Source organism: Lynx canadensis, chromosome A2, assembly GCF_007474595.2.
Source record: "Lynx canadensis isolate LIC74 chromosome A2, mLynCan4.pri.v2, whole genome shotgun sequence".
In the NCBI taxonomy this organism is placed as follows: Eukaryota; Metazoa; Chordata; class Mammalia; order Carnivora; family Felidae; genus Lynx; species Lynx canadensis.
In genome coordinates, this window is record NC_044304.2 from 163,170,900 (window position 1) to 163,240,107 (window position 69,208).

Consider the following 69,208-nt stretch of genomic DNA (forward strand, 5'->3'; position numbering starts at 1 on the left):
AAACAAGCCGGAAGATAATGGAAGGGCATCTTTCCTTCCATTGAAAAGAAAGAAAACACACCCGTCGGATTAAAAGTTCCCCAAAGTTTTAGACAATAGGCTTTATTTAGAAAACAGGATGGTGGAGAGGTCTGATTTTACCTTTTTAACTGCCAGCATCCTATCGATTGTAATGATTTTCTGGAATCAAGTGAAAAAAAAAGTAGTTTAGCATTCCGTGGAAGTTTCTCAAACCATAAGCCTACAGCAATGACTACCTACTCTTCTGGTCTCTGTGTTTGCTTTTAGTTTTCATTCATCCTTGGATTTAAAATCACAAAACTAATATTGTATATCAAGTTCTCTTGACGTTAATAATAGGTTAAACGACAAAACACAGATTGTTGTGGAACTCAGTTCAATAGTATTCCTACCAAGGTCGGCTTTATTCATCATCTCTGCCTTTCCTCCTTTATCTTTTCAGAGCTGGAACATCACCTACCCACCTCTTGGGATGATCAGAGGTACCTGGGTTAAACATTTGGGAGCAGAACATGCCTAGAAATTCGAAACCGGGATGCAGAACTTGTGGACTACATCTTTCAGAATGATTCTACCTGAGTTGGGCGGGGCCACCAAACCCCTTCTGGCAGTGACTGAGATCCAGCCCCACATTCACAGGGAGTCAGAGTAACTCTCCTATTTTACATTTTCAAAATTTCTTTCAGTTTCTCTCATCTTCCAGGGGGATTGAAATAATGTATTTCCAATCAGGTGGGAACAAAATCTCCCTCCCCACCTGCTTGGTTTCTTTGTCCTTCTATGTCTCCCTCCCCACCTGCTTGGTTTCTTTGTCTTTCTATGTTTTTCTCATCCAGCTAGGATGCTAAATAAATGACCACGTCTCCAAATAAGATGATCAGTAATTAAAACCTACCAGACAGAAGTGTGAGTCATCATTCAAATTCCCTGAAAATTCCTATTTATAACCACTTCCTTCAAATTCTCATTTATAAATAGAAAAATCAAGAATGAAGTGGTTTTCTTTTTTTTTTTTAATGTTTACATGAATTTCACTGTCCTATTAAGGATGTTTGAGGGTTTCTGACTTCCACCCAGCAAAGTAAAATCACTTATGCGAAGTTGCTTGATTCCTTGTTACTATGAAACCCATGGCAACAAAAATACAAACACAAATTAGGAAGAATTCTTCATCCTACGAAATTGCAGTCGAAGCCACTAAATGTCAGCGTTAGGATAACAGAAAGGAGGTAGGGTAATAAATACAACAAGGAATGATGCAAGTTGAATTACTGGGTAAAAGGGAATATGCGTTTCGATTTTGATAGACTGTGTCCACATTGCCCTTGCAGGTACGAAACGGTAACGATTTCAACACAGCCTTGCCATCACAGGCTATCACGTTATTTTTCCAGTCTGATAGGCACAAGGTGGTTTCTTGGTGTAGTTTTATATTTATCTCATTGTGGAGCGAGGTTAAGTAATGTGTCATACGTTTATGAGCCACTTGTATTTCACTCTTCAGGGAACCATACTGTCAGAGCCTTTGCCCAGTTTTCTATTTTGGTCCTTTTCCTATTGAATTGTAAGAGCTCTTTTATATACCAAAGAGATTTGTCTTTGGAAGCTCTCAAGCCGCACGCCATCACAATGCTAGAGCAAGTCCAGGATGGTTTTGGGATTCGGACAGGAAGGGCCAAGGGCCCTCAACCGAGAAAACTTTCTGCCGTCTGAGAGTTACTCCTTCTATGTTTCATTTCCGGGTTCTCCTATCAAAGGCTCATCTACCCATCGCTCAACGCTGTCAGAGCCTGTGCTCAACCCCACGTTCCCAGAACATTTCACAAGTTGCCGTTAATTTTTATGCACACTTGTCTTATTTTCTCACCTAGACATGAGGACGGAACCCAGACCATAAACTTATTTGTATTTACCACATTGCTGGGCAGAGAGGCTCTCCATCGACCATTGAGGTTGCTAGTGCGATGATACTGGTTAGCAGGGCCAGGGTCGGGGGGGGGGGGGGGGGGGGGCGGGGGGGGGTGGGAAGCACCAGGGCAAACAAGCGATAAGTTCAGGTGAAGCAACCTAAATGTCACCCTGGGCGGAGGCCCGACGGAGACAGGGAAGAAAACCCTGGCGTTTAGGGGACAACCTGTTAGCCCGGCCTAGACCGAGGGGGAAAGGGTACTCCCTGCCAGGTCCGCTGGTCTTTTTCAAGGCTTTTGGTGAAATGAAGCCAGGCGCAATTTCCTACTGAAGTCGAGCAAACGGGGCCGAGCCGCGGCCAGGCGGGACCCACTTCCACCCGGCGGAAACGGCCCCGAGACTCCAACGCCCCGGCTAGGTCCTCCCTAGGCCCCGCCCCCTCACTCGCCACCCTGCCCCCGCCCACGCCCTCCCCTCAGCCCCGCCCCGTCCTTTCCCTGCCCCACCCAACCCCGCCACACCGTACCCGTCTTAGCCCGCCCACAAGCAATACCGGTCCCGCCCCTGTTGGCTCCGCCACACGGACCCGCCCGCTAACCCCGCCCAAACCTCCTTCCGGGCCTCGAGGAGGTGGCGCGGAGGCCGCAGCGGTGGGGGCGGGGCCAGCCTCACCCGGAATGAAAAACAAACGGCGGCCGCCGCCGCATCGGGCACTCGGCGGGTCCGCGGGGCGGGCGCGGTGGTGGCGCAGGTGAGGCGGCGGCGGCGGTCGAGCGTCAGTCCCCGACCCGGGTCTCAGCGGCGCCGTCGGGCGGCCCCCGCTCCCTGCACAACCCCGACGCATCCCCAGGCCGGCGGGGGCGCGGCCACAGCGCGGCGGCGGTAGGCGCCCTGCGCGGAGGCCGGCCGGGGCTTCGGGACCCGACGGGTCGAGCGGCCCTGGGTCTGCGCTGGGCTGGGCCGGGGTGGTGGTGTGGGGGGTGTTTTAAAAGATTGTGGAGTTAATTGTTGGGGGCGGGGGGCAGAGAAGAAATGTATCTGATTAGCCAGACAAAAAGCTTGAGGACATAACACTGTTATTCCAAATAAGCCGTTTGGGTTGTGTTTGCAGTCACAGCTAGGTTTTCTTTGCTATTTAATGAGGAAAAAAATGGTTGATTATTTCTCTGACAACCTGGTTCTGCGTTTCTCATCTCCTTCCCTTACTCTTATTTTTTAAGACAAGAATCTTTTATTCCATCTAAGAGCAAATGTAGCGTATTTTGAGTATACGTGTACATATGTGTATTTGAAAAGCTCTGGGGAAAGGTAGCATAGATTGATCGTTACTAAAGTGAAAGTGAAAATTTTAAAGGCGTGGTTTAAAACGTTTCACTTTCAGTTTGAAGCAGTGATAATGAATTTCTGGGCTTCCCTCCCCCGTTTTCTTGAGAAATACTTGAAATACATCACTGCTTTTTTGGCTGCAATGTGAAACGCTGTACGGCACGCGTGAAACTTTCAGTTCTCCAGCTAAAACTGAAAACTGGTTTATTAAACGATTTGATTTGATGTGAAGTACGTATCCTCTTTGATTCTGTTGTCTATAACTGAAATTTTTGTACATTTCAAAACAGCAGACTATTCTTTTGTAAACATTAGGTCTTGTGCCTACAGACCGCCATCTGTTGATTTGCTCAGTGGGTAGATTGTGGGACACGCACTATATTTGTGAAACCCTTTGGGCCTTTAATCAGGCAGTGGCTAGGATGGGCCACGGAGGGCTGTGCACCTGGCCTTACAAACGGCTTTCCTCCCTTAGTAAGCAGCCCATGAAATGATCACTCCCTCCCCCCCCCAGCCTGTTGATATTTTATTCAGAATTCCTGAAGATTTGAGTAGGGAACTAGATACAGTGGTTGTGTGAGTTATTTATGCTTGAAAAGCTAATGCTCATAAGTACGCATGCTTTTCCCTGTGAGAAGTGGTTTCTTAAATGCTTAAAAATCTGGGTTTCTCCTGTGGGTCACCCGGATGCACAAGCCCCTCCTTGATGTGTTTATTCCTTACTCCCTTTCCTCCTCCGTATCCTGATGACCTCTTTCTTCCCCCCACGCTGATATAAAATAGATTTGAACTTTAAGATATGTATTTATGGAATACACTTAAGTGAACAGACTTGATTTAAAATTAGGTGAATTGGGTTTCGGGGGGTGTGGAATACAGGCCTTACATAAAAAAAGAGAAAGTTACTTATCAAGATTATTAACCCTTATATATGTATTTTTTTACTCTGTGGACCTTGTCTTCGTCATTCAGACGTTAATTATCTTTTTCCTTTTCTTACTCCTTGTCTAATTTGGTCGGTTGACATTGCCAGCAGCCTTAGCCATCCCTTCAAATTGCTGTGCTCATGAGAGATGAGTGGACCTCTCCATCGCTGGCCGGTGTTTCTTTGGGGGACACTAGTTACATACACGAGACAGATAAGCAGTGAAGGATTGCGTGCCAGAATGCAAAGGCCAGTGTCGTAGGCAGAAATCCCAGTGCTAGCCATGGCGCTGCCTAACTTTGTGACCTTGGTCAAGTCGTTGTACAAACCTGGGGCCTGGGTGTTTTCGGCTGTAAAATGATGATCCAACCAGCGTTCGATTTGAACAGTGCACATAGATGGGTTGTTGTGTGCTTATCACAAAATATGTACAGTTTTTCTAGTGAAACTTTTGTATTTAAAAAATTCAGTTGTAGGGAATGTTGCCAGTTCACGGTTCAAGCTGGCTTTTATGTTTACCCTTCCAAGGTGGTTGGTCTTTGTGTTAAACTCAGCAAAATACAAGTACAAGAGAATGTATAAACTCTCTGTTGAATTGTTTATGACAGTTAACAGCTTTAGGGATTCACCTTCCCCTCATTTTATCTTTTCGATCAGAGAATAAGAGATTAAGAAATAGAAAAGTATTATAAGCCTTGCTACATATTAGCAACTTGGAAATACATACTTTATGTAACAGTAACATGCAACTGTATATTTTAGTGTATGTATAAATACCTAAGAGAAATCTGGAGCTAGTTAAAACCTAGTCTAAAAGTAATGATGATTAAACAGGAGGGGAAGGAGTGGAGGGGAGCTCTTCTTACCACACAGGTAAGTTATAAAATGCCTTGAAATACAGTGTGGAGTATCCTTCATATACTGTTTTGCTTTTAAGAATGGCGCAAAAGAAATATCTCCAAGCAAAACTGACCCAGTTTTTAAGGGAAGACCGAATTCAACTTTGGAAACCTCCGTATACAGATGAAAATAAAGAAGTTGGCTTGGCATTGAAGGTATTTTCTTTTAAGACTTAAATAAATAGCCGTGTTGTAAGTCTTCTTGGTGAATAAGGTTGTGGAGTCACCGGAAATTGCCAGGTGTAACCATGTAACTTTTGGCCTAGCCAAGAGCATTAGGGATAAGCAGGTACCCACTTTTCACTAGGAGTTGACAAGCTTCTTTTTGTTTAATAAGATTTTATTCATAGGAGAGTGTTCTCTAATTTGCGAGGTACATGCTATTTTTAATACCTTCAGTGTTACGTAAAAGTGGTAATCGGGGAACTAATTTTGACCTGCTGGTGAGGCAGTACTGATGCCTCTCTTGTGTGGCCAGGGGGAGCGGCTGGGTTGGTTCTCAGTTCTCCTTGCTAGCGTGGTTCAGTATAAAATAGTTGCTCCCTTCCGCCAGCTATTTTTATACTATGGCTATCTGTTCGTTTGTTCAAAATACATCTTTCTAAGAATTACGTCTCAGCTGTCTTCGGCAACGTCAGAAATGGCGTTGTTTTAGGGGAGGGGCAGAGAGCCGGCGCGCGCGAGAATCCCAAGCAGGCTGCGTGCTGCCAGTGCAGAACCCAGTGCGGGGCTCGAACCCATGAAGCCACGAGATCGTGACCTGAGCCGAAACCAACAGACGGACACTTATCCAACTGAGCCACCCAGGCGCCTTCATTAATCATTTCTGATAGAACTCTGTCATGTTGGAATATAGCGTGTCCTTTTCTGCTTTCTTAGTCTGAGTACCCTGAGACAAGTAATGTAATGTTTATCAGGGACTGAGGACTGTCACAAGGGCATCATATTGCCCCGTGTGGTGACGCAAGGAAGCGCTTGGGAGAAAAGAGCTTTCCTATTTTTCCTGTTCCTGACAGGCCCCACTTTGTGTTTTCTGCAACCTGTTTTCTGACCTTTTTTCTGAATTTGCTTGTTACAGTCTCTTGGCTCAGAAGCTAGGTATGGCAGAATAAGAAAGCTATTTGGTCTTTGCCCCCAGGACGTGACGCAGAGTTCCTAAAACCCTTGGAGTGTCCCCAGTGATAAAGGTGATAGGAGCATCATTTGTTCCAATGAGGCAACTGTTGGTAATACCTTTAGGATGGGGCTGCTGGCCAAAAAGACCAAGCTTGGATTAGAAGCTTAGACTTCCATTCCCCTTTCCAACCTCGGAGAGGGGAGAAGGCTGGAGATTGAGTTAATTACCAAAGGCCAATGACGGTAATCAGTCATGCCTTCAGAAGGGAACTCCCTTGAAAACTTCCAGATTGGCAGACCTATCCGGGTGCTGTGAGGGCGGCACGCCCCAATGCCTCAGGGTTAGAGACGCCTGCGCTCGGACCCTTCGACGCTCTGCCTTCTGTACCTCTTCACCTAAACACTCATTTATATCCTTTGCAATCAACTATCGTTGGGAGTACAGCGTTCTTCTGAGTTCTGTTGAGTCATTCTAGCAAATTATGGTTTTACAACCAGTACAGTGATTCAGAATTTTCTGGTAGGATAGTTATTTAAGTTTCACCTGACTTGTTCTCACAAGTTGGAAAAATGGGAATGTTTTCTCTATTTTTGTTTTTGTTTTTTCTTTCTATCCCCTCCAGTGGAGCTGACCACTTCACTTATAACGTATCACAGTCAACGTAGGTCACGGCCCACCTTTCTTTTAGCCCAGGATAATCCCCATTATAATTGACACTTCTTCTATTCGGTCCCGTTTTCCTATCCTTTGTTTTTTGTTTTTGTTTTTTAACTGTTATTTTAACGTTTATTCGTTTTTGAGAGAGAGTGAGTGGGGGAGAGGCAGAGAGAGAGGAGATACAGAATCCGAAGCACGACTCCAGGCTGAGCTGTCAGCACAGAGGCAGATGCAGGGCTCGAACTCACTAACCCCGCGATCTTGACCTGAGCCGAAATCAGAAGCTTAACCGACTGAGCCACCCAGGCGCCCTATCCATCCCCTTTGTTTCTATTTCGCCTTTATTTTTACCTGGATCCTTCCTAGCCTCTCTCCCTCTCAAGATGTCAAGCCCGTCTGGGTTTCTCTCTGATGGGCTGACCACCACTCAGCAGAGCCCTTCACACGCTGTCCCGTATTACGCCCCTTTTCTGCAGTCGGCGCTACACTGACCTGTGTTCTGATCTGGCTTCACAGGACCTTGCCAAGAAGTACTCTGACAAGCTAGATTGCTGTGAAAATGAAGTGGAAAAGATAATAGAAGAAATACGTTGCAAAGCAATTGAGCGTGGCACGGGAAATGAAAATTATAAAACAACAGGAATTGCGACAATTGAGATATTTTTACCTCCCCGACTAAGAAAAGTGAGTAATTTCCCTAAATGAGTACATAGGTACCAATGCTTTGTTCACTTAGTGATAAATTGTGATTTAAAAAAAAAAAGTGTATTTATTTATTTTGAGAGAGAGTGAGCAGGGGAGGAGCAGGGGGGGGGGGGAGAGAATCCCAAGCAGGCTCCACACTGCCAGCACAGAGCCCGATGAGGGGCTCGAACTCACGAACCGTGAGATCATGACCTGAGCTGAAATCAAGAGTCAGATGCTTAACTGACTGAGTCACCCAGCGCCCTGTGATTTTTTTTTTTTTTTTAAGGCTACAATCCACAGTTAAAATTCTTTTCGGTTACTTAACATGTTGAATATTTATCAACTTCCAAGTTAATTTTGTAGGTTTTTCAAACTGGAACATTTTTACAGGGTGGGTTTGTCCCTCACGGACCTCCAAAACGTCACAAGGCTATGCGTCACATGTCTTACCTTTTCTGCAGTTCGGACAAACGTTTAGAAATAATGGGGAATCAAAGGAATACTTCAGGTTTTTTGCCGAGCTGTGTGCAGTCGGACACGTCAGTCGGGAATTCTCCCTCTTCTCTGTGCTGGTGGAGGTTAGAGTGTGATGGACTGAGTGCTCCAGCAGGGCCACAGTGATGCGGGCGGGGCCGCCGCATGTCAGGGCCATGTCCTCAGTAGTGCAAGTCCAGAAAGGTTCTTGAGGCAGGGTACCCAAAGGTTGCTGGCCTCTGAGGACTGATCAGTGTTAATCATTTTCAGAAGATCTGAAAATATATAAGCGTCAGATCTACCATAGGGCCCAGCAGTTTTACTCCAGAAAACCGTGTCTGTGCGGAAACTTGTACGTGAATGTTTGTAGCAGCTGTGTTCACGGAAGAGCCCTCTCTGGCTCCCGGGTGGAAACAGCCCACATGTCCGTCAGTGGGTGAACGATCCATGAGGGAGGGTGGCCACACGGAGGAATGTTACTCAGCCACGAAGACGATGAGGTCCTGACACGTCTGTGACACGGCTGAACCTTAGCAACATGATAGAAGCCAGACACAGAGGCCACACATTGTACAGTCCGTTCATATGAAACGTCTAGAACGAGTGAATCCATAGAGACCGAGACTAGATCAGTGGTTGCCTGGGGCTTGGGGGATAAAGGGAGGGATTGGGGGTGTGAATTATGGTATTTTTTGGAGGGGATGATGAAAACGTTCTGACATTTGGTTACGGTAACGGTTGTGTAACTTCACAAGCGTACAGGAAACCCCTGACTTCTCTTTTAAACAGGTGAGCTTTATGAAATGTAAATTATCTCATTAAAGCTTTAACACATTTCTAGGAAAAACAAAGAGCTTTTTGAGAAAAAGAAAATGACATATGTAACTACCTCAGGATGCCCGTTCACATATATCTATATATCTATATCTATATCTACATCCACATATATATCCACACACATACAGGGCTCCTCTTTGCTAGAATCAAGCACCGGGGAAACCAGCTCACCGGTCAGAAAGCTGAGTGTACAACCTGAGCAGATGTGCATGGTCTCGTAGGCTTCCCTGCTGATCGCAGTTTTTCCTCAGAAGCCCAGCCCAGTGGAGAACGAAGAGGTTCCGAGATCATGTCTTGCCACTCCCTGCTCAGTGGGCACCGTGTCGTGTTCACTGAGGGTGGCTGCAGTGCTGGAGGTGCTGGTCTGGGTCCTTGTGTCGCATAGGCCAGCTCCCTTGAGTAAAGACGCATCACAAACCCCTCTGAACATCTAACTTCCCGCCGGAGGCTGAGCCCTGCCTCGGGGGCACGCTGCCACCCCCCTTGAGGGCATCCAGGTCACAGGGTCAGCATGTTCAGTAGCTTCTTCACTAGGCACGTGTCATTTCAGGCCTTAACATCGTCTGATACCAGCCTTCCTGACTTTATAGACAGAGTAATAGCACCAAAAAGTGTCACACTGAAGTACATTTTCTTTGATTTGCCTTTTTTAAAACAGGATAGGAAAAACCTGTTGGAGACCCGATTGCACATCAGTGGCAGAGAACTGAGGTCAAAGTAAGTATCTGTTTGCCCGGCGCCCCGGCTGCTCTCGGCCCTTTTACATTAGCTCGACTGATCCTTTGTGACAGTCCCGTCAGAGAGACAGGGCAGGTGTTATTTATGCTCGCTTAGTGGAGGGGAAACAGGCCTCGAGGCCGCAGAACTGACCAGGCTCACACTGCCAGTTAAGGGCAAAGCAAGAACTCAAGACTGGCACCACTCGCCTTCATTTCCCAGTGGACTTGAGGTCCGTGGGAACGCCATGCCTGCCACCTGACCGGCACTGGCCAACGTGTCCTAATCAGCGAACGAGTGATATAAATAACCTGATATTCACCAGATCACCAGCTTTGACTTTTATTTCTTCGCGCACTGATAACTTGCTGTGACATTCAGCAAGGTGTTCTAGCCGATTTCAGGCTGTCGGCCCATCTGTAAAAAGAAAAAAAATACCCGTCACAGGCCAGTGAAATTTACCTTTTGAGGCCTGGTTGGTCAGGTCATCCACTTCTCTCGATTTTTAAATGGTAAGTGTCCTTCACTACCCTCCAGGGCTAGCCAGTCCTTGTTTGTGAAGCTGATTTTTCTCATTTCCTCTGGTCGACATCAGGGCCGTTAGGGATGGATTCAGGAAGCATCATTCATTCAGCACACGTGCGCAGAAGATTGCCGGGAGCACCCCTCTATTATGGGCTCCTCCAGGGAGTCCGCAGAAGGTGTAGAGAATGGATTTGCTCCTGACATGCAGCCAGGGCCCTCCTCTTCAAATGGATGTCCCGCCCAAGTGGTCTCCACAGCATGAGGAAAGAGATAGTTTTAAAAAGGACATGGCCTCTTACAGTCTCAAATAACCACCTAGGAACCACGAAGTGATGTTTGTGAGTCAGTAAATCGAAATACCAGAGTTTCTGAGGGGAATGTATGAAATAGCTGTCACAATTAAACTGTTTAACGGCTCATGACAAATTGATGGCCTGCAGCGGGTACCGGTTTATTTTACAGAATAGCTGAAACCTTCGGATTTCAAGAAAATTACATCAAAATTGTCATCAACAAGAAACAGCTTCAACTAGGTATGTCATGGCAAAGTGCAGAATTTTAAATCGGGTTCATGTAATGACGCTGCATCTTTTTTCTCTTTTTCTGTTCACCAATTTCTAGCGGCTCTCTTGGACACATAGTCTAAAACTGATTGTCGTAGTGTTCGCTAAAATAAGCACGTAGAGCAGAAAGCAAGTTTTCCAATCAGCATTTACTATCTGTTCTGTGCTGGCGGGAAGAAAGACGCTCATTACAGGTCTGAGGAAATGTTAAGGAACGGAGATGCAGAGGCCACAGCGAAAAGGTGGTGGCAGTGGTTCTCAAGCCGGGCGATTTTGCCACCCAGAGGACATTTGGCAATGTCTGGAGACGATTTTGGTTGTCATGACTTGGTTGTGGGGTGCGGGTGGGGGCTTGTGCTCCTGTCACATAGGGAGTAGAGGCCAGGGACGCTGCTGAACATCAGATCAGGCACAGAACAGCTCCCACGACAGACTCACTTGGCCCACGATGTCAGTAGTGCTGCTGTGAGAAACCCTGGGCCCTGTGAACTTGTGCAGTGTTAGAATGTTCTTCCTAACAGAAGCAGGAAGCCATGGAGGCTGGGGCGGGGCGGGGGGGGGGGGGGGCGGGTGCAACATGACATATTTGGGTTTCAAAGGTCCCTTTGGCTGCCCTAGGGAGATGGACTTGAAGGAGGCACGAATAGACTTGGGCGACCAGTTCGCTGTTGCAGCAGTTTGGGCGGGCACTGCAGTCTGCTCCCAGTAAGTTCTTCTGGCTTAGAGAGTCAGGTTCACATCCTCGGCTTGATGGAACACAGCCTGCACAACAGCCCTAGGCTTCCTTTCCAGCGTCTCCGCGAGCCATTTCCTGTTGTCTCTTGCGGGTGTCATAGACAGCTTTTCACTGTCATCTCTGTGACAGTGCTGTTTGTGGTATTCTTCATGGGTTGGAAATCCTTGATTTCGTCGTTATCAAATCCATCAATTTCCACCTTATCATTTGTGTTTTAATAGTTACTTCCCCACCCCCACCCCAGGGCCACACAGTTTTCTACATTTTCTTGTATTAGTTTAATCTGCGTGAGGTCTTAATCTGTCCGGAGGCCCCCTTTATATTTAAAGGCTAAAGATCGAACTTATCTTGCTGTTGCCACACTGCCCTTCGGTGCCTCCTTTGTCAGAGCTCTGTTTCTGCACTTCCTGTTCTTTCCTTTGACCTATAGGTTTATTCCTGGGCCAGAACCATAGAGGGTTTTCTGTTGGGGTGTAATTGACATGTAACATTATATGAGTTCCAGGGGTACAGGGTAATGATTCGATGTTTGTATATATTGTGGAACGAGCACGATGATCTGTCGTCTCACGTAATTAATTTTTTTTTTCTTGTGAGAAGAACTTTTATTCTCTTAGCCACATTGAAATATAAAACACAGTATTGTTTGTTGTAGTCACCAGGCTGCACATCAAACAGCCCAGGACGGACTTACTTTGTAACTGAAGTTTCTACCTTTTGACCACCTTCACCCATAGGGTTCTATTACCGTGGTTTTGTTGTAGTTTTAAAATCTGGTAAAAGTCCCCTTCTTGGCTCTTTTTTTTTTTTTTTTTTTTCAACGTTTATTTATTTTTGGGACAGAGAGAGACAGAGCATGAACGGGGGAGGGGCAGAGAGAGAGGGAGACACAGAGTCGGAAACAGGCTCCAGGCTCTGAGCCATCAGCCCAGAGCCCGACGCGGGGCTTGAACTCACGGACCGCGAGATCGTGATCTGGCTGAAGTCGGACGCTTAACCGACTGCGCCACCCAGGCGCCCTTTTTTTTTTTTTTTTTTTTAAGTTTATTTGGGGAGAGAGAAAGAGAACCAGCAGGGAGGGGCAGAGAGAGGGGGGGACAGAGGATCCAAAGCGGGCTCTGTGCTGACAGCCTGATGTGGGGCTCGAACCCATGAACTGTGAGATCATGACCTGAGCTGAAGTTGGACTGAGCCACCCAGGTCCCCCTTGGCTCTTTTTTATTAAGGTGACTTGGCCATTGGTGTATCTTTATTTTTCTACATTAGAATGGTTGCCAAGTTTCTCAAGAAAAAAATCCAACTGGAGTTTTCCAGAAAAACATTCCAATTTGTATGTTTATAGTTCATAATATTTCATTCTTTTAAAATCTGTATGTATGTGTGTTTATTCTTCATTTTGATGGTGGTCCATTTGCATCTTTGACTTAGTTTTTGTTAGGTTTGTGTATTTGATTACTTTTTCATGGAACCAGGTTTTGATTAGTTTAATAAGCTCTTTTATTCTGGTTCATTGATTTCTGCCACTTTTTTTTCCACGTTTATTTATTTTGAGAGAGAGAGAGAGAGAGCGCGCAAACGGGAGGGAGACCGAGAATCCCAAGCAGGCCCTGCACTGCCAGTGTGGAGCCCGACGTGGGGCTCGAACTCGCGAGATCATGACCTGAGCTGAAACCCACAGTCGGATGCTTAACCGACTGAGCCACCCAGACGTCCCTCTGCCAGTAGCTTTATTTCCATTTTATGTGTGCAGAACCTGGGTCCTAGGAAATACGCACTTTACTCAGGGTCACAGAGCTATAAAGGGATAGAACCCAGGAGGTTTGCTTTTAACCGCCACCGTAGATCTCCCGCCGTGCCCCACTGCACCGGGGCTTCTCGCCCGTTGCTGCGAACCCGGTTTGTGGTTCGTCCAGCTACAGGGGAGGAAAGTTCACCGGTTGCTTTTACCCCCTGCCTAGCAGCAGCTGAATTACACGTGCTGTCACCGAGTCCGTCGCGCAGTGGCTCGCAAGTACTCGGGCAGGTTTAAGAGCTCATGTAGGGACACGGAGAATGGACCGCTTTCCAGCTCCAGCGGCTCTTTTCGTAATGAGCATTTCCGATTTGTGCAGGGAAAACTCTTGAAGAACAAGGAGTGACACACAACGTGAAAGCAATGGTGCTTGAACTGAAACAGTCTGAAGAGGATGTGAGGAAAAACTTCCAGGTTGAAGAAGAAGAGCAAAATGAAGCCGAACTAAAAGAAAAAAGAATCCAGAGGACCAAGAGAGGCCTGGAGATCTTGGCGGAGAGAGGTACACAGCACTCTGGGCGCTTTATCTCACTCAGGGTCTTACAGGCGGTGGCAGATCAGGCCTGGGGGGGAGGGCGGGGAGGGGCAGGGGGCTCACCGTTCTTATGGGCTCTTGTGCCCCACGGTCTAGTAGTTCAGTGTCCCCATCACTGCTTTTTAGCGTCGAACTAACGGGGTTCCTTTCGGCTTTGTTGCAGCTGAGATGGTGGTGGACCCAGAAACCACGCCGTACTTAGACATAGCTAACCAGACGGGCAGATCCATCAGAATTCCCCCTTCAGAAAGAAAAGTAAGGACTATAGAAGTTTGTGGCTCGCGCTTCGATTGGCTGTCCAGAACAGAAGTGGTTTGCTAGTTCTTGTATCTTGGACTATTAGAAAGGATTAGAAATAGCTTTCTGGTTGAGCATATAAACGGGATGTCACCATATGGTGAGCACCTGGGTACAGCGGACTCACCCTGTGATTTTCAGTGCAGTGGAACGGGACAGCATGATTGCACTGTCCCGCGGCGGTGACTTGGAACATTCCTGAGTAATGTGACGCACTGCCTTCAGCATAAGTGGCTTCCCGGGGCAGTGGTAGCTTTGAGTGGTGTTTTCCACTAGAGGGCCATGTCCCCCAAGGGACGGATCGGGGGGGGCTGGGATGGGGGCTCTGTAACTTGGGAAGAGTCTGACAGGCGATCCTGCCATCTCACCCCAGTCCCCCAGTCCCCCTTTCCGTGTTCGCTAGCTTGGAATAGGCAGGAGGCGGTTGTCCCCTGGAACATACCCAAGCTGGTCTTTTATGGCAGCGTTCTACAGCTGCGACCCCCGAGATGAGAGAGCTAGAGTCCAGGACCTCCTTAGAAAGAAGAGCTAGAATGACGGTGGGCCAAGTCCATTTTAATTTTTGTCTTTATTTTTTTTTAATGCTTATTTATGTTTGAGAGGAAGCACAAGCAAGGGAGGGACAGAGAGAGAGAGGAAGACAGAGAGGGAGACGGGATCCGTCAGCTCACAGGCCGATGCGGGGCTGTGTGTCACCAACCGTGAGATCGTGGCCTGGGCCGAAGTTGGAGCTTAGCCGACTGAGCCACCCAGGCGCCCCCTAATTTTTTCCGTCTTTAAAAGACAAGTTTGTGTAGGTCTCACGATATGAATTACTCCCTTGAAAGTGAAGGATTAAAGTCACGTTTTAAGAAGAGGACTTGTAGCCATCAGTGGATTGATCGGTGTTTGTTTTTAATGTTGGTGATTATTCGCCACAGCTCTCTGACATTAAATGACGACATCCAGATCTTTTCCGAAAACATTTACAAGACTGAAGTATAAACTCAATCTAAATATCAATGAACTTAAAGCATTTTCTGCATTACTTTTTTTTTTTTTTTTTTTTAAAGTAAGCTCTGTGCCCAGCATGGGGTAGGAACTCATGACCCCAAGACCAAGAGTCACATGCTCTACTAACCAAACCAGGCAGGCGCCCCTGGATTGCCTTTTAAAAATTGTTTTAGAGGGGCACCTGGGTGTCTCAGTCAGCTGAGCATCTGACTTCAGTTTAGGTCTCAATCTCACGATGCAGGACTTCGAGCCCCACATGGGGGCCCTCTGCTGTCAGCCTGTCAGCTCAGAGCCTACCTACTTCATTCAGATCCTCCATGCCCCTCTCTCCGCCCCTCCCCTGCTTGTGCTCTCCCCCAAATAAATAATATGTAAAAAAAATAATAAACAATAAAGGAAACTTTTTTAGAAATACTAGAGTTGACAGTTCAGAAAAAACTTTGTCAAGACTAGAAAGTGAAATGAATATGTTTTCTAAAAAGGATACAAACAAGCATCTCTGGTTACTTCTTTATGTGTTCAGCTCTTCGAGAGTACTAGAAATCCATCTAAGTCACCAGGTACTAAAATAAACTGCTGGAAACAAAGGGGGCAGGTGCTGGCTGTGACCGTATCAGTCACATTGAATTGAGTGCTTGATCTCAGCATTTTGATGAAATGAAAGCATTGATTATATTTTTCTTGATTTCGGCTTTTAGATTCAGTTGTGATCTTGTTGTCATTGTTTTTTTTAATCTTTATTTGATTTCTTTAGACTTACTGTGCTTTTAATAGAATTTGTTTTATTATAGTTTAAAGTGATGTTTTTTTTAAATCCGTATTTTTTTCTAGGCCCTTATGTTAGCTATGGGATATCATGAGAAGGGCAGAGCTTTCCTGAAAAGAAAAGAATATGGAATAGCCTTGCCATGTCTGTTGGATGCTGACAAATATTTCTGGTAGGCGCTTTTGTATTTGGTGAATACCAGTTATAAGGAAGATTTCCCAGTTAAGGAAGGTCTTCCGGTTTTAAGGAAGGTCTTCCCTGTGAAGAATTTTATAGACATACGCACTTACTGTCCTTACGGCAAGCATGCGGGACATAGGTCTGGGTTTTGTGATGCGTCGGCACCCTGCCCCATCCGTCATGCAGGCCCCATCAGCTTTTCCCCTCGTGGTTTTGGTGTGGATGTTGATATCATTCCCCAAATCTATTGTTTTATCAGGGGCTGCAAAACAGTGATACATACCTCCTGCATTTATTGCCGGGATTTTCCTGGGAAGAAATATTTTTCCTCATCAGCTAATTGGGTTACAGTCAGGTACAGTTTGTACAGAAAGAATAAAAAGCTCGGTTCTTCCCTCTTGTTTTCTTGTTTTCAGAATAAATGAGCGGCTTCCCTAGAATTCTCCAAAGGGGATATCGGCAGTGAATTGGGTTTTCTTTTTCTTTTCTTTTTTTTTTTTTTTTTTTAAAGTATCAGTGTGAACTCATGGACTTTAACACATTTGATGTATTTCAAACCTCAGTGCTTTAAATTGACCGTCTTTGGCCAGCAAGTGGGTCCTGGCTGTCTTTCATGTTTTTGACCTGATCCCAGCGGTCTTGGTCTCTGGTGTTCCAGACGCCTCCTGCCCATTCCCTGCCCCAGGCCAGGAAGCAGCCGTTTCGCAAGGATTCCTAATTCCTCTTAATGGCAAAAGGCACTGAGAGACTACAATCCTGAAAGAAGAAACATTTGAAAATTAGACTTGAGATTTAAGAATGGTCCGAAGTTAACAACATTCGGGTAATTTTTTCCCCCATTTTGACGAATTCCCCCAAGATGTATCGTACACGTCAAGAAAATCAATACAGATGTTTACGGTTTGCCAAACGTACTAGCACCCTCGGGCTTTAAGTGAACAAATCCCAATTTAAACTGACTTAAGTAAGAAAGGGGATTTGTTGTTTCGATTATTTGGGAGAAGGAGGCAAATCTGAAAATAACTAGAACGAGGGCTTGGTGCCTTTCGGGTTTTCTTACTCTGCTGGTCTCTGCTTCTATGCTGGTTTCATTTTCTTCGACTAGACACGGGTGCAGGCGGTAAGTTAGGTCCCTCAAACTCAGATACGGTTTCTCGTTTCCTTCCATAATTGTTTGTAACTTTTGGTTAGGAAAATTTCAAGTACACATAAAGATTAGTATAGTGAATTCCTATACATTTTTAATCCAGCTTCAGCAGTTACCAAGACGTGGTTGACCTTGATTTGTCTGCATGAGCCTTTCTTCATCTTTTTATCCCAGATAAATCCTTGAAATGATTTTCGGGTCTCCAGGAACCCCTGAATAAAAATAACCGTATCTCCAGTTCACAGTACGTTAACGTGTTCAGTAAGCAGTAGGTATACTAATCCAGGAATAATTGCCAGTGCCTCAGCAGAGAATGACACTTTTTCCCTGAAGCTCTGTTTATTTGGGCTACCTTATTGGCATACGTTGGGTGCGAGGGCTTCCTCTTGGTAGAGACGAGCGCTGACACACGTCAGGGATGTGCGTGTGTTGTTTCCTTTCCCACATGATGATTTCCCACCTTCACGGTGGCCAAAAGTCCCGTCCCAGCTCTCTGTTCTACATCTGGAGGGATGGTAGGTAGTATGACCACGAGTAGTTTCTTCCCCTGTTTAAAACTACAAGTGAGAGTTCTGCTTTGGGCCATGATGGAGTCACAGTGACTGGACTTACCCTGTCACCAAAAACAACTGAAAATTTGGGCCAGGTGTCTGAAAACTCGAGTTTCCGAGCAGTACAGGACAGCGGTCGCTAAGGTGGAGGAACAGACGAGGGGAGCCCTGTGATTGTTTCAGCTGGCTGCCCAGAGCATCTCTCGACTGCAGTGCAGGGAGGAGAAACCCAGATGCAGCCTCCTGGTCCCGCCGGAGTCGAAGCCAGGAATCCAAGGAGGCCAAGATGTAAGAGGAGAGAGCTGCCTCTGCCTGAGGGAGGATGTCAGAGAGCTTCAGCGGGTCTCGTTGGAGTATTCTGTTGAGTAACGATCAGCACACGCGTGTGAGGAAACTACCCAAGGCAGGGGAAAACCCCGCCCGAGAGGAGCAGAGAACAGTCTTCAGAGTTCAGAGGGCCGAGAATAATCTGCGTTCCCGCCAGCCACAGTGGGAATCTTTTTGGTCACAGGCCGTCGCACAGAATTCAGAAGGGTATTGCCTCAGCAGTAGGCCAAAATTCTCTCCAAGGGCTGCTGTGGTCCCACCTAACCAAGCTTAAAAGCAAGCCTTAAAAGGATCACGTGGTTTTCAAGTAACTGCCTCTCAGACAAAGCTCAGTAATACTTCCAGCAATACAAAAACATCCAGTTGCCAATTAAGAACTAGCAGTCCTGCAAAGAAGCAAGCAAACAGAACCCCACACTAAGGAGAAAGACCCAGTCAATGGAAACAGACTCGGAAGACAGAATTAGTAAGCGGGGACATTGAAACGGTTACTAGAACTGCGTTCCGTATGTTCAGGAAGGTAAAGGACGGATGGAGCACGTTAAATAGACCCCTGGAAGACACACTGAAGATCACCACGTTGGAATTGCAGAGATGAAAAACCCCATGTCTGAGGTGGAAAGCATCGGGTGGGATTAAGTGTACATCGGACCCCACAGAAGAAAAGATGGGTACACGTAAAGGTGAGGCAACAGAAATGATCCAACAGGAAGCTGAAAGGACTAAAAAAAGAAAAAAAGGGGGGGGGCACATCATCCACAAGTTATAAAGCAGCCTCAGATGACCCTATTTGTGGATAATTGTAGGCTCTGAAAAAGGCAGCTGGGACAAAAAAAAAAAAAAATAATGGCCCCAAATTTTCCCAGTTTGATGAAAACCCGTAAACCCCCAGATAAAAGGACCATAATGAATCCTAAGTAAAAGAACTATGGGAAAACTACACCAGGGCATACTGTGATCCGGTTCCTTAAGGCCAGTGATAAAAAAGACTTCTTAGCCAACCTTCCCTGAAAGAAAACGGAGATACGTAGGCTTAGCTTACGTTTCTTGAAACTAGTATCTTTATTTTACATAAAAATTTTGAACTCATAAGGCAAACAGAATAAGTTTCTGTTAAGTAACTGACTTCAGCCCAAATGGGATTTAATTTTTCTCAAGGTAGGCTCAGTAGGCTTTATTTAAATAAATGTTGCTCATCTAGGTATTTCAATTAATGTTTTTTAACATGAGAACTTTTTGACTGCTGATTGTGAAAGCCGCTAAAACCACAAGCTGAAGCGGTATTAATAAAAATATATTCTATGGTACAATTTGATACAAGGCTTTGAAAATTTTGTTTTCAAACCTGAGGGATCCAATCAGGTTCAATGACAGGCCTAAGAGTTTCAGAATTACTACGTATAAGCAATGATTTTGTGGTCTCTTATAGGCCTCTCTATGAATAGAAAGTGTTGTTTTTAAAACTAAAAGAATGAAATGTATTTCTCAGCTGTGAGACTGGTGTTTGTTTTCATGCTGCACAGTACTGCGTTCGGGCTTGAACTTGTACACAGGCTTCTATGCCTACCTGAAATGAGGCAGTTCCTGCCCTTGCCCTTCGTGCTTATTAAACACGAATGAGCCTGTGCACACATACAAGATATTGAAAACTGTGACAAAATGTCCCCTGCTTTCTTAGGGATGGCAGGATAATCTTCTGTCACAGAGACAGAGGGAGTCTAGAAAGTAAGATCACCTTGGACATAAAAGATCCTTCCTCTTCCCTCAAAGGCAAGTTCTCAGGCTGAGCAGGCATTCTGAGAAAGTGCCCCTGCCCAGAGGGGGCGCCTGGGTGGCTCAGTTGGTTGAGCCTCCAGCTTGGGCCCAGGTCATGATCTCAGGGCTCACGAGTTCAAGCCCCACGTCGGGCTCTGTGCTGACGGCTCAGAGTGTGGAGCCTGCTTCAGATTCTATGTCTCCCCCTCCCTCTGCCCCTCCCCTGCTCACGCTCTGTGTCTGTCTCTCAATAACAAATGTTAAAAAAAAAAATTAAAACAAAAAAAGTGCCCATGCCCAGCCATACAGCTGCACGTGCACGTGTGTAAGATACGGCGTGTATGTTACAAAACCTTCACAAAGAGGAGAGAAGCCTGCTTTGGCATATTTCTCTTGCATATGCACGTAGACTGTCCCGGGCGCACCCCCGAGGCCTGACATTCCATTTAGGAGACTCCTGCTTTACAGCGTAAATGCCGCCATCGCCATCGCATTTCATGGGTTTTTCTTTTTTTCTTCAGGCAGATTTTGATGGGCAAGGTGGGAAGCTTGAGGGCATGTGGACTTTGCAGTTTGATAGAAGAGCAATCTTATTTTTTTTGATAGAATACCCGTGAAAACAAACAGCCAAGACCTTTCTCTTTTAAAAAAAAACGTTTTAATGTTATTTTTGAGAGAGAGATACAGAGTGTGAGCGGGAGGGGCAAAGAGAGAGGGAGACATAGAATCCGAAGCATTCTGATGTGGGGCTCGAACTCACAAACCGTGAGATCCCAAGTCGGATGCTTGACCGACTGAGCCACCCAGGCGCCCCCCAAGTTTGTCTAGGTGTAACACACGATTCCAAATATTTTCCTTCCTTGTTGAGGTTCAGATTTCAGGTCTGGATTTGCATGATGAATTTCTAAAAATCACATTTAAAATAAATAATCTTGATGTCTATCTTTGTCAACATATCATTGTCTTGTTTTCTCCCTTTCTCTGGACCTGGGTTTAGCCCTGCTGCGACAGCTACAGGGTAGCATTTAGCCTGTACCTGGGCCCCCACATCCGTAAGCTTTTAGAGCTTGGCATTTTCTGGATCCTTTTTCCTCCCACCTTGCCTGTGACTGCATATGAATACCTTGTTTTCACCAGTTGGGGCATTCCCAGTAAGCAGTGATTTTTTTTTGGGTGTGTCTTTAAAGCATTGGTTCTTAGCTTTGGCTGTATGTTAGAATCACCCAGGGAGATACTCGACATACAGCATCCAGGCCCTATCTCCAGACGTTTCTATCACAACTTGATGTAGATGGGGTCTCAGCATCAGTATTAACCAAAAAAAAAAAAAAAAAAAGAAAAAATTCCTCACTTCCAGGTGATTCTGATTTGGAGTCAGGGTTGGAAACCTTTGCTTTAAACCATGGTCTCCTCGTGTTTGCTGACGGGTTTTGACACGGTGACCCCAATTTCCACTTCCTGCTGAACGTCTTTCCCGGCACAGCAAGGCTGTGCGTGTGTTCATGCCCAGGGCAGATGGTATTAGACCGTTATTCCTGAGCCCTAGCTGCTTTTTCCCCATTGGGAGGATTCAGCTTATAAATACAGCTCCCTTCGCAAACATAGGGGTCTGTGCTTTAGAGCAGCCGGTCTTTGGAAATACAGCGAAACCTGGAAAAGACTTGCAGAAATTCAGAAAAGGTTGTTAATGCTCCCTTTGTGTGCTGTCCCCCCCCCCGACCCCCCCAGTGAGTGCTGCAGGGAGCTGCTGGATACGGTAGACAACTATGCAGTGCTCCAGCTGGACATAGTGTGGTGTTACTTCCGCTTGGAACAACTGGAATGCCTTGACGACGCAGAAAAAAAACTAAACTTGGCTCAGAAATGCTTCAAAAATTGTTACGGAGAAAACCATCAGAGGCTGGTCCACATAAAAGTATGTTACTGTACTTCGTTTATGTATCATCAAGCCCATGTCTAGAACTTGAGCTGTATTCCTGTTAAATAAATATTCCTGTTGGAGATGGCCGCCAAAAGGCGATTTGATGGTCGCATGCATGGTGCTCGTTTTATGCGCTTTTTCGGTGGGGTGGTTCTACAAGGTGGGCTGCTCAGTGTGTAGCCAGAGGAACACAGTTTTCCAGCCACAAAACCCCCGCTGATGGTCACCCCGACCAAGAGAGCTTGGTGACTGTGTTCAGTAGAGTCTCGTGGAAGATTTAAATGCAGGAAAAAAATAGACATTTTGAATGGTAACAGTTCCCACGAGTGAGTCACAGCTCAAGAACTGTGATTTGAATAGGATTTTTCTAAGGTGATTTCCACAGGTCAGCAGAATTCTGCTTGGAAATCTCAGGGCAGCATAAAACCTCCCTGGTTTGGGTTTTTGTGTACCTCCTTCCCCTCCAGGAGGAATAAACGTTTTCGTTACGCTGTTTTGCCCCTGCGGGGATGAAAGGGATTACAAGGGTGAACATTACAGCTCTGTAATTAGAAACAAGACCATTTTATTCTTTTTTCTTCCCCAATAATTTTAGGGGAACTGTGGGAAAGAGAAGGTGCTGTTTTTAAGACTTTACTTGCTTCAAGGTATCCGAAATTATCACAGTGGAAACGGTGAAGAGGCTCGTGAGTATCTCAACAAGGTAAGAAAGTGAATACTCCAAAGTGGTAACCATTTTCACCTACTTTTTTTTTTCATCTCCCAAAGTTAAGTATTTCATAAACTCAGCAGTTTGTGACTTGTAAAGGACATGCATGTATCTCCCGTGTTCTCTGCCTCGTACATACCACAAACATACTTGTATCCGTTAGGGTGTAGGTGAGATGCTGTGATAAGGAAACCTCAACAAGACAGTGGCTGTAATTGGCTAGAAGTTTCCATGCCTGTCTGCCATCTGGCAGTGGAGAGGTGAGCAGGCGGGGTCAGTAGAGCAGCTCCGCCAGCCTGTGTGCGGCAGCCAAGGATGCTCCTGTCAGTCCCCTTCCAGCCAGCAGAGGGGGCAAGAGAGAGAGAGTCCAGGGCGGCCTCGGGAAGGGCCGGAAGTTGGGGCTGTCACTCCTGCTACGTGCCCCTGGCCGGGACTTAACCCCCTGGCTACACCCAGTTGCAGGAGGGGGTGAGAAATGCCATGTGCACAGCTCCAGTTCAGGGGATTTGATTACATAAACGGGGAGATAGTGGATACCGGCCCCTCCCATGATACTCCAGAGGCCTGTTGCCTTCTGTTACATTATGATACATCACATGCACAGCGTGGGATCTGTAGGGATCTGTAGAGATCTGTATTCTACTCGAGCTAGTTGATGACAGGTAGAGTTGAAGAGTTTTTATCTAAAATCTGACACAGCCCTCAATCACATAGGGTACAAGCTAATTTCTTTCAGGCTTTAGCCTTGTGTTCAGCTTTAATGTTGTTATAGTTCATGATTCGTGTATTTTTTTCCTTGTCTGCAGGCACGTCAACTCTTTAAAGAGCTATATATTGATCCATCAAAAGTTCACAATTTGTTGCAGTTGGGATTTACTGCCCAGGAGGCCCGGCTTGGCCTGAGGGCATGTGACGGGAACGTGGACCACGCGGCTGCCCACATTACCAGCCGCAGAGAGGTACCTTAACGTGGTCTCGGCGACACTGGGGCTCCGCCTTTGCGTAGGTGTGAAACTCGAGGCCATAGTAAGCCTGTTTCCAAAACGCTATAGCTCTTGGATTGGAAGGAAGAGAAAAAGATTATTCCATGGTAGTTATTAACAACAAGGAGCTCTTTATACTTCGGACTGGGAAGAAACAGGAGAAACTCGTCTCATTTAATTGAATTCATCTTCAGGCAGCGTGGTTTCCTCAGTTTTATTTTCTGCTGCGGCGGCAGTAGCTCCTAAGCCTGTCTGTGCGGGTCTTTGCTCTCTTTCTCTCTCTTTGCTTACCATGGTAGATTCCGGAAACCAGTTTAAAGGGGGGCTTTGTTTTCCCTTGGAGCCGTAGCTGTAGTTTGGGATGGCATTCTTAGCTGGAAACGTGAGTCAAGTCATAGGAGCAATTAACATTATGAAGGCGAAGGGACAAAACTATCATCATTTGGAACGATTATAAGTAAGTAGATGTTCGGGGGCACCTGGATGGCTCAGTGGGTTAAGCATCCAACTCTTGACTTGGGCTCAGCTCATGATCTCACGGTCTGTGGGTTCGAGCCCCACATCTGTCAGCGCAGAGCCTGCTCGGGATTCTCTGCCTCCCCCGCTGTCTGCCCCTCGTCCACTTTCTCCCCCTCTCTCTGTCTCTCTCTCTCAAAATAAACATTAACAAAAATAATTAAGTAGATTTTGGAGCTGGAGGGCACGTTGCCATATCTAACATGCTAGTTTTCAGTAAGAGTATTTGGTCGGGAAGGCCCGGTGTGGTCCCTGGCCTGCCTGGTGCTGGAGCGGGAGTGGATCCGTGGGCCAGTTACACAGCAGCCAGTCTGAAGGGCTGTTTTGCCTTCACCTTTTAAGACCCCCGCTGGTAGCTACCTTTCTGTCTGCCCGACTGCCCTCCTGATCATGGTCCGTTGGGGCTTGCTGTAGAAGTCAGTGAGTGGGTGAAGGCAGAGGCTTGGAAAAGCTAAGTTTTGTGTGTTTTTGCATTTCACACAGTCTTATTCAGTACTAGGGCGCCTGGCTGGCTCAGTCGGTAGGGTATGCAGCTCTTGATCTCAGGGTCGTGAGTTCAAGCCCCACATTGGGGATAAGGCTTGAAAGTAGATGAATAAATAAACAAGTTCAGTACTAGGAGAAAAGCAAGCATCGCTGAGACTGCGTTTGTTACGTTAATTTTGATTGTAAGATTTCACTAGCATTTGGAAAGCCAGCATTTTAAAATGAGACACTGAAAAATATTTCTCATAATCTTTCCTTACATTTGTATATACTTTAGAGTTTATAAGAAACATTCTCAGGGTCATGACGTCATTCAGTTCTGCCTGTGATCGCCTGAGGCCGCTGGGGCAGATAATTCTCAGTTTTACAGATGAGGAAAATGGGGCTCAGCGGTTGACGTTTCTGGGGTTGTGGGTCAAATCAGTGGTAAAACCTGAACTAAGACTCTGGTTTTCTCATGCACTTTCCACGCCCATCTGACGACAGCATTCTGATGAGTTTTTACCAAAGGTTCTGAAAAGCCAAGAGATACTGTGAGGGGGCAAAAATGACCACTTCCTGACTTTATAAGTAGCCAAAATAAACGTTAAAGAACAGTGGAGTCTTGGGGCGCCTGGGTGGCTCAGTCGGTTAAGCGTCCGACTTCAGCTCAGGTCACGATCTCGCGGTCCGTGAGTTCGAGCCCCGCGTCGGGCTCTGGGCTGACGGCTCAGAGCCTGGAGCCTGCTTCCGATTCTGTGTCTCCCTCTCTCTCTGCCCCTCCCCCGTTCATGCTCTGTCTCTCTCTGTCTCAAAAATAAATAAACTTAAAAAAAAAATTAAAAAAAAAAAAAAAAAAAGAACAGTGGAGTCCTACCGTAGTGCATTTACTGAACCAAGTCCTAAGCCCTTGGAGAAAATCAAGGGCAAGATGGTGTATGCAGAGCGGTTGACCCGGTTCACTCTTGGACCCGGTGGACGTGTTCAGGGTGCTTTGGGTTGAGAGCAATGAAAACCCCAATCCAAGCTGGCTTAAACTCTGGGCAGGAAATTACTGGCCTGCTTCGCTGCTCAGAGGCAGCATGAGTCTCCCTCAGGTTAGTTGGGCCAGTGGCTTCCCCCTGGGGCGGAGAGCTTGGCTTCCGGGTCTGTCCACTGTCTGTGGTCAGGGTCCTCTCCTCACCCCAGGAGCTCGGTCTGCGCTTCAGAATCATCTGAGCAACCCTGAGCTGCTCGCTGACTGGCTGCCTTCTAAGCAGTCACTGTGGGGGCGGAGGAGGGAAGACACTAGAACCCCCCCCCCCCGGGGCTCGTCCCGAGTACAGGCTGGTTCCCCTTTGGGCCAAAGCAGCAGACACCGAGGTGGCCGCAGTGCTGAAGGGCTGGGCGGCAGGGAGAGGCGGATGTCCCCGTTCCCCTGACGCCCCCGAGCCCGCTCCGCATGGGAGGCTGGGCTGGGTACCCGGCATACGGTGCAGTGCCCACTGTCCTCCGGTTGGTCTGCTTTATGTCTCCGGTTTCTACTATAAAGAGAAATGTCAGAAAAGATTGTGTATCCTCTTGTGTACCGACACGAATAAGAGCTGGTGTAGACATTTGTAATTAAACAGCACTCCGTGAGGCTCCAACTCAGTCTCAGGTCTGTGTGACGTGAGCCCCGTGTCTCCCGGCTGGCTGCGTCTTGCTCTGGGTTCTGACGCCACGCACGTTTCTTAGCCCCCCCCCCCTTTTTTTTTAAATGTTTATTTATTTTTGAGACAGAGACAGAGCATGAATGGGGGAGGGTCAGAGAGAGAGGGAGACACAGACTCCGAAGCAGGCTCCAGGCTCCGAGCCATCAGCACAGAGCCCGACGCGGGGCTCGAACTCACGGACCGTGAGATCGTGACCCGAGCCGAAGTCGAAGGCCCAACCGACTGGGCCACCCAGGCGCCCCTTCTTAGCCCTTTGAAATACGAGTGGGAGAAGCCGAAATCGGAAGCAGTGATGGGCAGGGTGAAGGCAGCTTGGGGGGTGGGGAGGCGCGAACAAAGGTGGAAACGTGAGGGCCACGGAATCGCTCTGCTGGCCTGTGTGGCTGTGGCGCCGGCAGGATGGGGGCAGCTTGGGGGCGTGAGGGCCGGGGGGCGAGGAAGGGGCACCGGCACCTGATCGGGTGGGGCTCGGAGCAGGGGTGAGATGGCCCAGCCTCGGCCTGCGCAGGGCGCCGCGGCAGTGCTGGGGTGGGGGACTCGCTCCAGATGAACACAGGTGAAGGGGGCTGGCCCGTCGCGATGCCCCTGGTGATGCAGATGCTTACCGGCACCTTGTCCGCTTTGAAACGGGAATTTAGTCTAAGGACGCCTTCGTCCCCGGGGGTGTTTGGGGGAGTCACTCGGTTCTGTGAGTCCTCCTGCTGACTCTGCGGGAATTTCTGGCTGCGCCGTGAGATCTCCTTTCTTCCTAAGAGATGAGGCCGCAGCCCCCCCGTGTGCAAGAAGATGGGGGGCACTTGGTGCTTGGGGTGAGCCACGGAGGTAGGAACAGACCTAACAGAGGAGAGAGAGCCATCTTCTCCGCTGTTCTGTGTCGGGTGAGAACTGGCCATGTCCAGAATTGTGCAGAAGCAAGCCCTCACCCCAGCTCTGCGGTCAACTGTGACCTTGGTCCGCAGGCCACTTAACTTTCTTTAGAGATTTTCTGTCTTCTCATTGGCAAAATGATGAGGTTGGATTAAACTAGTGCTTTTCAGAGTTGTTTTAGCTTGTTTTGTTTTCTGTCAGCAAAATCCGTTTTTTAAAAATTACATTTGTTTTCAAAAATTCTGAACTCTCTTCAGTGGGGCTGGGATGGGAGAGAAGAGGCTAGAACTCTCCACAGCCCTTCTCAGACTCTCGCGGCAACAGGAGGCACTTACGAGATCCATGGTCAAGAACTGTGGGATTAGATGACCTTTGTCACCTAACATTGACCATTCTGGAGGTTTTAAATAGTCTAATAGGCCCTAGGAGGCATCTGAGTCTCTGCTGCCTGGAGTGGGGTGGGTCGGGTCTGCAGCTCTGCGGTCACCTGGGACACTGCCCCCAACCCCCAGAGTCCACCATTTTAACAAGATCCCCGGGGATTAATGAGGGGCCAGGAAGTACCACCCCTCCCAGCCCCCCAGAGAGGGTCCATCCGCTTCTCCGGCCTGGCGGCAATGAGCTCCCTGGTTCCGAGTGGCCTGTTCTGGTCGGGATGGCGGTGACTAAGAGGCACTGTCTTCCGGGCCTGGAGGGAGGACTCCAACACCCACGGGCCCTGCCCCAGGGGCAGCGCGTGCCCCCTGCCCTCGCAGCCCTCATGCTCTTGCTTGGGTGAGATGTGCGGAGCGGTTCGCTCCCCTTTTGTTACTCGCTTGGCCCGTCGACCCCAAGAATCCTACAGAGCATACCGAGAGGTCTCCCTACGGAATCCCAGTCCCCAACTCGGTGACTTTGCTGTTTTCCTAAAGGAATTGGCCCAAATAAGGAAAGAGGAAAAAGAGAAGAAAAGACGCCGGCTGGAGAACATAAACTCTTTGAAAGGAATGGGCTACTCTACTCACGCGGCCAAGCAGGCCCTGCATCAGGCCAGCGGGAACCTGGACGAAGCCCTGAAGGTAGCGCGTCCCCCGGGGCCTCTCGGCCTGCCCTGAGCGCCCCTGGTGTGGCCGCGGGGCCCCTTCTTCCCCGGATCTCCTCTCCGGTGTCCCCCCGCGGCACACGGAGCCCCCCTCCCAGGGCCTTTGTCCCCAGTCCTGGCATGGATCTCAGGGTCCGTTCTCGTTCTCGGACCCAGTGACGGGGCCAGAAGGACAGACCCCACCTCGGTGCCCGCCCACTGTTGGGCAGCGTCCGTGGGGCAGAACTCTGCGTGAGGTTTCTGTTCGCAGCACCAGGGGTTGGCAGGGACGCAGGAAGGGGACGGTGATGAAAGTTGCAGTATAGTTTTCTTTTCATTAAAACGTTTTATTTGAATATCGTGTTGTTTCTTGATGCAGTCAGTACACGCTGACCTCAGGGAGTGCAGAGTGTTGGGGAGACAGAACACAGCGGAGCGCGGCCGCCGTGTGCGAGCACAGCACGTCGGGGGCAGGGCTGCAGCTGCGTTGTGGGGGATCACGCCCCCGGGGGCGCCTCTCCGGCAGATGTGGGGCACCCTGAGGGGAGCGGGAGCCCCGGGGAGCTGCCGGGGTTGTGCCTGCCAGAGGCTGGGGCCGGGAGGGCGGGCGTCACCTTGTCGCCCTGCCGAGGGGTTCCTGCTGGAGCCTGCCCTGCCCTTGCCTTTTATTCTCAAGACCTCCTGTCCGTTCCCCAGAGGTTTCCACAAGTAAATGTTTACCTATATATTATATAAATAAATATATATGTAAATATATACGTACAAAGACGTATATATGCGTGAATATATAAATAGATATAGATATAGATATAGATAAACAAATTTGAATATCTAGTTTGGCTTCTCGCGTTGGAGAACTATAAAAGGCGGGGAATTCTGAATGTGTGCAGGACCGGTGGGGCACCACGGCAGGTTTGAACTGCACCAAGTCGTGCATCGACGCGTGCCACCAGTACGGAAGTGTTTAAAGGGAAAATTCCCAACGGGGTTTTTTTAGGGTTGAGTAAGCACCATGTGATATGAAAATCAGGGGTCAAAAGAACTCTTATGCTCGTCTCGACGACATGTGAGATCTAGCTCGTGACACTTTCCAAAGAGAAATTACATTGGTTGGCCCTGCACTGCCTGAGAAGCACTGGCGTGTGTAGCCTTTTGTGGCCTGTCGCCCCGGAGGCTGAGCCCTAACGCAGCTGGGGTTGCCGTGGTAGCTTCCCACCCGGGCGCTCTCGTCCCTTCCTGGGTTCTCAGAAGGGATCTTTTGGTCTGGCTAACCTTGCTCATGCTGCAGATGTTACCTGGGGCAGGAAGCTTTTGAACACCAGCATCCCCGCCCCGCCCCGTGTCTGCGTCCGGGGCTCCCTTTCTCTGCTTTCTCAGCACCCTTTGCCTGGTCCCCCCGCGGCGTCCTGAACTTGCGTGTTGGCGTGTCCCCTGGCCGTGTCTGCCTAGCACAGAATAGGTGCTTGGTTTGTCTAAGTGAGCAGGTGTTCGTGATGAGTAAAGCATGTCCCTGTGTGTTTGTAGATTCTTCTCAGCAATCCTCAGATGTGGTGGTTGAATGATTCAGATCCTGAAACCAACAACCATCAAGAAAGTCCTTCCCAGGAAAACATCGACCAAGTAAGTCAGGATGGATCCACGTCCCTCCGCCTGCACAGCCTTGCGTGGGATTGCCTAGGGTGACGAGGTTGGCGGCAGGACGGGGCTCCAGGCGTGACTCAGGCCCACCCCAGGAGGCCAGCCAAGCACGCAGCAGTTGCAGCGGGTGGAAGTGGAGTAGAAGGCATTTCCTTCAAGAACAGGACGTCAGAAAGCAACTGGAAGTTCTTAGGCTTTTCTCCTTGTGTGTGCACACGGTACTTTACACACCAGGCACGCTTCTTTCAGCCCGGTTCTCCGCCTGTGACCTAAAGAGACGTCACTCTGGCGACTCTGTCCACATCTTCCCTCCCCTGGTAGCGCACCTAGTATGTTGTGACTGCTTGACTAACGGTCCTAGTGGCGAGGGTTATCACTTCCCTGCCGGCCCACAAGCCTGCTATGGCCGGGCACTGGCACGTTTGGCTCGTGTCTTCCTCGGTCCCTTCCAGGCAGCCTCGCGTGCACACCGGTGCTAAAGAGCGGTGCGCACAGTAGGGCAGCGCTGTATGCGTGCCATGGGTTTCAACACGTGTTCCCGCTAGGGCCGTCTTGGCGGGGGCGGGCGCTGGCTAGGGGTGTCGGACGGGTGTCGGCCGTGTGCAGCCGAGGCCCGTCAGCGGCGGCTGCCCCCTCCCCGTGTCCTCCCCCAGCTGGTGTATATGGGCTTTGACGCGGCAGCAGCCGACGCTGCCTTGAGAGTGTTCAGGGGGAACGTCCAGCTGGCAGCTCAGACCCTCGCCCACAACGGAGGAAGCCTTCCTCCTGACGTGCATCTCTCGCTGGAAGGCTGTTCGTCGACACCATCCACGTCCCCTTCCGACTCCGCAGGTAGGTCTGAGGTCTCGAATGCCCACTTGAGAGAGGCCTGCTAACCGGAAGCTGACGGGGGAGGGGCGTGACGAGCTGGCTGGGGACTGACGCGCCTCCAGGGCGTAGGCCCTGGTCTGCTCTGTGGGCTGCCCGGAGGGCGCGGCCGGGCTTTGTGGAAGTCGCTGGGGGTCCCTTCCAACTTTCTGTGGCATTTTCTCCTTTTTCTCCTCTTCCCCCTCACCTCAGCTGTTCCCACACCCCTCTGTTGCAGGTGCCTCTAGTGCCTCAACAGATGAAGATATGGAGACAGAAGCTGTCAATGAAATATTGGAAGATATTCCAGAACATGAAGAAGATTATCTTGACTCAACGCTGGAAGATGAAGAAATTATTATCGCAGAGTACTTATCCTATGTAGAAAATATAAAGTCAGCAACAAAAACGGAATAATGGGCAGAAATAAGTACTGAGTTTCTGCTTATAAATTCTATCATTATGAAAAGTCCAGTGCAGGTCGTCTTTTTTTCCTTCTTTTTATCTGATTCTGCTCCAAGAGTGCTTCCTTCTTGGGCACAGGAGGGGCGGGCAGGGAACGGGCCAGCCGTGAAGGTGAGAGGGAACGGTGGGGGTGGGGGGGAGCGTCCAGAGATCTATTTCCTCTTCATTTTGCCCGGCTCTCCTGCCCTCCTCAGCCCACTGCTGCTCTCTTCCTTCTTCCCACCATGCAGCTCTGCCTTTCAGCTTCAGCCTCGCTGCCCCGTCGCTAAAACGTCCTTAAGTCTTCAACCGTTCCAAGTGCCCTGGGGACCTAGGGAGGAGGCATCCCCTCCAGTAGCCATACCGCATTGTGGCAGACTGAAAGCTCGGGTTCTGTGCTCTTAGTTTAAGTAAAATATGCACTTGTAATTCAAGGTTGAAGTTGAGAATTTATAGACGTGCAAAATTCTTCTCTACAAAAATAAAATCCTTTTATTAAACAGGAAAGTCCTTAAATGCTGACCAAAGCACCTTATTTTTCATTAGCACTTTCAGATGCTGCGCTGTCCTATTAAACTCACTGCCGGCTGAGATACCTATCAGAGATTATTAAGATATATTTTCTCCAGGTTTGTGGGTTTCTTTGGTGTATCTGTGTTACAGAAGACTGTTTCCAAAGGTACGTAGCTGGCCTCTTAATGGCTCACGTGTCCACTCTCGGTGCACCACACATTCCCCTGTAGATGTGTGTTAAATGAAAACCCGTCCCAGCACTAGGACACAGCTGGCAGCAGCCGTGCCAGATGTGTTCCTGAGCCTCTTCCCTTCCTGCCCTTCCGGAAGTCTCTGGAAGCGCCTGTGACCATCGAGGGCAGATGGGTCACATCGCTGCCATCGACGGGCTGGGGGAAGTGCTTCAACTGTTTCACTAATCATTTTCACAGAGCTTCGACAGCCGTCCAGTTTGGGTGGGTGGGAATCTTTTCTGTCCTTCTTTTCAAATGGATGATACGGTTGGAAATAAAAGGTGGAAAAGGTATTCAGAAATCGTCAGCCTAACTTTGCAATAAGTTGCTCAAACTCCCTACGCTGCCCTACGTGCTGAAAATGTCTGGGTGGTTTGGAGTTTCCTTTAGACTCCAGGTGCTTGCTGCCATCGATGTCCTCTAAAAAGATGGGACGTCCAGAGCAGGGCAGAGGCTGACGGTGGGAAGACTACGACACAGGGGGGAGGGGAGTTTGGGCTGTCAGGGTCGAGTGGCCAACGACTAAGATGAGGAGGTCTCTCAGCCTCGCCTGAGACCACGTCTCACTCGGATTTCGGGTCTGAATTGCAGCTTGTAGCCAATCACTGTCCTGGGCTCGGGCCAGGCATGGCTTCTAGCTTCCCAAGGGCTCTTTTAACGGTCATAAATGGGCTAGGGAAGCAGAACCACGCGAGCAGGGCTCGGACGCGGCTTCGTTTTCTCGTGAAGAGACGCACGGAAGCCAGTTCTCGAGTGAGGGACCGTCCTGGGTACGTACCACGTAAGGAGGGCGGCCCATCCGGACTTGGGAGACAGGCTCCGGTCCTGGCTTTGCCTCCAGCTGGTGGTGTGAAACTAGACAGAAAGCGACTGAGTGCCACTCCCCGCTCTGGAGGGCAAGAGAAGCCACAAAGGACACTTGTGATGAAAATTTTCCCCCAAGTCTTTAAAGAGTATGGCGAGGCTGAGTCACAGAGGAGGGAGGCCTTGGCGGAGGCTCTCCCTGGAGAGTCAGAGGAGAAGGGAGAACATTCCAGACCTGGGGCCAATGAGGAGGCAGCACAGGCCAAGTGTGCCACATTCGTGAGGTTACAGCCGTTCTAGACCCACCAGAGGATGGACTGGGGGCAGAGAGTGAGGGTGGAGGGACTGCCGAGTGCAACCACAGAGCGCCCTGAAAGGCGGGCAGGGGGTCCAGATTTGAGTGGCCGAATACGCGGGCCATTAGGGGTTCGAGAACTCCGGGCAGCAGTGGGTGCAGGTGTGTGTCCGCTAGACGTGCCGCCCTCACCACATCCGACGCTCATCCTTCTCCAGTGCAATGCCACCCGCTCTTGGCTTTGGTGATCCGGGTCCTGACCCTATTCCTGCCCATGTCCCTAAGTACTTCTGTCCTTCCCTATTCAACGTTATTTATCAAAGGCAGAGGATACCTGGTTATCTGGTCTTTACATCCTCAACGTCTCTAGCAAAGGCTTGTGTGTTGTAGAAACAAATTCCTTGAACATATTCTGCTACACAAATACAAAACGACAGTTTTCCGTTTCCTGCTCTCTTCCCGGAGAGGCAGGCGGGAGAACAAAAAATGCGGCAGCTCCTGTTTTCCCATCTGCACCCAGCGGCTGTTTCTCCGGGGATATCACAGCTTGTGTGTTCCAGTCTCTGTTGTGGTGGGACAGGACGGGGGACCTGAGATGACGCAGGAACACGGCATCGGCTGTGCCACCGGGGAGCGTCTGGTCACTCGAGCTGCCTCTCTGCCAGCGACGCAGAGATACTGGCGCAGGTACTCGAGGTGGTCCCTCTCCCCATCCTCCCTGAAATGCACCTCAGCTCCCTGGCAAGCTCCCATGGCCGGCAGGCCCCTGCAGCCGCAGTGGCAGCACCGAGAAGGGCTAGGGAGCGAGGGCTCCCAGACGGTGGGCAGAACGCGCCGAGCCCCACGCCAGACCGCAGGGAAAGGACCCTCCCCCCTTCACGCAGAGCGGGAGCTCCGAAGCAGGGGTGACGCGTCCCCGTTGCCACCTAGACAGGCTGAAGAGCCGGGTCCTCGCCCTCTGGCCTCTCCCCACGCGAGTGACACTGTAGGGGCCATCAGGCCTCAGCCCCTCACGTCGCCCCGGAGGAGGGGCAGGCCCAGGCCGGGTGCGTGAGCCCCCTGCTTCCGGGAACCCCTCCTCCTCCTGAGAGGAAGCCGAGAGTTTGCGGAACAAAAGACATATTTCAGGGCGCTTTGAAAGGCGTGTATTTCGGTTCTTCGCGAGTGTCCTCCAGACAGTTTGCCCAACTAATGACAATTGCGGCTCGGTGGCTTTTTGAAGAAATCCCCGTTTACTCCCAGGAAAGGCTTGGCTTCTGGGACCTCTGCGGGGCCGCAGGCCCTGGGTCGGGAGGGTCCCGCGGGCCAGAGGCCCAGACCTGAGGGCAGGGGCCACTCGGCCGGGGGCGGGGGCGGGGGGGGGGGGGGGGGGGGGGGGGGGGGGCGGAGGAGACTCCGTCCCCGAGGGCGAGCACGGTCCCCCTCCACGGGACGGGGCTGCCAAAGTCCACGGACACGGAGGACGGGCAGAGCCCACTGCCCAGGTCGCGGGCGGGGGTCCGTCTGTCCGCCGGCGGGTGGGGTCTCGGGCGCTCAGGCCGGCTGCAGGGGCGCGTGGCGGCGCAGCCCACCTTGTTGCTGAAGAGGCGGGAGCGGCCGCGCGCGGGGCGGCGGGGCGCGGCGGCGGCGGCGCGCACAACGGGAGGCCGCGCACGCCCAGATGCTGCAGCGCTGCCGTCGTGCGAGTCGTGTAGAGCACCTGCCGTTGCACCTGCGTGGCGCGGGGCGGCGCGTGGGGGCGTCGCTGCGGGGGCGCCGGGCCAGCCCTCCCGCCGCGGGCCCGCAGCTTGCTCCGGACGACGTCGCGCGAACGCACCTACCTCGCCTACTCCACCGGGGGGGGGGGGGGGAACCGGGCCCCGGGGCGCCGGGGGCGGCCTCCCCCTCCCCGCCGAGGCCGCCGGGCTCGCCCTTGCTCAAAGCCCGGGAGCCGGGCGGGAGCGCCTACCTGGATGCAGTTGATGACGAAGGCGTGACCGCGGAACACCCTCTGCAGCGCTCCAGACTCGGCGTCGAAGGCGCGCGCGCGGGCGTCCCCGCTGCCCGTGAACACTGCGAACACAGGGCCACGCTGCCTCCACCTCCTCCGGGCGCCGCGAGGCGGGGAGCAGAGAGGGGCGGGGCGGGGAGCAGGGAGGGGCGGGGCGGGAACGGTGACGCCCGTCCGCCCGCCTCACGGGGAAGCCAGAGGGTCCAAATAGGAACTAGCAGAAGCCCCTTGAAAGGAAGGAGGCGGCACCTTCATTATCCTACCACGTGCCTGGCAATGCAGGGTGACCACCCCCTCCTTGCGCCGCGGCCAGCTCCACACGACTGCGGCTGCGCCGGCGCTGCCCTCTCAGGTGCTCCTACTCCTCCTGAGTACCAACCACCTCGACCCAGGTTCCCTCTCAGACCATTTGGTGGAAGCCTTTTAAGCCTTTGGTGAGGCGTGGCTTCCTTGCTACAAGGCCCCTCCCTGCCTTGGGGTGGGGGCAGTCATACACCCCCACCATCTGAGCAGCCTACTGGGGCAAGGACCAACCAGAAATTCGTTCCTCCCCCTCCTCAGTAATGAACCTGGCCCTCCAAACAGAGCCTATGGGGTTCGCTAGAGTGCCCCCGCCCAACCCCTCACAGGGGAAGCCCCCGGATTCCGCCTTCCTTGTGCCTTTTCCTACATTAGAACTTAGGTCAAGAGTTCCCAGACTCCGATGATCACCTGGAGGGCTGGCGAAGACCGATTGCTGTGCCCACCTGAGTGTCTGTGTTAAAAGGTCTGGGAACCTACATGTCTAACCAGTTCCCGGTGCTGCTGCTGCTGGTCAGGGACCACACTGAGGACACTGACCATAAGAACTCCCTCGTTTATTTATTGTCTTAGCCTGGGTTCTCTCAGAAGTGAGCCCTGACATTAGGATCTGGGTGCAAACACTTTGTGAGCGCATTCCACGAGGTGGGGAGAGAAACAAGAAGGAAGGAGGCCCATACAGGTGTATTAGTGAGCAGGTGACTGCTGGGGCCCTTGGGAGAGGGTGCAGAGCATGTCTCAGAGTTGTCCCCTGGCGGCAGCGGGGGGGGGGGGGGGGGGGGGACAAGGATGCTGGACGACTAATCCACAGTTCCCATCAGTCATTGGTTGAGGGCCTCTCCTGTGGGTATCAGGAACCAGCCCTCCTCCGACCTGCTCCTCACAGGAAAACACCCTAGCACAGAGGACCTCAGTTGCAGCAGCAGAAGTTACCCACAGCACCTGCTACCCCCACCCAGCAGCCTAGCGAGCCATGGGGCCTCCCTAGCCTCGGGGATCTATTCCTTACCCCACTAACTGCTTCACCTGCCTATTCCCAGCCTTGCTGCTAAAGCCACTGGTGAATGTGGCTCTGGGGGGAGGGCGGGTTCCTTCCTGGGTCTCTTCTGTTCCTTTCTGCTTCCCCTCCCCCAACCCAGTGTGGCTGCTGGGCACCCTGTGGGCGAGAAGAGGGTCAGGAATTAAGTCTGATCAGCCTGCACCCTGTTGGCAAAGACCACGGACCAATTTCCTTAATAGCGGGCAGCAGGTAGGGGCCGTCCCAGCTGCTGCCAAGGTGAGGCGCTCTGGACAGCTTTCATCTTTTTACATTAGAGGTTCTGACTTGGGAGCAGAGCCATAATCACACTTACAGGCTTGGACACAGGAAAAAGGAAAAAATAATTTTTCCGTGTCAGACACCTAAATCCTGAGGGCATCTCAGGCTCTGTTTTCAGAGATCCACATTCTGTCTTCATCAAACACCTGTGCTGTGAAATCAACTGGAATTTTCTGCTGTGTCTCTTCCCACCCCTCTGCTCCCTCTGTGTGTGTGTGTGTGTGTGTGTGTGTGTGTAAAAAGAGGGGGGAAGGGGGTGCTGATGGCAACACATAACACTGGGGATTGTTTGGGGAAACAGATACGTTCAGGAACCTGGGAGCCCCACTCCCATGCAGGTGTGATGTGATGAGGTTGGGCGGGGAGGGCTATTGCTTCTTCGAACAGTGTCTGTTTTCTGGGCATGTCTGGGGGTGAACATGTGCCAAGCCCGAGGGACAGAGCCAGCAAAGCTCAGGCGTGTCAGTTTGAGACCTGTGGGCCAGACAGCTTGTTGCCTACCCGATAAGCCAGTCTGTCTGTCTTTCTTTCCAAACTACCCCTGATTCATCCTGGAAGCAATATCCCAGGTAAGAGATTTTATTATTTAGTCCTTGCAGGCTGTGGTCAAAGAGGTGTATGCACAGAGCCTTTGGGCAGGGCTTCCAAGAAAGATCTTTTTTTGTTTTGTTTTGAGAGAGTGATAGAGTATGAGCAGGGGAGGGCCAGAGAGAGAGGGGGACACAGAATCTGAAGCAGGCTCCAGGCTCTGTCAGCACAGAGCCGGATGCGGGGCTTGAACTCATGAACTCCAATATCATGACTTGAGCTGAAGTCGGCTGCTTAACCGACTGAGCCACCCGAGTGCCCCTAAGAAAGATCTTTAAAGGGACCTCCTCAGCTGGAGCACCTGGGTGGCTCAGTCGGTTAAGCATCTGACTCTTGATGTTTGGCTCAGGTCATGATATATCACGGTTTGTGGGTTTGAGCCCCATGTTGGGCCCGCACTGACAGTGTGGAGTCTGCTTGGGATTCTCTCTTCCTCTCTCTCTCTCTGCCCCTCCCCTGCTCGTGCGAGCTCTCTCTGTCTCTCTTTCAAAATAAATAAACTTAAAAAAAAAAAAAAAAAAGGATCTACTCAGCTAAGAGATGCATCCTTTTGCCCTTCCCTCTTCTTCCTGTCTAAAACATGACATGATGGCTGGAGCTCCAGCAGCTATGTTAAACCATGAGGTCCCCTAAAGGCTAGAAGATATGTGCTAAGGGTGATGTGCAAAGTGATCAAAGGAGACTGGGTGCCTGACTGACTTGGTGCAACCATCCATTCCTGTCTAGACTGCCAGCCTCTGAAATTCTACCTGAGAAAAATAAACCACTGTTTCATTTAAAGCACTGTTATCTGGGCTCTTGTCTGTAGTCAAACCTAATGCCAGGTGAAGCCAAAGGCACGCGGCCCTCGGGTCTGGCTGGAGTTAAGTAGTCTCTGTCTCACTTAGAGAATTAGAATGTGTCCGTGAGACAGTGCTCTTAACCCTGGGACTTCTGACCATTCAGGCTGCTGCACGTTCTTGTGGGGTGCAAGTGGGGAGGAATCCCCACACCCTCGTTTGGACCTTCTTTGGAAATAACGCCGCAGGCACATGTACGTGGAGGGGGGTGGGCTGTTGGTCCTCCCGACTGGCCGCTGAGGCTCACGAAGGGAACAGTCGAGTAAGAAGTAGAGAGGCAGAGAGGCCCCGAGTGAGGGAGGACTTGGTAGGGTGAGGAGTGGAGGGCACAGGCAGGTTGGGGTGGCGTGGGGACCGCCGGGGACAAGGGTCACTTACAGGTGCCCGCGTGGTATTTGAGGGCGCTCACGCTGTGTCCGTGGGCTGCAAACGTGCGCACGCGCTCCCCCGTGTCTGCCAGCCAGCACTTGACCGTCCTGTCCGCGCTGCCCGAGTACACGTGCCGGTTCACGAGCTGGGGGGAGGGGGGAGAAGGGCGGGTCAGCACCACACTTCCGGTCCTGCTGGTGGCAGCAGGCGACTCGGAGGCCCCCTCCAAATCTCTCTGGCTAACAGGGGAGGGGCGTGTCCGGGTCTCCCTGGAAACCGGATGGGCAGGAAACGGCCCGGCCTGCGGGACCCACCCAGCGGCCCACTCCGGCGCCCAAGAATCCTGTCGCTTTGCCCTGGGCCAAGTCACTGACTCTGCCCGCGCCTCCCTCGGGGGGTGCAGAGCGGGCCTGTACAGTGCTCGGCACCCTAAGAGCAAGGACCACGAAAGGTTCGCGGTGCTGTCATTACGGCTTCAGCAGCTCCCTACTGACGAAGAGGCAGTGCCTGGGAAGGTTAACGCGAATCCACCCGCGGCCAGGGCCAGGCGGCCCCAGGGGTTTCCGGCTGAGGAAAGGGCTCCCGGGGCGGGGCTCTCACTCTGCACCTTTGCACGCAGAGGTGCACATAGGAAAGAGAAAGGTCTAGAGAAAGGTCTACCCTGACTGGCCGCAGTTATGTCCAAGGTAGATCTTTGCCCCCCGGGGGCCGTCCCTGGGTCCTGACCTCCTGCGCCTGGGGCTGCCCTGGTGGGGAGGGAGGAGGCCCTGGAGACAGGCTCCCCCACTTCCCGCCCGCCCTGGCTCACTAGAGTGGCATTCCCAGCCCTGCTTGGTGTGGCGGGAGGTAAGGAAAGGGCCTGGGAGAGAAGGGAAGGGGCTTGGGGAGGCCCCCTCCCAGGAGCACCCCCTGCGAAGGTAGTGTACTGGCCCAAGGAACTGCAAAGAAAGACTATTAAAAGAACCCTGCAGATTCCTCTAGACAAAACCCCACGCAGCACCTCTGGGTAGCAGTGATGCAGAGAAGCGAAAGTTGGGCGAGGAGGGCAGGCGAGAAGCCCTGGAGAGAGCTCTTCCTGATGGTGCCGGGGCCCAGAGACCCCTGGGGGCGTAGTAAAGATGAGGCCCTTCCTGGGGGGGGGGGTAGCAGGCAGCTGGCCTGGAGCACGTACAGGCTGGCCACCGGCCTCCTCCACCTGCCCCAGGCCCTCCTAGCTTGAGAGCCCGATCCCGGCCACGCTCTGGGCCGCTTTCCACTCCGGTTCCCACCGCTGACCCGGTTTCCCCACGTCATCTCTCGTTTAAATCCCAGAGGACAGGACTCTCGCTAGCCCAGGTTCTAGTTCCACCCGCAGCCACGGCACAGGTCAGACCTGGCTTTGGGCCACTCACTGCGGCACAGGTGGTGGGACCTCGAGGAATACACTCGGCCTCCTGGAGGCGGAGGCTGCCGCTGGCTTCCGGAGGACACAAGGGGGGACACAAGGGGGGACACAGACAGGGCCCCTCTCCCCGGCCCTGCCCTACAGTCCTGATAGTTTACGACTGGCCCCGGCCAACAGAGCCTGACTTCTGGCCTCTCTTATTGTCCCCTCCCCAAGAACAGGGACACGTGTGACACCCGCATGCCCAAGGGGCTCCAGCAGGGCTCAGGACGTCACTCAGTCTTCTGGCTATCTGCAGCACCCCGCAGGGGCTCAGCTCCTGCCCATGTTCCAGCACCCCTGTGCTGTCCTCTTTCTTTGTGGGCAAGCCGCCCCCGGGATGCCTCCTCACGCCGCCCCCCGCACTGTGCCTGCCCCCTGCCCCGTGTTTCCTGACCGTTCCCCGGCATCTGTCGCTGTCCCCAGCATCCGTGGCTGCGTGCCGCTCAGCCCACGCAGAGGAGGCGCTGAGACCCCGCGGCTGCCGGGGAGGAGGGGAGCTATCTCTTGCTCCCCACGTAGCGTGTCCCAACAACGTGGGGCCTGCCACGCTGTGTTTAAAAGTGACCAAGCAGCACAATTTCAGAGCACAAATCCGAGGCCAAGGAAACGCTCCAAGCGTGTTGTCCTTGGCGGCCTGAGGCCTCGCCGTTCCCTTGGGCTGCTTTCCCGGGGGGACGCCCACAGGGAACAGCGGGGCAGTTTGGGGAGGCCAGAGGAGGCCCGAGGCAGATGGGGAAGCAGACCGACCGTCACGGGGGCCTATCACAAAGGACACCGGTCCTGCAAGACCTCCCTCAGCCAAGACAGCTCCGAGGGGGTGGGACTCACGGGCCACGCCCCTGCCACGGGATCCACCCAAACAGGCGGCAGGATGAGGCTTGCGAGCCTGGGACTCTGCCGTGGAGGCCCTGGGGTGCACGCCTCTCCCGCTCAGCTCACAGCAGCAGGTGCACCAGCACGGGGGTTAGAGGAGCCACCGGGCCAGCCTGCAGGGCACGGCGGGGCTCTGGACAGTCCGCCTCCTGGGCAGAACTGCTAGAAGAGGCCCCCTGGCTCCCCCACGGTTCAGGCCCCGTCGCACCTTTCTAAGCTGCTGGTCATGAGGACAAGTGACGTGTTCAGCCCCGAGTACCAATCCTCCTCTGCCCCTTACCAGCTGTGAGGCGTGCGGCAGGCTGCTGACCCTCTCCGAGCCTCTGTCCTCGCAAGTGCCCCATGAGAAAACGTAAGCACGTCTGTTAGATGCTTAACAGCAGCAGAAACAAGCAGAACAAGCCGTGCCCGGGCCACCGTGCTGTGCCTACGGCGAATCCATCGGATCCGCTCAAACCCCGGGGGGGGGGGGGGGGCGCCACTTCACGCTCAGAGGCCCCGAGCCAAAATTTTGGGGCCGGCCGTGTTTCAGGAGCTTTTGGATTTTAGCGGCACGCTCCTGTCTCTACGGCAACAGGGTGCATATTCCCAGGAAGCGGGCCAAAGCGAATCGCGACGAGCCTCCTCTCTGTCCGGGCTTTGCCACCAACTAAGTTTTGCTGCCGAGCCTAAATCTTTAAGAAGGCTTCAGGTTTTGGAACGTTTGCATTTAGGAATCGTGGACTGGGGGCTCGTGGGTCGTTAGACCTAGTCCTCACCTAACGTGTGAGGAGACCAGAATTCGCGTGTGGAGCACAGCCTTAACCCCCGGATCTGTGAACGTGACTGTATTTGGAGACAGGGTCTCGAAGGAGGTGGCTAAGTGAACTGAATTCACTAGGGTGGGGCGTCTCATCCGGTCGGACCGGCGTCCTTGTCGCAGAGGAAATTCTGGATGCGGAGTGAGACCGCGTGAGGACGCAGGGAGAAGACGTCTGGCTACAAGCTGGCACCTTGGCCTTGGCCTTCCAGCCTCCAGAACCGTGAGACCCTCCATGTCCGTTGTCTGAGCCCCAACCCCCTCCCCCGGTCCGTGGCAGCTGGGAGGATGCCTCCCTGGCGGACAGGCAAGGGCCGGGCGGATCTCACCTCCAGACAGATGACGGGGCCCTGGTGCTCCCTGAACACCCGCAGCTGTTCCCCGCTCAGGATGTCCCAGGCGCGGATGGTGGCGTCGGTGCTGCCGGTGAAGGCCGTGTGACTGGGCGTGTCCAGCACAAGGCAGAGCACGGCGCCCGTGTGGCCCCGCAGCGTCTGCCAGCAGCCGCCGCCGGCCACCTGCCACACCCTGGCCGTGCCGTCCGTGCTGCCCGTCACCAGCAGCCCCCCGGCCTCCTCGGCGCAGGGGGCCCCGGGCAGGTCCCAGGGGGCGGAGTAGGCGAGGGTCAGCACGCAGTTGCGGTGGCCCCGGAACTCCTGGGACACCTGCCCCTTGTCCACGCTCCAGGCTCGAGCTGTCCGGTCGTAGGAGCCGCTGAACAGCTGGTTGTCGGCCACCAGGATCCTGGAAGGAAGAGGGAAGGGCAGGGGTCACACCGTGCAGGGCGGCCCCACGGCCCGTCCCAGGGGCCCTTTGTCTGCCGTCCCGCGTGTCCAGGGAGCCCAGGGAACTTCGTGTGGGAGGAGCAGAGGGGCCCCCCCACGACGCGCTGTCTCGTTTTGGTGAATGCTAAGAAGCCCTCGGAACATACACGTCTGTCTTCACGCGGCGCTCCGCGTAACGTCCCGGGCTCTGTCCACACACCCGCCCAGGGGAGCGGCTGAGGGAGCACCTGGAACCGGCGTGTGTGGCCAGGGTGGGGGCAGAGCGGTCAGGACCCCGCGCCTCACCCTCAGAGGCGCCCGGTGCTCCCTCTGCCGGCGAGCCTGGCGCAGGTAGGGGGAGGGCCGGACCTCGAGGAGAGCAGATGTCCCGCCCGCACGCGGCCCACGCCGCTCTCCGCTGGGCGGTCCTCACGGCCCACGGGTCATTAGGGAGGCCGAGCGCACCGGGACATGCGCTCTGTGTCCGACTCCCTTCTTACCTGACACCCAGTAGGTATGGTTTTCATGACACGCGTATCTCTAACAGAAAGTGACGAGTTGACACCACGTGGCATCAGAGATGATGCCCTGGGGGCCTGAGTCCTGCCCCGTCGGGCCGGCACGAGAAGGCAGGGACCCCAAGGCCTGGCCGGTGCCCCACCCCCACCCCCACCAAACGCACACACCCGGCCCGTCTCTGAAAACATGGGAAGAAGTGAATTCCACGTGGTGGCCCCAGGGATACTGCACAGTCGTGAGCACTTACTTCGTGATGCAATACACTAAGACTTAGTATCTACCCAGAACTATCAGGTTTTGTTTGTTTTTTTTAAGTCTATTTCTTTATTTTGAGAGAGAGAGAAAGACAGAAAGATTGGGGGAGAGGCAGAGGAGAGCGAGAAAGAGAGAGAGAGAGGGAGAATCCCGAGCAGGCTCCATGCTGTCAGCACAGACCTTGTCTCAGGGCCCAGACCCACGAACCGTGAGATCATGACCTGAGCTGAAACCAAGAGTCAGACGCTTAACCACCTGAGCCACCCAGGTGCCCCCAGAACTATCAGTTTGGAACAGCAACCTCTCAAAAGTGGTGTGTGTGTGTGCTCAGCCTAAGCCTGGCAGACTAGAATTTCTAGCCTTCATTGTCCGGGTTTGCTTTTGAGGAGCAACTGATAGTTTCTGGCAACAACCTGAGAGCAAGCTGGTCACCTGAGATGTGGCCTGTCCTGTCCACCCAGCCCCAGCCCCAGCGGGAGAATCCCGCACACCCGTGCTTTTCCTTAGTCACTAACTTTTTTTTTTTAATGTTTTATTTATTTTTGAGACAGAGAGAGACAGAGCATGAATGGGGGAGGGTCAGAGAGAGAGGGAGACACAGAATCCGAAGCAGGCTCCAGGCTCTGAGCTGTCAGCACAGAGCCCAACACGGGGCTCGAACTCACCGAGTGTGAGATCATGACCTAAGCTGAGGTCGGACGCTCAACTGACTGAGCCACCCAGGCGCCCCATCACTAACTTCTTCCTCAAGGAAGAGCTTCAGGAAATGGCCAGCAGGAGGTATGACCCCCTCGGCCACCTGTGTCATCTGGGCCCTCATCCTCAATGTCCGGACCTCACTTGCTCTAGCTAAAGAGGCAGGAGAATAGAAGCCCGGATGCTGGGGGCGCCCAGGTGGCTCAGTCGGTTGAGTGTCCGACTTCAGCTCAGGTCATGATCTCCCAGTTCATGGGTTCGAGCCCCGCGTTGGGCTTTGTGCCGACAGCTCGGAGCCTGCTTTGGATTCTGTGTGTGTGTGTGTGTGTGTGTGTGTGTGTGTGTGTGTGTGTGTCTGCCCCTCCCCTGCTTGTGCTCTCACTCTCTCAACAATAAATAAACATTAAAAAAAAAATAAAATAAATTTAAAAAGCAATGCAGATGCTGGAAGGCAGGAGGGCTCCCTCCAGGCCTTCGTCTCCACTCAGAAGCATCCTGAGCCAACACAACCCCCGGTCTTTCTACTGAGAGATGTTACCTGGTTCCTGCCGGGTAATAAGGTTCTGACCGCAGGCAGCACCACAGGCAGCTGGTACCCCAGTCAGTTCATGGTCGGTCTGGCCCCCCATTCCCTCCCACCGAGCCCTAAACCACTGGGCCAGTCTCTCACGCTGACCCAGCCTGTGAATCACACAAGCAGTGTCCCCTGTGACTGAGAACAGCCCTCCCTCTCCACCTGCCCTGGCCCAGCCCCTGACCCCTTTCCCTGACTCATCACACCCCCCAGGAAGCCCCCACCCCCATCAGAGAGGCCTCGAGGGCCTGCGCGCAGGTGCCCGTCCCCCCTGGTTATACCGGGCCCTCCCTCCGGAGTTTAAGACAGCCATCACAGGGGCGCCTGGGTGGCGCAGTCGGTTAAGCGTCTGACTTCAGCCAGGTCACGATCTCGCGGTCCGTGAGTTCGAGCCCCGCGTCGGGCTCTGGGCTGATGGCTCAGAGCCTGGAGCCTGTTTCCGATTCTGTGTCTCCCTCTCTCTCTGCCCCTCCCCCATTCATGCTCTGTCTCTCTCTGTCCCCCAAAAAATAAATAAACGTTGAAAAAAAAAAAAAAAAAAAACACAGCCATCACAAGTTGCATAAATAGTGTCAAATTGATCTGATCAGCAAAGGAATTTTCATGGCTCAGCTCAGACCCAAATTCAAGAAGGAAAACTTCCAACCTCCTTGAGAAGGAGGGGGTGGCATATTTCAACCACAACACAGAAAGGAGAGGTTTAAAACCACTCTGGGCTCTATCTTCAGAACCAAACCCGTTTTGCTCCAAAGCCAAGCCCCCGGTCCACCATCAGGTACCTGTTAAGCCACTTTGTCTGGAATTTGTTCACATCAGGAGGGGCCGTGGCCTCCAATGCCTTTCCCCGTGCCTAGCAGTGGGGCCCCCAAGTCGGGCATCCCTTCCCCGACCTCCTCCCGGACCCCCACATGCAGCCGGGGGACATCCGTCCTGAGCCTCCGTGGCCACGCGCTCCTGACGACCTCCGCGCACGTCCACGGGCAGGCCTCCCCGGCGCTCAGCTCCTCCGGGGCAGGGGGTCCCCAGCCACGCTGACCTGTTCACGATGGACGTGTGTCCCCGGAACACCTGCAGGCACTGCCCGGTCCGCACGTCCCACTTCCGGATGGTACAGTCAGCGCTGCACGTGAAGGCGGCCTCGTCCTCCAGGTGGCAGAAGGTCACGTAGCTCTCGTGGCCTGTGGATGAGGCAGACACGTGAGTGTTCCAGGCCGTGGCAACTCTCGCGGGGGCAGGAAGTGTCTCAGGCGAGTCCGGAGCGACTGGCCCTTTGCAGGGACGATCGACGAGTCCAGTCTGGGAGTCTTGGGAGCGATGGGGCACCAGGAGAAATTCAGGGGGCACTCTCCCTGCCCCCGATCTTTTTAAAAAAACGTTTATTTATTTTGAGAGAGAGGGGAGTGCAGGGAAGCGGCAGAGAGAGAAGGAGAGGGTATCAAGCAGGCTTCACCCTGTCAGCACGGAGCCTGAGGCAGGGCTGAAACCCACACACCGTGAGATCATGACCTGAGATCAAGAGTCGCCACCCACTGAGCCACCCAGGCGCCCCTACCCCCATCCCTCTGTTCCTTGCTCTTCGTCTCTCTCTCTGTCTTCCTCCTCCCTCCTCTTCTTCCCTCCCCCTTCCTCACTGGTTCCTTTCAGTCTTCAAACTTCGCAGGGGTTTGAATCCACTTAGTCACTGAACAACCTGGTGTCCCAGAGGCAGGAGGCAAGGAGACCCAGGGCACACCTAACGCCTGGCTTAGCTCCTGGCGCAGGCCTGGTCTCACCCCTCCGCACCCCCATCTCCTGATGGGCCCTGGGGAGAGTAACAGTGCCCGCCTCCCAGGGTAGCTGTGCAGACGCAGTGCATGCTGGATGGTGGCTGTTCTTACGTTTGGGAAGAGACACTGGTCCCAAAGGTATCAGGCCCTGATTCTTGGAAACTAAACGTTACCTTGCTTGGACGGGGGGGGGGGGGGGGGGGGGGACACATTTTCAGATGTAATGAAGGGTTCTGAGATGAGGACAGTATCCTAGATTCTCAGGGTGGCCAGAAATACCACCACAAGTGTCCCTGTAAGAAGGGGCAGAAGGAGATGTGAGGAACCCACAGAGAAGCCGCTGTGGAAACGGCAGTGACCGGAGGTGCCCTGAACACGGCTGATGCCACCCAAGCCAAGGAGCACCCAGCGGCCGCCGGAAACTGGCAGAGGCGACCAGCTCTCCCCTGCAGGGTTCAGAGGGACAGTGGCCCTGCCAACACCTCGGCTTTGGCCCAGCGACACCGATTTTGGATCTCTGGCCTCCAGAACCGGACCGGAATAAAGTTGTGTCTTAGGGCGCCCAGTGTGACCAGTGGTCAGAGCAGCCGCAGGGAACTAATACAGAAGCAGAAACGACTAAGGCATTTTCTCTGCCCTCGAAGAGAGTACTGGCCCCGAAGGACAGACAGCGACAGGACATGTGCTGGACAGGGCATGACGGGGCCAACAGAGCAGAAGCCTGGGTGTCGCGGTGCCCGTGCCTATGTGGGGAGGAGAGAGCAGAGTGTCCCTCGACAGAAGATGTCACACACCATCGCAAGAAGGGACCCCGAGGCCAGAATTTAGGTGCTTGGCAGAAATGGTGGATCCCGCACGGATACAGCGAGGGTGGAGGTCTAGGGCAGAGGGCGGGCCACACAGAGCCTGGGGTCTTGGCCAAGGGCACCTGCCCGTCCGTCCAACTGCTCACAGTGCAATTGTCAGTCTTTTGACTGTCACCGTGGCTGTGGGATCAAGGCTCACAGAGCAGCTCTGGAAGCTGTCAGGTGCCCCGTCATAGGAGGCCTGTCCTTCAGGTCAACACGTTTCCACCTCGGATAACCACTCTTGATAGCAAACTGAACCTGAGTGTATTTTTAGAAGAATCCAGGGACCAGAAAACCAACAGAATCAAAGGAATGTTTGACCTAAGATCCATTTCACAGAGAAGGAAATTGATGAGTTCAAATATCTACACGCGTGGGCTATATTAATTACGCTGAAGATTGCGGTCAAGGGGCGCCTGGGTGGCTCGGTCGGTTGAACGTCCAACTCTTGATTTTGGCTCAGGTCGTGGTCCCAGGGTTGTGGGCCCGAGCCCTGTGTCAGGCTCCGTGCCAAGCATAGAGCCTGCTTGAGATTCTCTCTCTCTCTCTGTCAAATGAATAAAATGGTATCAGATAGGGATTCAGAATCTCCTGGACAGTTTCAAGCTGATTTGCACTTTTTGGGGGGCCCTGGGTTTTAGTTTAGTTGCTCTTGGAAGAACCCAACTCCCTGGGTTTTAGGAAACAGAATTAAAAAAAAAAAAAGACAGAAAGGAAGACATGTTTTTCAGTCTTCTTGGATAGCATATACCAGGCCTCTAAGAGAACGACGTTTGTGTGAATTAAGTAAACACTTGAAGAGGGCGCAGATTATGTTTCCCTTAAAATACACGTCAGTTTAAAAGTCGAGGGCAAAATGTGTTTGGCAAAACACAGCCCAGCTTTTTTGCCAACCCCAAAATGTTTATAAAACATTTTAAGATTGTCAACAAACTTTCCCTGAAACCAGAGCTGCCGTGGGGAGGGCTCAGCGCCGTCTGAGGAACCACCTGGCTTGCTCAGCGTGGCTGGAAGGCAGCCCGGTGTCCCCAGGGCAGGCAGGCGCGGGCCAGGCGACCCCTGCGGGAACACCCCGCAGTCTCCTACCCACCCCGTGCAGCCCGGCGCCAGCCAAGCCAGGAGACGCTTCCGCAGGGGCATCGGCCCCTTTCTGGCCGCTTCCGTCCTGCCTCAACACCATCTGACAGCAGGAAGGCGAAGTGCCAAGTGTACAGGAGGCCAAGAAAAGCACTGGAAAACAGTGTGGCGAGTAAACCATGGCATCTCCACTCAATGAAGCCATAGCCACTAGCCCAGGCATGGGAAGGCCATGAGATGTGGGACCGATTATATGACCCGTGGAAGCCAAAAAAAAAAAAAAGAAAAAGAAAAGAAAAAAAAAAGATATACACAATAAAAATATAAACACCTAGAAACAAAGACTTGAAGAAAAGAGTTAATAATGAAAAGAATTTCTTCGATGTAAAAAAAAAAAAAAAAAAAAAAAAATCTCATGTCTGAAGCCGGGCCAGGCTGACCCTCTGCCCTCTCGGGCGCCTGGCCCTGGGCTGGCTGAGGCTCCCCGCGGCGGTCAAGGCCCTCCCAGGGACAAGCCCCTTCCTGTGCGCCAGGCACCCCCACATCTGAAAACCCACACTGAACGAGTCCCAGCTCCGAGCCCTGCCCGCAGATGCTGCAGAGCGGGTCCCTGCCTGCAACCCACGGGCCGTGTGACAGGGTCCACTGCCCCCAGCCTACGGGGTCACGGGGGGGGGGGGGGGGGGGAAGGGATGGGGGAGGCTGGGGAGAAGGAGGGCCCATCAAGTCTCCAGGGTCCACAGCGCTGCCACCACCACCACCATGAGCTGTTGGAATTGTGTAGAATAAGCAAAACAAAGCCAAACTAAAAATAAACATTTTTGAAGGGATAAAGAATGCAGATAAGACGCAGCTATTATGTTCAAAAGGACAGGCTGAGGCCAGGGGTTTTCCGTTTCTGCCAATGTCGTCCGGCCCTCCCCGCCTCCCTGGCAGCGCCCCTCAGACTCGCTGGAGGCTCCAAGTGGCCCCTCCACGTGCTGGAGAGACCGCTCAGGGCATCGGCCACCCAGGGGCCGCGGTGGCAGAGGTGGGCTGGATGGCGTGGGCCCCACCGGAGCTGGAACGTGCGTCCGACTCACTTGGCTTGAAAAACGGATCCGCTTTCCCCTCTGTGCCCCTGGCAAGTCTTGGGTCTCCCCCGGGGGGGGGGGCTCCAGGCTGCTCACTGCGGTTCCCCCACCCCTGGTGGCTCCCCCGCCCCCCAGCTGCCCGCAGGGTTCAGACAGCTGGGAGCCCCAGCAGGAGGCTTTAGGGCAGGATCTGTTGGCCTGCAGCCATGCTCACACCTCCCTGGAGGGAGGCCTCTCTTCCGGGGCTACAGTGAACTTCCCAGCCTTGCTCCTTCGGGGCTAGGAGTGATGACCCCTTGACCCCTGCTGGTGAACCACAGGTCCTGCGGTTCCCCTATGCTATGCCCACATCTGGCAAGTGTCTCTATTAACCTCTCCTTGAGCTATACCATCTTGAGGGTGCCATTTTGTTTCCTGCCGGGACCCGCCTCACGGAGCCGCCTTGGTGACTGGCCAGAGCAGTGAGCCCAGAGCACGGAAGGGGTGGCTGAAACGGACGGTGTCGGACAAAACCAGCAAAGGGTCCGCTTCGGGCCACCTGCCCCGAGCTCCCAGCCAGGACAGGCTGGTGCTCTTGTCGCTGCGGCTGCCACCGGCACTGTCGTCCCGCCTGGCTTCCGTCAGCCCACGCCCTCAACCAGGCGGCCTCGACCTGTGCCCTCCTCACACCACACCCCCAGACAGTGGTCTCCCAAGAGCTGCAGAAATGAAATCACCCAGCCCGGGCTTCCTTCACATCCATCCTTAAAACCGCATTTTTTTTTTTTTTCAACGTTTATTTTATTTTTTTTTTTTTTGGGACAGAGAGAGACAGAGCATGAACGGGGGAGGGGCAGAGAGAGAGGGAGACACAGAATGGGAAACAGGCTCCAGGCTCTGAGCCATCAGCCCAGAGCCCGACGCGGGGCTCGAACTCACGGACCGCGAGATCGTGACCTGGCTGAAGTCGGACGCTTAACCGACTGCGCCACCCAGGCGCCCCTAAAACCGCATTTTGATGGAACTCTTCTTTGACAAAGTTACTAACGATCCATGTCTGAGAGCCTTCCCTGTGCCCCCACACGCTTCTTTAAAAATATGTAGACGATTCAGAAAGCCCACTTCTCGGTATATACACAAAGGGCCTGGAAGAGATGTTTGCACGGCCAAGTTCACGGCAGTGAACTACTCTCGCGAGAGTCAAGTGAAAGCAACCCAAGTGTCCACCGACGGGCGAACGGGCAAAAAAAATGCAACAACAGAACAGTTCGCAGCCTTCAGAAGGAAGGAAACCCTGACACCTGCTACAGCATGGACGAACCTCGAAAACATCATGCTCAGTGGGATGAACCAGTCACCAAAAGAGAAACACTATATGACTGCACTGTGCGGGGTCCCCAGAGCAGTCAGATCCACAGAGGCAGAGAGCAGAATGAATGTGGGGGGCGGGGGGTGGGGAGAAATGGGGTTATTGTTCAAAGGGGACACAGTTTCAGTTTTACAAGATGACCAAGTTCTGGAGATGGGTAGTGGTAATGGCAGGACATTATGAGAGTTTAATATCTCCAAACTGTACACTTAAAAATGGTCAAGATGGTAAATTTGATGCTACATGTTTTCTATTATAGTTAAAAATTGGGGCGCCTGGGTGGCTCGGTCGGTTAAGCACCCACCCTCAGCTCAGATCATGATCTCTCGGTTCCTTAGTCCGAGCCCCGCGACAGGCTCTCTGATGTCAGCACAGAGCCTGCTTCAGATCCTGTCTCCCTCTCTCTGTGTCCCTTCCCTGCTCACGCGCTCTCTCTCTCTCTCTCTCTCTCTCTCTCTCAAAAATAAATAAACATTTAAAAAGTTTAAGAAAAAGGGGCACCTGGGTGGCTCAGTCAGTCAAGCGTTTGACTTCGGCTCAGGTCATGATCTCGTGGCTCGTGAGTTTGAGCCCCGCGTCGGGCTCTGTGCTGACAGCTCAGAGCCTGGAGCCTGCTTCGGATTCTGGGTCTCCCTCTCTCTCTGCCCCTCCTCCACTTGTGCTCTGTCTCTCTCTCAAAAATAAATAAAACATCAAAAAATAGATAAACATAAAAAATAAAAATAAGTAAGATTGTCCATTCCCTTCCAGGCCCACCTGGGCCAAGAGGCGAGCCCTGACTACCCCAGCGCGGACTTCCTGCTTTATCTGAAGTTCAAGTGCACAAAGCCCCCCAAGTTTAGCAACCCAACCTGCAAATTCTCTGGGGCAGCCATCTCTGAATCTCACACAGGCACCCAGTAGAGCCGAGGGAGGGGTGCGGGCTCCGGCCAATGCCGCCCTGACTGCGTAAATGCGGGAGCACTGCTTAGCCCTTTGGAGCCTCAGTTTCCTCATCCACAAATGGGGATAATAAGGCTGTGAGAAGCAAACGAGGAAGAGCTTTGGAGCTGGCCAGGTACAGTGCCAGCGAGACCCTCTTATTTGTTTCGGGCGTGTTGATGTAGGCACGGAAGGTCAGACAACTAGTACGAGTCAGGAACTATTTGTTCATTGTTTTAATCCCCACCCCCCCCCCAAAACACACACAACCTCATAAGGCTAGATGACTATTGTATCACCCCCAATTCACAGATAAAGAAACCAAGGCAAGAGAAGTAATGAGATTCGAGCGGGAGCAGCCCAGCTCCAGAGCCACCTCCTAGTAACGGCCCCTCCCGCTCCCTGGTGGCGAGTAGGGGTCAACCTGATGGGCAGACGCCCACCAAGGCTTCCAGTAATTAGGGGTGTGCAGTTTGTTCACATGGAATTAAAAACAAACAGCACCCCTATCTTGCTAGAAGATGCTGTTAGGAGACGAGGACGCTGTGGGACAACCACAGTGGGTTGGAACCTTCACGCTGGGTCCCTCGCCACGCGGGAACAGACCAGGGCGGGGACCGCCATTTTGGGAAATGCTGCCTACCCCATTGAGCCAATGAAGCGCCCCAAGTGACTAGGTACCCGATGGATAAGAGAAAAAGAGGGGGAAAGGAAAATTATTCCCTTTACAGAATAATTGTCAGTTAAACCTGCCTTTTCTCCCCTTAAACCTGCTTTTCTTCACCTAGAGGTCACCGACCGCCTTTGAAAGCCAGCTCTATTTTCTTTAAAAAGAAATTGTTTTTGGGGCGCCTGGGTGGCGCAGTCGGTTAAGCGTCCGACTTCAGCCAGGTCACGATCTCGCGGTCCGTGAGTTCGAGCCCCGCGTCGGGCTCTGGGCTGATGGCTCAGAGCCTGGAGCCTGTTTCAGATTCTGTGTCTCCCTCTCTCTGCCCCTCCCCCGTTCGTGCTCTGTCTCTCTCTGTCCCAAAAATAAATAAACATTGAAAAAAAAAAATTTAAAAAAAAAAAGAAATTGTTTTTAATGTTTATTTTTGAGAGGGGGGGGAGGGGCAGAGAGAGAGGGAGACACAATGGGAAGTAGGCTCCAGGCTCCGAGCTGTCAGCAGAGCCCAACATGGGGCCCGAACCCAGGAACGGCGAGATCACGACCTGAGCCAAAGTCGGACCCTTAACCCACTGAGCCGCCCAGGCGCCCTCAGTTCCATTTTCTGAAAAAGCAGAACTGCTGCGGGTCAGAAGCTAGGAGCAAGGACTAGTGCACATCCAAACTGACTCTTTTCTAAGTTACTATTAGTGTGACTTCGTGATAAGGCAAGGTTATTCTGTCCCTTCTGTCCATTAAAGTTCTTGAAGTGCCGATCTTTATAGCAGCAGAAACAATTCGGGTAAGTGCTTGGCAGTTTCTCAGTTTGATGGAGTTTTCCTGTTGAGGGGGATGGCTCTCAGCCAGGGCACAGAGGCTGTTGGGGTCCTCTGGGGACAAGCCACTGTGAGGGCCACAAAGCGGGTGTTTCGGTTGTTGCCAGGCACAGAGCTGGGTGGTGAGGACAGCGCAGAGCTGGGCAGGAGGGCGGGCCCTGGAGGCTCGGCCCAGGCTCTGGAACTGCCCACCAGGCCAGAACCACCCTGGAAAGGCCTGGAGCTCAACTAGGGAGGAAACGTACCTACGAACTGGGCTCCCACCATGGGCACCAGCCCCAAGGTCTCCCTGGGGGCAGTGTGCCTCAGACCCACCCAGGAGCTTGTTAGAGGTGCAAATTCTAGAGTCCTACACTATGGGCCCACTGAAACTGCAACCTGGAAATGTACATTTCTGAAAGCCCTCCAGACGAGTCTCGTGTCTGGGGGGCAATGCAGCTAGATTTTAAATTCTGAACAGATCTGGCGCACCTGGGTGGCTCAATCGGCCCGGCCTCAGCTCACGGTCACGTCTCGCGGTTTGTGGGTTCGAGCCCCGCGTCGGGCTCTGTGCTGACAGCTCGGAGCCTGGAGCCCGCTTCGGATCCTGTGTCTCCCTCTCCCTCTGCCCCTTCCCCCCTCACGCTCTGCCTCTCTCCATCTCTCAAAAATGAATAAACATTAAAAAATTTAAATACATTTTGAACAGATCTTAGCTTTTCCAGATTTGGGTCAGTGCCTGTCAATCTGCGATGTTGGGGGCAGGGGGTGGCCAGGAATGTGTGTTGGTTTGTACCAGAATTTCCCGTCTCCACACCTACCCCCAAGTAACAGGCAATCCAAAATCCATTTCTCCCAGGCTTTGAAATATCTCCCGTAACTGCTTTTATTTAAAACCAACAGGGTTATCATCTGCCACTAATGAAGCTCCCTGTGCCTACATGGCTTGGAAGGCCTGGGGAGGCCACTCGGGACTTGCTGGTTATGGTGGAAAAACCAGGCGGTTATAAACACCCGCCGCGTGGAGAGCCTTGTGCTTCAAGGGGCTACTACTACCTGCTCTCGGGACAACAGCGACAGGGCTGGAGAGAGACCTCACAGTCTTGCAGTGCGGACACGTCACAGGGACCCACGGAAAGAAACGCATCGGCCTCCGGTGTGACGAAGTACACAGATACAAACCAACACGTGTGCGTTTGTGAAACTTCTATAAAACAACATGTCCACCTACTACCTGTGCCTCCTGCCCCCGCATCGTGTTTCCAAATATGCTAACCCCCTTCTGAGAAACTTTGATCCATTCCTCTCCCACACCCCTTCATTCTCCAGCAGAAGAAAAGAGGCTGCAGGGAGGGCAGGGCAGGGCGGTCAGATGGGGAAGGGAGGGGGGTTCACATTTCAACCCTCCCCTCCCTCCCCCACAGGCTGCGTGACCCCGGGCAACTTATTTCCGGAATGCCTCGGTTTCCCCGTCTGCCCGAGGGGGATAACAGCCGCGTGAGGCCTGCACACTGCAGTGCTCCGTGCGGCGGGGTGGGGGGCTTGGCAAGCCCTGGTGGTGACCACAATGGTTCCTAGAGTTAAGGTCCCGGCCAAACGCCCCAGGGACAGCGAGAGGCAGGGGAAGGCGCTGCCTAGCCACGGGAGCGCGCCGAGGTGAGATTCCCGGTGGGGCATTACAGCCGTGGTACCGGAAATGATTTCCCCGCACTGGGCTGACAGGTGACGGAAGCCCCACGCAGCGGGCGCCCCTCGGCCCACGGGTCGGGGTCACGGCCGGCTGGGCCCCCCCGCCCGGCGCGCGCGCGCATCCCGCGGCGCGCGCGCCCACCCCCACGAGCGCCCCGGGCGGGGGCGGGGCTTGGGCGAGGGGGGGGTCTGGGGGCCGCAGGGCTGAGGTCAGAAGGCGGGCGAGCGCGAGGGGAGGGAGGGCGCGGCGAGGCGGGTCTACCTTGCAGGAGGGCGCAGCACTGGCCGTCCGCGGTGCTCCAGAGCCGGGCCGTGCCGTCCTCGCTGCCCGTCAGCAGGCGCCGCCCGTCCGGGCTCAGGCTGAGCCAGTTGATGCCCCCGCGGTGGTCGGCGCAGACCCTCAGGGCCGACCCCCCGCCCCCCATGCCGCCGGCCCGCCGGGAGCCCCGGAGGCAGCGCCCCGCTAGGGAGGGGCGCCCCGGCATCCGCGCGGCGGCTCGCTGCGGCCGAGACCCGCGGCCATGGCCCCCCGCGGGGCACGGGGTGCGGAGGAGGGGAGGTGGGGCCCCCGCTCCCGCGCCGCCCACCCGGCTTCCGGGCCCCGCGGACCCGGTGGTGGGGGGGGAGGGGAGGGGGCTGCGCCGCGGGGGGGCGGCCCGCTTGTACTTCCCGGCCCCCACCTGCGCCGGCCGCCTCCGCTCCGCGCGCCGCACCTGGGCAGTGCCCCTCCCTCCGAGTACCCCCGGTCAGCGTGCTTCTCCGTGCTCTGCCGGAATTCTCTTGCCTCTTTCGGTTGTCCCTCTTCTTTTTTTTTGTTGTGATACCCTTTAAGCCTCGCTCCCCCTCGCCCCTCCCAGCCCTCCCCGTCCGGCGCCGCGCTCTCGTGGCGGCGAGTGTGGAACAATACGGTCCGGCCTGGCTCCTCCTCAGAGACCACCCCCCAACCTGTCCCCTCCCACTTTCCCGGCCGGCCGGCGCCCCAGCCCCCACCCCGGCACCCGGCCCTCCGGACCCACCGCCCCACGTGCGACTCCCCCGGCTGCCCCTTCGGGCGGGGACCGAAGGCCGGGACGAGGGAGGCGGAGGTGGACGCGGGGGTCCGATGGGGTGAGACCCGCACGCCCGGGAGCTCCCTCGGGCCGGCGGCTGCGCGCCACCACGGGGCAAGCTGCCCCGCTCCAGGCTCCCAGCCCTGGGGGGGGAGGGGGTGCTGTAGGACGGTCCCCTTGTTGGAGAGCGCCCCTGGCCCGCCCTCGCTGGGAAATCACACACACGCCCCGAATTCTAAAGAAGTTCCGCCAATGGGGTGGCGGCGGGTGAGCCGGGGGAGAGCGGCGCGGTAGGGTTTCCCGGAGGGGTCAGGTTCACCCATTCACGCGGCCGCGGGGTCCTCGGCGCCGGGCTTCCGCCGTCCTCGTGCTGGGGGTGCGGGGCCCCCACCCACCGATCCGTCTTTTGACATCCCCATCCCACCCCAGCTCCTCTGACGGTCCACTGAGGTCTCTGCGGGAATCCCACACCCCAGGATGGGAGCCCTCCCGGAACGCCTGCTGGTTCCTATTAGGGCCGTTCCGCCCCCTGCTTCGCTGGGGGCGGGGAGGGGTGACGCCCCCACCCCCCACCCCCGCAACTCCGACTCGGATCCTCCAGGTCCTAAAAGTAGCAGGGTTTCCCGAGGGGCGGGGTAACGGAGCCAGGTAGCTTTGCAAAGCCGGCCGGACCTTCTCCCGATGGCTGACCACGCCCAGACACCAAAAGCAAACCCCATATTGGGGTCCCAGGGCACACTGGACAATTTATTCGATCTGGTGAGTCAGTTTACAGTTCAGCTTGGGGAGCTGGCCCCAGTGAAGGGTTTAGGGGTGGGGGGCAGTGGGATCTGGAGTTGTAGGAAGACACAGGTAGAGGTGGACTGAAAGGAGGCAGGATGGGGTGGGATCCAGCAGGAGAGAGGAAGACAGATACCCTGAAGTATCTTCGGAAATTGGATGCTTGCAGGGAGGAAGGGAGGATCCCCGGGGTGTCTGCTACTCTAAGACTGCGTAGACAGGGACTGGGTTCAGAGATGCTCCCACAGGCTGACTGTAAGTTCCTCTTAGGACCTGTGACCGTCAGGATGCCATTGCAACATCCAGGTATGAAGACTGATGGGCAGCTGGCCGTACAGGTGCTCAGAAGAAAACCCAAAGGAGACAGAAGACCCCCTCCCTGGGCTGTTCCCTCCCTCGGGGTCCTGGTCTGATTCCTTTACCCTCTCTGCCCCTGGGACAGGGTCCTGCCGCACCTGACACCGGAATTCTACACAATTCTTGACGTGGACTGGCTGAGCTACCATTTGCTTTTGAAAAACGAAAAGAAAAGGAAAAAAGCTTTTCGCTTACATTCTAGAGTTCAGCCTTTACGAGGCAGAGGGAGGGATATTTGGGACAGAGAGACCTTCCCAAGCCTCCTGACCTTTCCCTCTACAGGCAACAACCATCTCTGGTTTCCGGTTTCAGGCCAACTCTGCTAACGCCTCTTGCAAGTAATTCCCTGAAACTAACCCACCCAGTCACACTTCTCAACAGCATCTTGCGTGCATCCGATGATGAAGAAGTGAAACCCGGTCCCTGTATCCGCCGCCACGGTCAGACTGGAAAAGAATGATTTCCAAGGCTGGCAGAAATCTTTCCTAAGTATTCTATCCTCCCCTAGACACTAAGCAAACAAACAAAAACATCCTATGCTATCAGAATTTTTACAGTATTTCACTATAATCAAGTGACAGTGATAAGGCAGGCACAATCGCACATTGTGTAATAACTTCGAACTTCCATAACAACTACTCGAGATAAATACTATCTTTCTGATTTTGCTGATGAGGACAATGAGGCCTAGAGAGGTTAAGTAGACAAAGTCATGCAGTTGAGTGGGAGATTCAGATCTGTTAGGCTCGTGTCTAAATGATCTGTCTACATAATGCAAGTGAATCAGTGACTTAAAGGGAGGAAGCCCATCCGTCAGTGCCTAAGACATGGAAGGCTCGTGGTAGTTCCTTTCTCTCCGATCCCACTGAATTTTCCTGGAGAGAAATCTCAGGCAAAGGTCTGGCAAGAGTGTCTTTCCCTGAATATTCCAACGAGGATCTGTGGGCGCCTCACTAAGTGCATTTCTCTGTGGATGGAGATAAGCAGGCCCACAGCCTGTCTCTTGGTGCCCGGTACACTTCTGCCCTCCTGCAGAGATCTCGAACATGCTGCCTGTGGGCATCTCTCCTCTTGTGAGTGGCTTTTATTCACACCGGACCCAGCAAGGCATCGTGGTTAGAGTGTGTGTGCATGTGTGCCTGTTCGTGTGTGTGTGTGTGTGTGTGTGTGTGACTAGAAAGGACAAGGAGGGAGGCTGGTTTAGCAGCATCTGTTTTCACTCATTCCAGAAGATTTCTAGCTGCCCACAAAATGATGCATTTGCTTGTTCTCTGTGTGGATCCTGAAGCCAAGTTTAATCCGTACTGGAGCTGTTAATCCTACTACGCGTATTTTACATGAGTTTCGTGTGTTTCCAACCGGAAGCCAAGGGTCCACTGACCCATTAACTCTACACCTGCCTTTATTTTGCTGGGAGCAAGCTGGTGTCCATCAGGACTCTTTGGTTGTGGTGAGAGACACTGAGCTTACTGAGTGTAGGCAAGAGAAGGGAATCTGTCAGAAGGATATCAGCCGAAGGAAGAAATGAGCATCCAAGTTAAAGAAAGGTAAGAATTAGGACATGCCGGGACTTTGTGGAGACCCAGACCTTAAGCCCCGAGAGGCCCGAGTCCTTGGTGGCCCTGCCTGTGTGACGGTGGCCGTCTCAGTGATCTTCATTGCTGAGTATGACAATCAGAACGATGACAGTAATATTTATTGAACACTGAGAATATGCTAGAACGTGTTACAAGCGCTTTACAGGTCTTATTATCCTCACAATAACATTTTTTTAATTTTTATTTTTTAAAGTTTATTTATTTATTTTGAGAGAGAGAAAGAGAACGAGCAGGGGAGGGGCGGGGGCGGGTACAGAGGATCGGAAGCGGGCTCCGCCATGACAGCAGAGAGCCGATGTGGGGCTCGAACTCACGAACTGCGAGATCATGACCCATAGCTGAAGTGTGACACCCAACCAACTGAGTTACCCAGGCACCCTACAGTAACATTTTTTAGATGTGTATTTATTTATTTATTTTGAAAGCGAGCACGCACGTGAGCGGGGGGAGGGCAGAGCGGGAGAATCCCTAGCAGGCTCCGTGCTGTCAGGGCAGAGCCTGACATGGGGCTCAGTCTCAAGAACCGTGAGATCACGACCTGAGCCAAAATCAAGAGTCAGACGCTTAACCGACCCAGCCACCCAGGCGCCCCCCACGATAACATTTTTAAGCAATCTCTACGCCCAACATGGGGCTCGAACTCACGACTTCAAGATCAAGAGTCTCACGTTCTCCCAGGGGCCCCTCCATAATAACCTTTTGCAGAGGTACTATTAATATGCCATCTTACTGTAGGGAAACTGAGACACAGAGGGACATAAACCCCTCCAGGCTCACGCAGCTAGCAAGAGGGGAGGCTGGACTGGAGTCTGGGCACTGTCCATGGGTCGCATCCATACCCCTCCAGGCCACCGCTCTGTGGGGGCCCCATTTCCCCCGGAAGTCAGCGAGATCGCTTTGTCAATAACTATAGCTCCCCACGTTCTGCTGGCCGTCCTCTCAGAGACTCGCTCGCACGTGGTGTGCTAGGCCCCTTAAAAGTCTAAGTATTTACTTCCCCCCAGGCATCTCTATCTGAGGAAATGACCCAAGGTCTAACTTTAAAAGACCAGGAAGAAGTCACAGGAGGTACCTGTGACATCGTGGCGGGCATCTTCCAGAGTGCCGGGTCTGGGGATTGCGCGGTCCTCTCACACTCTGCCTCACCTTCCTGATTCTGCAGATGGACGGAGACTTCAACGGATTGCTCCCAGAGTCAACTCTGGGAGATCGCCCGTTCATCCCCCAGAGCCTGAGATCTGGGAAGGTCACAGGGCTCCCCGAGACCCAAGCTCTGCGCCTGCCTTACACTCTGAGGCCCAACCCACTGTACCTTCCAGCAGATGCTCATCCACCCCCTGGGAGACCAGATGTTTCTTCACAGCCCCTCCTGGCAGCATTCCCTGAGAGACAGCCTTTAAAGATTCCGGAACTTCTGTTAGCAATTTATTCCTTGTGGCAAGGGGGAAGTTGGGGGTAGGGAATCAGATGGGTGCCCTCGGGGTAGTAGCCAAGGGTGGGTGAGGTGGGTACGTGTGAATGGGTCCAACTCAGCATTCCTGTCTCTTGGTTAGAACCAAGCCCCCTGTGTTATGTATGCCAGGGCTCCTGGCCTTTCTGTGTCATTTCAATGCCGTCGAGTTGGCATCAGCCCGTCCAGTAAGTTGCTGGAACACAGACCACAGTCCCCAAGCCGGCGCATCAAACACCACATTGTCTTGTCCATACCCTCAATCGGATCCAGAATCGTGTTCCTCCCTCTTGGCCAAGCACCCTCAAAATCCGTCCCCACGTTCTCCAGATTTCTGATGATGGAAATTCGTGGACCCCTGCAATTTTCCCAGGTATCTCTCTCCTTGCCTTGTCTCTGCATTCTGCATCTCTGCCTCTAGTCTAAGCCATACAAGCGAAAACCCCGTCACTGGGGAAATAGCTAGGAGGGGTACAGCGCGCAGAAAGCTGTTCACTGCTTCTTCAAGGGAAAAGCATCTTCCTCAGGGGAGTGGGGAGGGTCCTCGAAGTCCTCCAAATCCCCCCGCCACCCCCCTCCCAATGGTCCTTCTCTCATGAGTGCTTTACATTTCACACGGAAGACCTGGCAAGTTGATGGATACAACTGGGGTTTCCGCTTGGCAATCTACAGGATCGGTCTCCAAACTTTGTCTCCAGATTTTTAGCCTGTTCACGGAAGGCCTTGGGTTCCGCCACGCACGTCGTGAGACGTAATCTTGGTGTGTGTCCAAATACCCGGTGCTGGAGAAGCAACTCTCCACCATGGCGTCTGCATTCTGCATCCTTCTAAAAGTGTTTTATGACCGCAACTGTGCAGTCCTTCGAAGCTCTGCCGTTTCCAGTGGGCGCCTGGTTCCAGCGGGCCGCGGACGGTAACTTGGCCCCATGTTTTGCCACCCTCTACCAGGGCGGCTCTTCCCTTCCATATCCGTTGCCTATGGCTGGCATAGCGAAGTGTCACACACTGTGTGGCTTAGGCACCAGGAAGGTTAGCAGATTGGAGTGGACCAGGCTGGGCGGGGGGAGGGGGACACAGATACAGGCTAGGTCACATGTTTTCTCTCCTTTGTATACAGATATCACACTATTAACGCACTTTCTGCAGAGCAGAAAAGATGTTCTGAAGACTTATAGAACCTCTGTGGTCCCCATTATCCTTATGTGTCACTACTTTGGACAAACTAGGCAGAGGATGCCCATTTGAACAGATGAACAGTTTGATGATAGGTGTTGATTGAGAAAACATCTGTCTTCATACTTCCAAAAGCAAGTTCTTTTCTTTTCTTTTCTTTTCGTAACCTTTACACCCAGTGTGGGGCTCAAATTTACAAGCCCAAGATCAAGAGTCACGTGCTCTACTGATGGAGCCAGCCAGGTGCCCTGCAAGTGCTCAATAGTCACCAGTGAGGCACAGAACTAGGTACGTATTAGGAACTGTTTGTTATCGGTTAGGAACGCCTTCACATGTAAGTGATAGAAAACGTAATACTGGCAAAATAAATAGGGGTTAATTTCTCTAACATAAACAAGGGTGGCTGCTGACCCAGGTTTAGGGGCTTAACGAGACTGGAGCCATATTCTCTCTGCTTTGCTCTCATGGTTACAAGAAGGCTGCCCAGGCTCCTGGCATCACATCTTCATTCAAGGCAGGAAACCAGGGGGAAGGGGCTTTTTATCCAGACAGCAAAAGCCTTCTTAGAAGTCCTTTTCATAATCTTTGGTTTTCATCCCATTGCCCAGAGCTTTTCCCATGGCTGTGTCCGTGAGCTGCGTCCATGCAAGGGAGGCAGGGAAAAAAGTAGTTGGCTTTCCTGGATGTGTCAGTAAAGACAGGCAAGGTTAGAGGACTGGGATTGGATTGGCTAGTCCACAATGTCTGTCACATCTCCTTAGGTCTTTGTGGAGTAGCGGTCTTTTTGTTTTTGTTTTGTTTTTTTAATTTATTTTTGAAGGAGAGAGACAGAGCATGAGCGGGGGAGGAGCAGAGAGACACAGAATCGGAAGCAGGCTCCAGGCTCTGAGCTGTCGGTACAGAGCCCGATGCGGGGCTCGAACCCATGAACCGTGAGATCGTGACCTGAGCCAAAGTCGGACACTTAACCGACCGAGCCACCCAAGCGCCCCTGTTTGTTTGTTTGTTTGTTTGTTTTTTGAGTAGTGTTGTTGGGCTTCAGCTCAGGTCATGATCTCGCGGTCCGTGAGTTCGAGCCCCGCGTCGGGCTCTGTGCTGACGGCTCCGAGCCTGGAGCCTGCTCCGGATTCTGTGTCTCCCTCTCTCTCTGCCCCTCCTCTGCTCGTGCTCTGTCTCTCAAAAATAAAACAAACATTAAAAAAACAAAAAACAAAAAAAAGGCAGGAAAACCACTGCTGTGGGGCCGTAGGCAGGAGTCAGAAGGCCAGAGGTCCCTTGTGTTTTTTGGCAAGGATGGTACAACTTCGGCAAAAGTTACAATGACTGTTTAAATCTATGTCAACTATAAAAGAGAGAGTAACATACCCCCCACCCCCCGCCGTTCATTACGTGTAAGCACGGTTCAGCACAGTGTTTCGGCATCGTAATGGCTCAATAAATACTAGTTGTGTTGTTGTTAGTGTATTCTGATAACTAAGGATGGTCAGGTCCGGCCTTCACAGCCCAGTGAGATATACTCAGAATCAGCTAAATGTCCCTGTATAAACAAGTGATGTTAAAATACTGGCCCCCACAGAAAGTTTACTTTGGCACGGCGCCGTGGGCCTAGCCCTGCGGGGTATTATTAACAAAAATCCTAGGAAGCTTGTTATTTTCTTTGCAAGAGGGCTATGTTGAGGATGCTGCTTGTGAATTGCAGCATGGGTCCCAAGGACCCCTGGAAGAAGTGTCTCTTTGGCTTGAGTCCCAGGAATGGCTGCGTTCCTCCTGGGAAACTGGCTTCTTTTTATCTTTTGGACTCGGCATCATGGAGCCGATGCCGTTTCCAAAGAATCGGGACTTCGTACCCCGTAGAACACTGTGGACGCTCACCTTACCCTGGCCTCCCCTTTTTTTCTTCTCCCTTTTTCGAAATCCCCAAGATGTCTTTCACATGCTTTCTCTGCCTTATTTTTTTTGCTCAAGACGGACGCCCCTGGCTTTGGTGCGCAGCCCCACGACGTGTACAGTGGCAGTTGAGTGCTCCCTGTCTTGGGGGGGGGGGGTTGCTGCTGCTCTCTCCGGAGCCCCAGGAAAGGATTTCTGGCCAGTAGCCAGAAATCCTGGGCGGTGCCTGTTCCTGCTGCCCTTCTTGTCCATGTGGATGAGGAGTCCCAGGATGCTGCTTGTGGGTCGCAGCTGTGAAGCAGCCCAGCACCCAGGGACAAGCCCCCCAAATCCTCCATGGGAAAGGGATCCAGGAGACACCTTTCTCAGCCCCAAATGGTGGGCTCCCTGCATGCTGGGGGCCCGGCAAGATGCATGGAGAGGTGGTATGGATCCATCCCAACCGGGGCAGTCCCACACAACGGCCAAAGCCTCTCCGGTTGGACAGGAGCCCTCCCATCATGGTCGATGGCTCACCCTATGGGGCCCCCGCCCTCCACCCAGGGTGTGTGGCCCCGGGGGGACACTGGGCACACAGGGACCAGGAACGGGGTTCTCACCTCTGACCGCTCCCCCCACCCACCCTGAGCAAGGGGCTGGTCTCACTTTCCGGGGAGGTCCCTTCTGTCCCTTCTGTCCTGTGCCGAGGATCAGCTCGACCCTTTCGGGATGTTTTCAATCACTGATTCCAGAGAGGGGCTTAGCCTTAGCCGCAGGCCACGGGCAAGCCAAGATCCTGTTTACGAAACTGCTCATTTTACATGTCCGGGGGTCACGGGCTGCCAGGCAAGTCAATCCCTCCCGTGTCGCCGGGCCGCCCCCAGCTGAGCAGGGGCTGGGGCTCAGGAAGTTGGGGCTCAGCCCAGTCCTCGCCCCGGGTTCCCCGAGCCACCCTGTGGAAGGAAGGTTGCCTTGTGCACTTTCAATGTCCCCTGCATTCGGTGGGGGAACCGACTGAGATCAGGAACGAGGGGACAGACTCTCCAGGTAGGGGGCGGCGTGGGCAGGTGGCACCCACGGGATCCTCTAGAATCCGGGGAGGGTCCTTCATGTCCAGATGATCTCCCAGCAGCCCTTGGCACCCTGGCAACGAGGAGGGGCTAGACTTTTGTTTTTATTGTGATGACGGAACAGATCTCCCATGGTGTCCGTTCACGTCTGCGCCCATCACCACCGTCTCCAGGGCGTCGTCTCCATCCTCCCAAACGGAAACCCCGGAGCCAGATTTTGGAAAAGCCTCCCCCGCAGCAGGTTTTCATTGCAAACCCATAGGGGTTGTTGAGGGGGGGGAGGAAGATACGTAGGGGTCTGAAGGGACTCCTCTGGTGGGGCAGAGGCAGGGACAGGAGGCCTCCAGCGGGGACTGTGGTGAGCCAGGGGGACAGCCGGGTCACCTGCAGGGGGTGGGGGATGCTGTGCGGGAGAGAGCACTCCCGGGCAGGAACACCTGCGGCTTCAAAGGGAAAATTTTTTCCTGGGGTCTGACTGCGGAACAGCCAGTTCCTGGTCGGTCGGCAGGGGGCCGCGGGCTGGGGACGGAGGAGGGACAGGACGGCTTTGAGAAAGTCCTGGCTTCCCAAACCACAGAGCGGGGACAGAAGTATGTGAAGCATGTGTGACTCTCCTCAGAAGGCACCGGCCCTCGGTCTACCCGATCCCCTGGACGGACTTCAGACAAATTGCGAGCCTGCCCACAAGCGCTCGGGTGGGGATGGCACAGAGAGCAGATTTGCTGACAGATTAGGGCGCAGGGGGGCTGGGGTGAGGGCAGGTCACCCAGGAGCGCAAGCGGTCAATCACCAGTTAATGAGGTGCCGCTATTCCTAGTTCTAGGGGAGCGGTTGGGGCCGGGGTGGGGGTGGGGGCAAGTTCAGGAGAAACCTCCAGAACGCCTGGAAGCCTGGAAGGCTGCTAGGCCTGGCTCCCCAGAGGCTGCCTGCCGGAGAAGGAACAGGGGGGCCAAGCTCCTGACCCCGTGGGAGGGCTTCCTTCATCAGAAGTCCTCACGTAATCCCCAGGAGGGGGTGCTGTTGTTGTCCCTACCGCACAGCAGGGGAAATTGAGGCACGGAGCAGTGACCTGTCCGAGGTCACACCGTAAGGGAATGCTAGAGAGAGCATCGGGGTGGGGTCCATCAGAACCAGACGCTCCCGTCTGTCCCCGCTCCCCAACGTCCCGGGTGACCTTGAGCGCACTCGTCACTTCCTGCCAATGACCCATATTCATGCAGCACCTTCTCGTGGGTTACTGGCTTGGCTTCTACAACTGTATACCGTTGGAACAACAGATAGATTTGCCCTCGTTTCGCAGAGCAGGAAACTGAGGCCCAAAGCTGTTTGGTTTGTGTTGTGGGCTGAAACGTATGCCCCCCCAAATTTAATTTAAAAAATTTTGTTTAATGTTTATTTTTGAGAAAGAGAGAGAGAGAGAGCACAAGCAGGAGAGGGGCAGAGAGAGAGGGAGACACAGAATCCGAAGCAGGCTCCAGGCTCTGAGCTGTCAGCACAGAGCCCGACACGGGGCTCGAACTCACGGACCGCGAGATCGTGACCTGAGCCAAAGTCGGGTCTCTCAACCTACTGAACCGCCCAGGCGCCCCCTGTAGCCCCCCCAAATTTATATGTTGAAGTCTTAACCCTCAGGACCTCAGAATGTGACTGTATTTGGAGACAGGATCTTTAAAGGTGGAATTAAGTTAAAATGAGGTAGTTCAGGGGGACCCTTGATCCCAGACCGCTGGTATAGAAGAGATTAGGACACAGAACCACACAGAGCAGAGACCACGTGAAGAAGTGGCCACGTGAAGAGACCACGGCCAGAAGACTGCCATGGGCAAGCCACGGAGAGAGGCCTCAGGAGAAACCAATTCTGCCCACACCTTGACCTTGGACTTCTGGCCTTCGGAACTGCGAGAAAATGAACTTCTGCTGTCTAAGCCCCCAGTCCTGGTATTTGTTACAGCAGCCCAAGGTGCCTCTGACACTCTGCTCCTTCACGCCGTGACTGGGGACACCAGGTCCTGCTTCCCCCGGCCTTGGGGTTACTGTACATAGTAAGGAACATCATAGATTCCCGTCCCAGACCCGAGTGGAGCACGGAGGGGCCAGCCGAGCAGGGACAGGGTCCTAGCCGGGGGCAGGGCCCACACAAGTGGAGACCAGGGTGGCTGACTTCACACGGAAAGTTCCACCTCCCTGAACAAACCGGCAGAGAAATGAAAAACAAAAGCATGACTTCATACCAGCCTCCTCCCAACTCAGACAGGGTGACGGTGTATTTACATGTTGATTCGTTCCGGGCTTAGAGATTTGAACCCGTTTGCTGTGGTGGTGGTTTCTTCCAAGTTCGTGATCTGAGCCCTGTCGTGGAGGGAGGGTCTGGACGGAGGGGGTCTGCACCTGGCAGGCCTCAGTCCCACACGGCCAGGGGCTTCCCGGGCTCCACGCTCTGGGCTGGAGGTGAAAGGAGGAAGGTTGGGGCGTTTGGGGTGCAGGGCACGCCCTTTGTGGACCCCATCTACAAATGGCAGGACGGCAACCCTCTCCCCATCCTGGAGGGGTGGATGGCCGCCCAGTGCTGTAACTTCTCTGCTTAGAGGGGTCCCCCAGCAGACTCATGGGGGCCCTATGCCTTCGCCACCCGGATCTTGGCAGGTGTTGTGCTGGGTGAACTGTGGGAGCCCCCCGATGACTCACCTTTTCCACTTCTCCCTCAGCGGGCAACGCGGGGTGTGGGGGCAGAACCCAGAAATGGGACAACGGCACCCTCAGAGCCCCCTAGGACAGACTCTTCCTCACTCAGAACCCTCAGCAGAACCCACCCCGGAGATTTTTGGTTTTCTTTCTGGGACCCTGTTTCCCTCCCTCCCCACCACCCAGCCTGTCCACGGCCCGATTCTAGTCGATGTATTAATTCCAGGGTTCAAGTGCTTTCCCATAGGGGTCCCGAGGGAGTGGCCAGCCTGAAGGGGTCCTTCCCGTTTGGGACCCCCTCCCCCTACTCGGAAAAGCACAAGCAAGATGTGTGGAGAGGAGGGGGCGGGAGCCTGTGTGGCCAGCCAAGGGGCCAACTGTGGGGCGGGGGCAGGGGACCCCAGGATCACAGAGTGAGGGGGGTTTGTAAAGCTGGAGCACGAGCTTGAGCCAATGGTCAGAACTCTTGGGAGCAATTCAGGCTGCCGCAGCCCCTCATCCCTCTTCCCGCCAGGCGCCTCGGTCTGGGTGCAGCGGGGAGTAGACATCTTTGGTTTCCTCATCTCCGCGAAACCCTGTCCGAGTGTCCAGGAGCCCAGCCCACAGGGGAGGACAGCAGCCGAGGCCTCTCCCTGTCGAGTATCTCTATGCCCATCTGAACAGCCGGGGTCCGTCCAGGCCGCTCCGTGGTTCAGGATTCTGGTGGGGAGCCCCGGGCAGGGGGCAGAAGTTACCTGGGCCGCTGCTAGCGTCCCGCAGGCTCCCATCCTGTCTCACGGGGGAGGGGAGGCTGGACACTGAAGCGTGGGTGGCCAGGGGTCCGGAGCGAGGACCCTCTTATTCCCAGAAACCCCACCACCTTCAGGACAGGCTCCTCCCTCCCTTGCCCCTGGCTCAGACCCCCAACAGGGTAGACCCAGGGTCCCGGAGAGGGCGGAGGCCGCAAACAAGGTCCACGGGTTCACCCAAGGGGGTGAAGGGAGCCAGGCCCCTGGGTCTGCCCAGCCCCGGGAGCAGGCCGGGCGCGGGAGCGATGGTCTTCAGCCCTGACGGCTCCTTCCAAGTCTCCTCCTCCACTGCCTCGGGGTCCGCGTATTCCCGAATCTTCCGAGCCCCCACTACACGATCAAGCGGGCAATGTGTCGCCAAGGCCCAGCCCATCTTTTCAGAGGGGCCTTTCCCGTAAACCCCAAGGCCAAGATCAGCCAGAGAGGCAGACTCGTGAACCCTGGGTCAGGCGTTTGGCTGCAGAGCGGACCGCGTGGCCTGGCCGCCCCGGGGCTGCTGAGTCAGGAGAGGCACAGCCGGGAGGGAGCGGCGGCCTCAGCCCCCCCTTACTTCTCCCCGACTCTCCCCTGACAGGCGCTCTGGCCCTATCCTGGCTCCACGGGGAGCGGGCTCTGGGACCGGAGGCTGTCCTTCCCGCTCAGGGCGCACGCCTCTGCCTGCCGTGTCAAATGAAAGGGCTCGGCGCCAGGGCCTGTAGATCCCTTCTGGCCCCTTCCGCCGCCCTCAGCTCCCCGCCCGGGGCCCAGGTGCCCTGCCGGCCGCCCCACGGTCAGGGAGGGGCGGGGGAATCACTCAGGCCAGCTCAGCTCTCCTTTTCCACGATCTTTATTCCTCAGGGTCTGAGCCCAGGGTGGGGCCGGAAGGGGCTGCCGCTAGAAGAAGTTGACCACCCTGCGGACCGACTGGACGCGAGAGCTGTGGGCCTCCCAGTCCGAGTAGTTGCGGAAGTCACCCCGCTCCACCAGGTACATGCGGCCGTGGTAGTTGGGCTCCTCGTACAGGACCCACCTGCGGCCAGAGGGAGGCCAGGCGGCCGTGAGCCGCTGAGCAGCACAGGGTCTGACCGCCTCCCCGCCTGCCCGCCACCCCTCACCCCTCCCGGCCAATGTGGGGGGCCCGAGCCGAGGGGGGGAGGTGTGGGGCAGGGCCCGTGGGGCTGGCCTCTCCTCCCCCCTCCTGATGCTCCCTCGCCCTTGGCTCTTCCACCGCGGGGAGCAAAGCGGGTCGCTGGGGTCCTTCCGGCCCAGGCCATGGGGTGCCCTGACTCTGTCTTTGCGGCGAACCCCACTGTGGCCCTCGCCCCCCCCCAAAGCACTCGGCTGCTGAAGGAGCCTTCTCCTGGCTGAGACAGACTCAGAGTTTCTGAGCCCAGCCCGCCCAGAGAAGGGAGTGACTGCCCAAGTCACACGCCACCCCCTTCCCCCCCCCCCCCAGTCGCCTGCTGAGGGCAGCTTCCCCGGCCACCCCCTTCCTGCCCCTCCCCCCTCCTCCCCCTCCTCATGCCCGTGGGTGGCTCAGGCCCAAGGTTTCGGGGCGTATATGCAGGAGTCCCCAAAAGGAAGAAGAGGAAGGACAGGCTGGGCCTCCGCAGTAAACGTCCCCCGGGCTTCCTGCTGTGACTTTGGGGACCAGGCATGAAGAGGGAGGGAGGAGGGGGCGTGGCCCATCCGCAGCAGGGACTGTGCTCTTTGGGGGGTGGCAGGAAGTAGGGAGAGCGACCTGGCACATTTCCCTCCAAATGCCCCCCAGAACCCGTGGCTGTGGGGACCGGTCGATCCTGCGCTGACTCGGGAACCAGCGGAACACCGCGGCTGGTGTCTGGGAGGTGGTAGGGAGACCTGCCTGGAGGCTCCCCATCAGACCCCAGGAAAGGGCTTGACGGAGGTCACCGCCCCCAGACCCGGTGGTCCAGGCCATCACCCTGGCCAAGGGCTTACTTTTTTTTTTTTTTTTTAAAGGTAGTCACAGGAGCAAAGGGTGAACCCCCGTAGGGAGGAGAGCAGAGCCCTGGGTGAGATGTGGGGCTGGCCATACACAGCCGCTGAGTAAGCGGGAGCTCCGGGAGACCCCGGGCCCCTGCACTCAAAACTCTTAGCTCCCACCCTCCCCCGCCCCCTTTTCCTAAAGAGGCCCCTGGAGTCTTCCCAGGGTGGGTGTTGGGGGACTGCGGCTGGGGTC

General features: G+C 53.8%; 3 protein-coding genes across 3 annotated transcripts in view; 1 reads left to right on the forward strand and 2 right to left on the reverse strand.

The window, feature by feature from the left end:
- Window positions 1-2,577: 2,577 nt before the first annotated feature.
- On the forward strand, window positions 2,578-31,917 carry NUB1 (negative regulator of ubiquitin like proteins 1). Its single transcript, XM_030308849.1, has 15 exons — window positions 2,578-2,680; window positions 5,118-5,235; window positions 7,370-7,537; window positions 9,510-9,568; window positions 10,556-10,626; window positions 13,504-13,686; window positions 13,883-13,974; window positions 15,841-15,947; window positions 21,464-21,650; window positions 22,252-22,359; window positions 23,172-23,324; window positions 27,802-27,948; window positions 29,475-29,570; window positions 30,242-30,419; window positions 30,673-31,917. The coding sequence occupies exons 1-15, from the start codon at window positions 2,607-2,609 to the stop codon at window positions 30,849-30,851; spliced, it is 1,920 nt and encodes a 639-aa protein (XP_030164709.1). The 5' UTR covers window positions 2,578-2,606; the 3' UTR covers window positions 30,852-31,917.
- Window positions 31,918-33,263: 1,346 nt separating this feature from the next.
- On the reverse strand, window positions 33,264-54,656 carry WDR86 (WD repeat domain 86). Its single transcript, XM_032592508.1, has 7 exons — window positions 54,479-54,656; window positions 45,070-45,211; window positions 41,555-41,969; window positions 38,137-38,272; window positions 34,630-34,775; window positions 34,295-34,539; window positions 33,264-33,489 (listed from the first exon to the last, which is right to left on the reverse strand). Exons 1-7 carry the CDS (start codon window positions 54,639-54,641, stop codon window positions 33,264-33,266), a joined length of 1,473 nt encoding a protein of 490 aa, XP_032448399.1. The 5' UTR covers window positions 54,642-54,656.
- A 13,183-nt stretch (window positions 54,657-67,839) lies between these two features.
- Window positions 67,840-69,208, reverse strand: part of CRYGN (crystallin gamma N) — a 6,798-nt gene continuing 5,429 nt past the window's right edge. The window contains exon 4 of the mRNA XM_030295934.1: window positions 67,840-68,038. Coding sequence (XP_030151794.1) covers window positions 67,903-68,038 — 136 coding nt within the window. The 3' untranslated portion in view covers window positions 67,840-67,902. The remainder of the gene's footprint in view (window positions 68,039-69,208) is intronic.

Coding starts and splice junctions, on each gene's coding strand:
- NUB1 (XM_030308849.1), top strand. CDS start 2,607: ATGAAAAACAAACGGCGGCCGCCGCCGCATCGGGCACTCGGCGGGTCC. Junction 7,538..9,509: donor TACCTCCCCGACTAAGAAAA/GTGAGTAATTTC, acceptor TTTTTAAAACAG/GATAGGAAAAACCTGTTGGA. Junction 30,420..30,672: donor GTCCCCTTCCGACTCCGCAG/GTAGGTCTGAGG, acceptor CCTCTGTTGCAG/GTGCCTCTAGTGCCTCAACA.
- WDR86 (XM_032592508.1), bottom strand. CDS start 54,641: ATGGGGGGCGGGGGGTCGGCCCTGAGGGTCTGCGCCGACCACCGCGGG. Junction 34,776..38,136: donor CAAATACCACGCGGGCACCT/GTAAGTGACCCT, acceptor CTGTGTTCGCAG/TGTTCACGGGCAGCGGGGAC. Junction 34,540..34,629: donor CGGGCTTTGAGCAAGGGCGA/GCCCGGCGGCCT, acceptor TAGGCGAGGTAG/GTGCGTTCGCGCGACGTCGT.